General features: G+C 48.5%; 3 protein-coding genes across 11 annotated transcripts in view; all 3 read left to right on the top strand.

Annotated features, from left to right (window-relative positions):
- UBA1 (ubiquitin like modifier activating enzyme 1) overlaps positions 1–16,458 on the top strand; it is a 22,560-nt gene extending 6,102 nt beyond the window's left edge. For all 3 annotated transcript variants that reach the window (XM_059050574.2, XM_059050575.2, XM_059050573.2), the window contains exons 2-26: positions 2,044–2,160; positions 2,290–2,348; positions 2,449–2,617; positions 2,705–2,839; positions 3,785–3,891; positions 4,151–4,241; positions 4,348–4,480; positions 4,965–5,062; positions 5,157–5,303; positions 5,434–5,610; positions 5,736–5,840; positions 5,928–6,008; positions 6,361–6,516; positions 8,201–8,366; positions 8,526–8,722; positions 10,709–10,773; positions 11,015–11,210; positions 12,164–12,238; positions 12,358–12,547; positions 13,944–14,032; positions 14,328–14,420; positions 14,548–14,739; positions 15,664–15,765; positions 15,870–15,970; positions 16,107–16,458. In XM_059050574.2, the coding sequence (XP_058906557.1) occupies positions 2,044–2,160; positions 2,290–2,348; positions 2,449–2,617; positions 2,705–2,839; positions 3,785–3,891; positions 4,151–4,241; positions 4,348–4,480; positions 4,965–5,062; positions 5,157–5,303; positions 5,434–5,610; positions 5,736–5,840; positions 5,928–6,008; positions 6,361–6,516; positions 8,201–8,366; positions 8,526–8,722; positions 10,709–10,773; positions 11,015–11,210; positions 12,164–12,238; positions 12,358–12,547; positions 13,944–14,032; positions 14,328–14,420; positions 14,548–14,739; positions 15,664–15,765; positions 15,870–15,970; positions 16,107–16,242 (3,177 nt within the window). In that variant the 3' untranslated portion in view covers positions 16,243–16,458. The remainder of the gene's footprint in view (positions 1–2,043; positions 2,161–2,289; positions 2,349–2,448; positions 2,618–2,704; positions 2,840–3,784; positions 3,892–4,150; positions 4,242–4,347; positions 4,481–4,964; positions 5,063–5,156; positions 5,304–5,433; positions 5,611–5,735; positions 5,841–5,927; positions 6,009–6,360; positions 6,517–8,200; positions 8,367–8,525; positions 8,723–10,708; positions 10,774–11,014; positions 11,211–12,163; positions 12,239–12,357; positions 12,548–13,943; positions 14,033–14,327; positions 14,421–14,547; positions 14,740–15,663; positions 15,766–15,869; positions 15,971–16,106) is intronic.
- Positions 16,459–19,837: 3,379 nt separating this feature from the next.
- Positions 19,838–30,957, top strand: CDK16 (cyclin dependent kinase 16). Of its 7 annotated transcripts, none has more exons than XM_059050592.2 (16): positions 19,838–20,247; positions 25,093–25,300; positions 25,906–26,039; positions 26,141–26,266; positions 26,352–26,408; positions 26,507–26,621; positions 27,312–27,406; positions 27,505–27,567; positions 27,821–27,944; positions 28,148–28,268; positions 28,378–28,475; positions 28,560–28,665; positions 28,747–28,789; positions 28,939–29,029; positions 30,187–30,264; positions 30,356–30,624. In XM_059050592.2, the coding sequence occupies exons 1-16, from the start codon at positions 20,236–20,238 to the stop codon at positions 30,391–30,393; spliced, it is 1,509 nt and encodes a 502-aa protein (XP_058906575.1). In that variant the 5' UTR covers positions 19,838–20,235; the 3' UTR covers positions 30,394–30,624. The 7 variants fall into 7 exon arrangements, with proteins under 7 accessions (XP_058906575.1, XP_066880250.1, XP_066880249.1 ...); XM_067024149.1 differs by lacking the exon at positions 30,356–30,624 and adding an exon at positions 30,660–30,957 and having other exon boundaries at positions 19,847–20,247; XM_067024148.1 differs by lacking the exon at positions 30,356–30,624 and adding an exon at positions 30,660–30,957 and having other exon boundaries at positions 19,848–20,247; positions 28,726–28,789.
- A 3,668-nt stretch (positions 30,958–34,625) lies between these two features.
- Positions 34,626–50,750, top strand: USP11 (ubiquitin specific peptidase 11). The gene is given in 22 exon segments (XM_067024129.1): positions 34,626–34,849; positions 42,244–42,353; positions 42,528–42,658; positions 43,001–43,118; positions 43,257–43,402; positions 43,526–43,587; positions 43,712–43,811; positions 44,187–44,360; positions 44,443–44,601; positions 44,987–45,211; positions 45,352–45,435; positions 45,554–45,648; positions 46,385–46,591; positions 47,582–47,634; positions 47,829–48,071; positions 48,162–48,232; positions 48,453–48,565; positions 49,531–49,680; positions 49,769–49,884; positions 50,059–50,147; positions 50,221–50,328; positions 50,330–50,750. Coding segments are annotated over 22 exon segments (2,742 nt in total). The 5' UTR covers positions 34,626–34,691; the 3' UTR covers positions 50,360–50,750.
- Positions 50,751–69,385: the final 18,635 nt, after the last annotated feature.

The raw sequence follows: 69,385 nt of genomic DNA, 5'->3' as shown, positions 1-69,385 counted from the left end.
TCTCTGGCCCTGGATCATCTCTGATTTCAGAAGTAGGAAGGTGGTGTGTCCCAAACAACCAAATCCGTGAAAAGGCAAGGCGATAACTAAGTAGTGGAGGCCTCTGCAGGTGCCCAGGGAGGAGCTTATGTCCTTAAGCCGCTGAGTTCTGACCACAGACCTTGATTTTTTTAACCTCCCTAGCAGCCCCTTGAGGATATTTCCGTTTGCCCCTGCTTTGGGTGGGGGGAAGGGGGGATTCAGAGGAAATGAGATACCTATCACGCGTCAGTAAATGGAAAAATATGATTTGCCTTGGTCTCCCTACTAACTCACCAAGCCTCTTCTACCCAAGTTGGTTCTTAGTGTTCCCAGCAGTTCAGGTAGATGACTTGGACCTAGCCAGCCTCCTGCCTCCTGGGTCCCCCTCCCTCACCCCTCATCTCTTAGCCCTGTGGGCTGGGCCCTGAGCTGCATCCTGACTCTCTTCCCCCAGGAGGCATTGGCAAACAGTCCAGCACCAGCTGCATGACTCTGGGCAAGTGACTGGAGTTCTCTGAGCCTTTATTTTCTTATTTGTGACATGGGTATAAGGTTATCTGGTTCATGGGCTGTTAGGATTATACAAAGCCCTTTACTCTGAGATTGACAGGCAGTAAGCTCTTGGTAGATGGTAGGGAGCTCCTGTCATCTTGCTTAGTGCTAGCATGTGACAAGCGCCAAGATGGAATCTTAGGTACAGTGGGGGTACTTGGTGTGATTGGGTGTCAGAAAAGGCTCAGTGTAGGAGAACGGAGGCTCAGAGGAGCATTGGGGGTGAGGGGGAGTGATTGGGGGTCCTGTCGTCTCCAGCGTCTGGATCCAGTCACCGCCCCCCCCCCCCCCCCCCCCAGTTTCACTTCCACAGCAGCCTGCATTGTTCTGTCTCTGGGACCTAGTCCTCATGAGCTCAGGTTTTTCCATTTGTCTGGCAAGGACACTCGGCCCTGCCTTGCAGGGGATGAAATGCCATAACATCAGGAAGCAGCCTTGGCCTCAGGGTCAGCAGATCCCTTGGTAGTTCCAGCTTGGCCACTCTCTTTGTGGGAACCTTGGTCAAGTCACCCAACTTCCCTGAGTGAATTTCTTTTCCTCCAGTGTGAGTTGGGAGTGTTACTGATAGTAGTCCAAACTCCACAGGGGGGCCCTGAGGACAGAGTGAGGCACAGATCATAAAGTGATCTGTGTTTGACATTTGGCTCGGGGAGGACTCCTAATAAATATTCCTTTATCATTATTGTTGACCTGTTTAAGGGACTCCACACGCAGACAAGGCTTGGAAAGTGTGTGTTTTCTCTCTCCCTGCGACCTCTTTTATTGGCCCTGGGTGTTTTCCCCTCGCAGAGCTGGGGGTGGTGGGAAGCGGGTTGGACTTTGTGAAACTCCTCCGTGAGCCCCTCTGGGAACTGAGTTCTCAGCACGGTATCTCCTGCCATCCTGCCACCCTGATGGATGTCCAAGCCGTGTTTCCCTCTCGAACTCCTGTCACTGGGGTTAAGGGAGAGGAGAAGGGCTGCTTGCTATTGCCTACCTGCTCTGTACCAGGCTCTCTGGTCTGTGTTATATCTTGTCACCTCAACAGCTCCATGGGGTAGGTAAGTGGTATTCTCACCCCTGTTTTACAGGCAAGGGAACCGAGCCCATAGGGGTTAAATGATGACTGTCAAGGAGTGGCAGGGTCTGACCTGAAGCTACATCCTTTCTCTGACTTCCCCACAAGTACATTCTTGTCACTCCTTTCCCCCCACAGGATTGGAGTCTCTCCCTCATTATGCTGGGCTGGGGAGAAAGGCAAATGGCCTAGTGGTTAGCAGCATGGATTGCAAGCCAGACCACCTGGGTTCAGATCTTAGCTCTGATTGCTGTGTGACCCTGGGCGAGTCACCTCACCTTTCTGTACCTGTATCTTCTTCTGTAAAATGGGGATATTAGCCCTTAACGTCTTCCTTTTCCCCACAATCACCACTAACCAACAGGAACACCCACGTGCCCTAGGCTCACCTCTGATCTCATTTTTCCTTCCAGATGTCCGGCTCGCCGCTGTCCAAGAAACGTCGCGTGTCCGGGCCTGATCCAAAGCCGGGTTCTAACTGTTCCCCTGCCCACTCCGTGTTGTCCGAAGTGCCCTCGGTGCCAACCAACGTGAGTGTCTTTTTCCTGGAAACTGGCAGGCAGGGTGGTGGGTGGGAGAGTCTTCTGTATCGCTGTCCCATCTGTCCCTCCCTTCCTCCTGCATGTCTCCCTGAACCTGTTCTTCCCCTCCATCTCTAGGGAATGGCGAAGAACGGCAGTGAAGCAGACATAGATGAGGGACTTTACTCCCGGCAGCTGTAAGTGGGGCCGAGGTTGGACTGTGAGGTGGGAGGGGGCACTGAGTGGATAGGGTCAGAAGGGCCTGGCCCTAACCCGAGACACCCCCTAACCTGGCAGGTATGTGTTGGGCCACGAGGCAATGAAGCGGCTCCAGACATCCAGCGTACTGGTATCAGGCCTGCGGGGCCTGGGCGTGGAGATTGCCAAGAACATCATCCTTGGTGGGGTCAAAGCTGTCACTCTGCATGACCAGGGCACTGCCCAGTGGGCCGACCTCTCCTCCCAGGTACCTCTTCTCATCGCCCTTCTCTGCCGAGACCCCATCCCCCTGGCTACACAGCCAGTTCATTTCTTTCCTCATTCCCCTTTGCAGTTCTACCTGCGGGAGGAGGACATTGGGAAAAACCGGGCTGAGGTTTCCCAGCCCCACCTGGCTGAGCTCAACAGCTACGTGCCTGTCAGCGCCTATACTGGACCCCTCGTAGAGGACTTCCTCAGTGGCTTCCAGGTACCTTGGGCCACCGCCCGACCTCCTGCCCAGTTCTCTCAGAGCCCATCTCTGGTTTATTCATTTGATCAATATTTAATGGGCTAGCCCAGGTGCCAGGTTTCATGCTGAGGCTGCAGCTAGGGGATGGATGCGGGCAGGCTTTAGACGCTGGACCTGCTTCTTCAAGGGGAAGATGTGAGCCAGCAGACAGGACAGCATAGTGCACAGACTGGAGCCAAACTGCCTTGGCACAAGTCTCTCATCGTACTAGTGTGACCTTGGGCAGGTCACTGAGTCTCCTGTGCCTGCCTTTTGTCTGTTTGTACACATGGGAATAGTAGTAATGCCGACTTCGTAAAGATTTTGTGAGGGCTAAGCACTTAGAATAGCAGTTGGTTTTTTGTTAAATAAAAACCCTGGGCTGGAAAGAGGAGCTGAGATTGTGCCCTGGGGTGTCCCAGCAAGCCAGCACACTGCTGCCGAGCCCTGATGTAGCTGTGGGAGCTCACCCTGATGGAATGGGTGGGCATTTAGGCAGAGAGCAAAATCCCAAGGATCATGGCTGAGCAGGTGTTGTCCTGAGAATTGGGAGCAAGTGGGTGTGGTAGGAGTGAGCTCAGACTTTGGCTGAGGATGAAGTTTTACTTCTGTGTCTCGCAGGGCATGGCAGGGTTGTAGGCAGGCGGCGGTGGGTGTTGGCAGATGAACGAGTCAGCTGTTGTCCAAACTCTGTCCTCCCAGCTGCCTCTTTACCATACCTGCCATAGTTTAGGGATTCACATTTCCCTTCACTGAGTTTCGCCTGGGCTGAATCTGATACATGGTAGTTACTTTGTGATAGAGAGCTGAACCAGCAAAGCCTTAAGGACTCCCTGAGGCTTTGCACCAGCCTTCCTCCACCATCTCCCCCTTTACCCTTTCCCCTGGTGCTGGGCCCTCGCCTGAGCTGCCACCTCTCCACAGGTGGTGGTCCTCACCAACACCCCCCTGGAGGACCAGCTGCGGGTGGGTGAGTTCTGTCACAGGCGTGGCATCAAGCTGGTGGTGGCAGACACGCGGGGCCTGTTTGGGTGAGTGCCCCCACCCTTTTCCCCTCATCCCTGCCATGCCCAGGAAAAGACCCCCAACCTCTGACTGCCCTCAGCCCCCCTCAGCTCCTTGAGTTTTGGATGCTGTGTCTTTACCTCACCCCATGTAGCATGAGTGCCATCTGATTCTCAGCATTGATGGGCTGAATTTGCTCAGCAAGTACTTGCTGCATCTTGAGGGACACGTGGGGTCCCCGAGCGCATGGCACTCGAGCATCAGCCCTGTTGCCTCCCTCTACAGGCAGCTCTTCTGTGACTTTGGAGAGGAAATGATCCTCACAGATTCCAATGGGGAGCAGCCGCTCAGTGCTATGGTTTCTATGGTCACCAAGGTGAGGAGGGCAGCCTCAGGGGTCCTGGCAGGCAGATGGGTGGCAGGCCTTCCTGTCTGCTCCCGGTACCCTGGGCCTGCCTCTGAGGTACTCCTCCTTTAACCAGGACAACCCCGGTGTGGTTACCTGTCTGGATGAGGCCCGGCATGGCTTTGAGAGTGGCGACTTTGTCTCCTTTTCAGAAGTACAGGGCATGATTGAACTCAACAGAAGTCAGCCCGTGGAAATCAAAGTCCTGGGTGAGCTAGGGCCATGGGGAATCAGGGGAGATAGGAGGTGTTTCCCTGGACTCTGCGAGAGGGGAGACACATCCTGGGTGTCTGAGATGAACCAGAGACAGAGTTCCCTGGGGTCCACCCAGAGCTGGGGACATGGGGGAGAAGTGCTGTCTCGTGTTTGAACTGTTCCTAGAAGAGGCTCCTGGTATCTGCACTGAGGGGGAAAAGGTCTCTGGTGTTTGAACAAAGCAGATCAGAGGATCCACTCATGTCTGACTGGATTTGGACAGGGAGCAGAGAATGTCTTCTAGTGTAGACTTGGGGTCAGGGACACAGGGTCCCATGGGCTCTAAGCTGGGCTAGAGGGTAGATGGTTTCTGAAGTTCGAGTGGAATCGATTACTCCTGATGTCTGGGCTGGGTCAGGGATGGATTTTTCCTCATTTTGTGGGTGTTGTGGGTTTTAGGGAGGGTGGGTAGCCTGACAGTTTCCCTGTCTACCCTAGGTCCTTACACCTTTAGCATCTGTGACACCTTCAACTTCTCTGATTATATCCGTGGAGGCATCGTCAGCCAGGTCAAAGTACCCAAGAAGATCAGCTTTGTGAGTGTGGGGAGTAGTGGGCTCTGGGGGTGGTGCCAGGCATTTCCAGGTTCTCCATTCTTCTCTTCTGGTTCTGATGCTCTGCCCCCCACAGAAATCCTTGCTGGCCTCCCTGGCAGAGCCTGACTTCGTGATGACAGACTTCGCCAAGTTTTCCCGCCCCGCCCACCTGCACATTGGCTTCCAGGCCCTGCACCAGTTCTGTGCTCAGCATGGCCGGCCCCCTCGGCCCCGCAATGAGGTGGGTAGGTGGGTGAGCCGGCCAGGGCAGATGACCTTGGCATCGAAGGCCCACGGTGCCTCTCTACCTAGCCCCCCCACCCCCCACAGTGGCCTCACAGACACGCTCTTGGTTCCTTCTGCCCCACCAGGAGGATGCCACAGAGCTGGTGACCTTGGCCCAGGCTGTGAATGCTCAAGCCCTGCCAGCGGTGCAGCAGGACAGCCTGGATGAGGACCTCATCCGAAAGCTGGCATATGTGGCTGCTGGGGATCTGGCACCGATAAATGCCTTCATCGGCGGTCTAGCTGCCCAGGAGGTCATGAAGGTCAGCGCAGATGGAGAAGGACAGGGTTGGGGTGGGCTAGGCACCTCCCTGATTCCATCGCTTGTCCATCTGTGTCAGGCCCCAGTTAACCACTGACCACTTCCCCTGTCCTGCCCAATCCCCAGGCTTGCTCTGGGAAGTTTATGCCCATCAAGCAGTGGCTGTACTTTGATGCACTGGAGTGTCTCCCCGAGGACAAAGAGGCCCTCACGGAGGACAAGTGCCTCCCGGTATGTGAGTGGGGCCCTGGGGGAGATGTCATTGGGGGCATTTCTGGTGAGGCCTCTCTCTGACCCTTCTCCCTTTGCATTCCTCAGCGCCAGAACCGTTATGATGGGCAGGTAGCTGTATTTGGCTCATACCTGCAAGAGAAGTTGGGCAAGCAGAAATACTTCCTGGTGAGTGATCCACTGGGACAGCCACTTTCTTCATCTCCTGTGGCCTCTGGCTGCCTCTTACGGGGTCTCCTTCTGCCTCCTGAGGGCAGGTCTTTTGGTTCTTATATCTCTACCGCATGACTTTTGCCGTTTTCTTTTATCTTGAGGGAAAGCCTGGTGTGTCCTTCTGTTTCCACCATCTTGTGCCTCCTCCCTCAGATGCCTGGGTTATTTCTCATGGCCCTGGCACTTGAGGGTGTGGCACTAGACACACCTCTCCCCTCTCTTGCGGTCTTCAAGGGGAGTGAGAGTGAGGCGTGATGAGTGACTTCACCCTGACCAGCCTCTGTCTCTCTTCTTGGCTGTCTTCTAGGTGGGCGCAGGGGCCATTGGCTGTGAACTGCTCAAGAACTTTGCCATGATTGGACTGGGCTGTGGGGAGGGCGGAGAAATTGTTGTCACAGACATGGACACCATTGAGAAGTCAAATCTGAACAGACAGTTTCTGTTCCGGCCCTGGGATGTCACGGTGAGAGCGGTGGGGGTAGGAGGTGGGACTTTGTCATCTTGTTTTCATCTTTTGTTCTCATTCTTCTTGGAAAAGGGGCTTTACCACCTTTTTCTTCCCTTCATCTTCTCTCTGTCAGTCGTTCAACAAACATTGAGTACCCTTCCATCGAATCTACCATTTTTTATCTCCTTTTTTTTTTTTTTTTTGTCCTTTTCCTTGACTTCTTATGAGTGCTTGTTGGGACAGTGTGTTGGGGGTCCTGAGTTCAATGATTCACTAGCCCCCTAGGACTCAGTAGTACTCAGCATGTAGTTGTACTCACAGTTAACGATTTCTTCTGGCAAAAGGATGCATAATAAAATCAGCAAAGGGAAGTGGCTCATGGGGCAACGTCTGGGGGAGACCAGGCACATGTTTCCAAGACTCCTCTCCCAGTGGAGTTGCACAGGACATGCGTAATTCCCCTAGTAGCGAGTTGCAACACCACGTGAAATGTTGCCAACCAGGGAAGCTCATTAGAGACACAGTACCCAGGGTTTTTACTGTGGGCTGGTCACATAGGCACCCTCTGCTGGGAATGTCCCCAAATTCCAGACTCTCAGAAGGAGAGCAGGAGTTCAGCATAAACCACAGGGTTTGCATAAGCAGTCTAGGCACAGTGAGCAGCCCTTAGCAGGTACTGAATGGCAAGAACCCTCTAGAAATCTACGTTCCCAGACTCCACCCAAGGGCCAACCTGGCCAGCAGGCCTCTTTCCTAGGAGAGCACTTGTGCTAGGTTCACTCTTCCTCTGCACAGATAGAAGCTGGGTTATATGGTGATCTAGTTAGGAAGACTTCTGTAGGGGACAGTGTCATTGTTGCCTGGCCAGGATTGATTCCCCTTTTGTTCATTCATTTATTCACCAAGTAGTTATTGAGTAGGTTCTGTTCTAGGTACTTGCAGTACACCAAGGAAACAAAAATTTTAGTGGGTGGAGACAGACAGTAAACAGTAAGCACAGTACAATAGCGAAGTTTATAGTTAACGTCCATAAGTGCTGTACAGAGGAAACAACAAAAACAAGATGAGGGAAGTGGGCAGGCCAGGGAGCTCGGTTTGCAGTTTTGATTACAGTGGTTAAGGAAGGGCTCATTTCTGCCGACTTGGGGGGCGTGAGGGAGTCCCTTCTTCTGGGGAAGAGTGCTCCAGGCCAAGATCCTGAGGTGGGAGGATAATAGGAGATGAGCTAGAGGAAATGGGGGCCAACTCATTTTGCCTTCAGTGGAGGTGGGAGCCAAGGGAGGGTTTTCAGCAGAGGAGGGACGTGACCTGATTTGGACTTTGAAAGGATCCTCCTTGTCTATGTGCTAAGATTCTGTTTTGTTTGGAGGGAACGTTGCCCAGCCCTGGGTGGCGTTAACTGAAAGAACAATAGTAGTTGGGTAAGCAGAAGAACAGATGGCTGGCCTATTGTCTCCAGCCTATGTCTGTGCACTGCTTCCCTTTTCACTGAGGCCCTGGCCATATCCGTCACAGCCCTAGCCATGTGGTACTGTCACGGACTGTCTCCTGCCAAACCAGGGAGCCTCCTGAACTCAGGGCTTGGTTCTTCCCAGCATTAAATAAGCCAGCCTTCAGGAGGACAGCTCTGTGGAGGTTTGCTGGTACATGCATGAATAACTGAGTTCTGTTCCCCCATTCCTACCCTTGCCCCCCCCAGAAGTTAAAGTCTGACACAGCTGCTGCAGCTGTGCGCCAGATGAATCCGCACATCCGAGTGACAAGCCACCAGAACCGTGTAGGCCCTGACACTGAGCGCATCTATGATGACGATTTCTTCCAAAACCTGGATGGTGTGGCCAACGCCCTGGATAATGTGGATGCCCGTGAGTTTGGAGGCGGGTGAGGAGGTCAGGGGCCAAGTTGCGTGCGTGCGTGCGTGCGTGTGTGTGTGTGTGTGTGTATCTTGGAGGTGCCTGTCTTCCCGTCTTCTGATGTTCATTTCCTGGCACTCAACATTTTGTCGTGACCCCCCCGCCCCCCAGGCATGTACATGGACCGCCGCTGCGTGTACTACCGTAAGCCACTGCTGGAGTCAGGTACACTGGGCACCAAGGGCAATGTGCAGGTGGTGATCCCCTTCCTGACAGAATCATACAGCTCCAGCCAGGACCCACCTGAAAAGTCCATCCCCATCTGCACACTGAAGAACTTCCCCAATGCCATCGAGCACACCCTGCAGGTGATCAGTGTCGGGGGAGAGGGCAGGGGGCAGGCACCTGGCCTCGTGGCCACTGGCCCCTGTGCTTTCTCTTTAAACCTTCCTCTCTTACTTTCTATCTTGCAACCTTGGTTTCTAGAATGATTCATTCTTTATTTTTTAACTTTTGTTTTGAAAACTTTTCAGTGTTTAGACAGATACAGAGAATAGTGTGGGGAGCACTCAAATACTCTTAGATTTAACATTTGTTAACGTTTTGCCACATTCTCTTCTTAGATTCGTGTGGCTTTTTCTTCTTTTGGTGAAGTATATCGTGGCCATCGCAATGCTTCACAGGATATATTCGCACGTAACAGGGTCTCAACTTCAGCACTGGTGATATTTGGGGCCCAATATCTCTTTGTCATGGGGGCATCCTGAGCACTGTAGGATGTTTAGCAGAATCCCTGGCTTCTACCCACTAGATGCCAATAGCACCTCCTTCCATTTGTGGCAACTAAAGATGTCTTCACACATTGCTGGATGTCCCCTGGGGGCAAAATCTCTCCCAGGTGAGAACTGCCCCCAGGTAAGAACTGCCGTATCTAACCAAAACACCACCTTCATGCTGAACAAAGTTAATGGTAATTCTTACTGTCTTTCCTAGTTACTTATTTGTCTCTAATACTCAGTCCGTATTCAGGTTTCCCCTGCTGTTGCTCAAAATGGGTTTAACAGCTGGTTTTCCAGGTTGATTTTGTTTGCGTGATGCATATACGTACAGAATACAGAGCAGTGCACATATTATCTGACTGAGTTTTTTTTACAAAGCGAACATATATAGGTTGTCCAGCACCTAGGCCTATAGACCAGAACCTAAGGATAACCATTGTGTTATCAGATGATTCTTAGTACAGTCTTTGAGAGCAAACCATTCAGAATGTTTAGTAAAAGTATGGGGGGGTGGGAACAAAATAGGGAGGGGGAAAAAAAACAGTTCCCTCTATCACTTTCCCTTCTGCCCCTGCAGTTCCAGACTGGGTGTCTTTGTATTTGTGTACCCACCACAGACTCACTAGGCCATGAGTGACCTTGGACTTAGCCTCTCCAAGCCTCTGATGAAATGGAGGTCACAGTAGTATATACCTCATGGGGGTTATAAAGCATTTAGCATTCACTATGTATCTGGTGCTGGTTTTTTTTTGTTTTTTGTTTGTTTGTTTGTTTTTTTGTGGTACGTGGGCCTCTCACTGCTGTGGCCTCTCCTGTTGCGCAGCGCAGGCTCAGCGGCCATGGCTCACGGGCCCAGCCGCTCTGCGGCATGTGGGATCCTCCCAGACCGGGGCACGAACCCATGTCCCCTGCATCGGCAGGCGGACTCTCAACCACTGTGCCACCAGGGAAGCTCTCTGGTGCTGTTTTAAATAAACTTTAAATATATACATACTTGGAACCTGTGAGGTACATATTACTGTTACAGTGTCTGTTTCAGAAAGGAGGGCACAGTGTTAAGTGTCACTGTGTGTCCCTGCAGTCGCAAAGCTAGATACTGTGTAGCAGAGCTGGTTTTGATCTCTGACATCTATATCCTCCAAACCCCCTCACCAGTGACAGCACTTAACGTTCTAGGAATTCTCAGAGGGCAGAGCCTCTGTCCAGTTTGCTGCTGAGTCCTCAGGGCCTGTATAGGACCGTAATTTTAAATATGTAATGTAATTTTAAAATACTCATAACTGTTTCTTTTTTATTGAGACATGACATACCTCACGTAAGGTACACAGAACTTAATTTTTTTCACGCATTCACTAGTGTAACCGTTGTCCAGATCAAGTTCATTGGTTTTTCAAATTGAGGTGCTGGGGGTGGTGGTGGAGTGGGGAAGGTTGGGAACAATGGTTGCGGGGCTTACCTTCTCCCAGAGCAGCTTTGTTCATCCTCTTTGATTTGTTCACTGATGGTCTTTCTGATGCCTCCAGAAGCCCATTTTGTCAACCATCGCCCCCTGTACTCTGTTTGCTCTGTCTGCAGTGGGCTAGAGACGAGTTCGAAGGCCTCTTCAAGCAGCCGGCAGAAAACGTCAACCAGTACCTTACGTAAGTAACCAAATGCCCCCTCACCCCACCTCCTGCCTTCCAGCCAGGGCATCCTGTCTGCTTTCCTCACCAGTGTGACACCCAGCACCAGGCGCACTTCTCAAATGAGTCAGTGAATGCTGGGGCCTCATTCCACTGGGGGTCAGGACTAGCTTTCCGTGGAGAAAGTGGGGTTGCCCTGGAGCCCACTCTTGGGGCCGCTGTGTAATCCTGCCCTTTTGACCCCTCCAATTCCTGATAGAGACCCCAAGTTTGTGGAGCGGACCCTGCGGCTGGCGGGCACCCAACCCCTGGAGGTGCTGGAGGCCGTGCAGCGCAGCCTGGTGCTGCAGCGGCCACAGACCTGGGCCGACTGTGTGGCCTGGGCCTGCCACCACTGGCACACCCAGTACTCTAACAACATCCGGCAGCTGCTGCACAACTTCCCTCCCGACCAGGTAACGCCCACTTGCCAGGTCCATTTGACGGGATGCGTTTCCCAGAAACAGGAGCCTGCTGTGAGCTCTCTGTGCGGCTCCTCTCGGTCATTAGTCCAGCTGTGGCAGATGCCCCAAGGCATGGGGGTCTCACACGAATGATTAAACCTGTTTTTGCTGTCCCCTTTCCTTTGAGCAAGAGACTTCATTTCTGTTTCCCTTACCTGTGGTGTGGGCTGACTCACCCACCTCCCAGGACTGTAAGGATCATAGTGGAGAAATTTTGGAGTTAAGAGCTCAGGAATCAGTGGGGGTTCAAATCCCAGCTCCATTTTCATTTGGGTGAGTCACATACCTTCTCTCTGTACTTCAGTTTCCTCATCAGTAGAGATAACAATAATCTACCTCATGAGGGCTTTTGTGAGGATTTATTGGTATTTATTAATATTAACTTAGTACAGTGCCTAGCAATTCATAAGAGTTTGTTAAATGGCTGTGTGGCTTGCACAGAGTGCCAGGAGTTTGTGTTTTTTTTTGCGGTACGCTGGCCTCTCACTGCTGTGGCCTCTCCCATTGCGGAGCATAGGCTCCGGACGCGCAGGCTCTGGATGTGCAGGCTCAGCGGCCATGGCTCACGGGCCCAGCCGCTCCGCGGCACGTGGGATCTTCCCGAACCGGGACACAAACCCGTGTCCCCTGCATCGGCAGGCGGACTCTCAACCACTGCGCCACCAGGGAAGCCCAGCCAGGAGTGTTTTTCACTGAGACGCCCCTGTTTTCATTCAGCCTGGCATCAGCAGTTCCATCTACAGGACCCTACAGTCTGGGTTGTTCACGATCGATTCTAGCCCCCTGCGTGTGCCCAGCCAGGAATAGTCAGTCAGGGCACATCCAGGGCGCCAAGGTGAGAAGTTAGGATGGTTAGAGAGGCCTCCAATCTCAGGTCCTGCTCCTCAAAATTCTCTCTACCTTAGCTCACAAGCTCGGGAGCTCCATTCTGGTCTGGGCCCAAACGCTGTCCACACCCTCTCACCTTTGATGTCAACAATGTAAGTCTCCTCCTTGGGGTCTCCTGGCGTCAGGTGGAGGGTGTGTGGGTGGGAAGGAGGCCGAGACTCCCCAGGCAAGGGTGGATGTGCTCACCCTTCTGGGCCCTGCCTTCTCCCAGCCTCTGCATCTGGACTACGTGATGGCTGCTGCCAACCTGTTTGCCCAGACCTACGGGCTGACAGGCTCTCAGGACCGAGCTGCCGTGGCAACGCTCCTACAGTCTGTGCAGGTCCCCGAGTTTACCCCCAAGTCCGGCGTCAAGATCCATGTCTCTGACCAGGAGCTACAGAGCGCCAGTGCCTCTGTTGGTGAGGATGCTTGGCCAGTCGGCCAGGAGTCACCACCCCCACTTGTCCCCTGCCCAGTCCAGCCTTCTCTGCCCCTGGCACTGCTCTGCAACCGCTGGCCTACAGCTTCCCCACCTTCCTTTGAGCCTCCCTTGCTGTGAAATGAGGGTCGGTTGGGTTAAATTCTATCCCTCCTGCCTCCTCCTCCCCACTCTCCGGCCCTCAAGAGAACTAGCTGTTTGTTTCTCTTGCTCTGTGTGTGTTTCCCTTGGAAAGAACAACTTTTCTCTGTTTCTTCTTGATCTGTTTATCTGGAGGGTGTGATTTCCACCAGTGGTCTCGCTCCCTTGGTATCTGCCCCATCTTCCCACCGCCATGTTCCTCTGTGTGCATCTTTGCCATGGTGTTGCTCTCCACAGTTTTCCTCATCTCCCTCTCCATATCTCCACCCCAGTTCCCCATCTCTCTCCGTCTCTTTCCCCCAGCTCATGCTGTATATCAGGGGTAAAGGGCCAAACAGTGACTCTTCTAGGCTTTGCAGGCCATATAGTGTCTGCAGTTAATCACCTGCAGTTGAAGCACAAAAGCAGCCATACACAACATACAAATGAATGAATGTGGCTGTTTTTATTTTCTCCTATGTCCCCATCTTCCTCCCTAAATATATATCCGTCATGTTCCTCTCTGTGTATTCCCTCCATCTTGTTCCTCATATACATGCACACATATGTATCTGTGTAATATATATAAAATGTATATAAAACATGCAACGTGTATGTAAAATGTATATAAACATGTGTGTTTATATATATATATATATATATATATATATATATATATATATATATATATATATATACACAAACACATACACAGCATATGTAGGGTATATGTAAGATGTACCTATCATGTGTAAAATTTTTTCTCACCTATCTCATTCTCTGTATATGTCCCTCTTCTCTACTCTTCATATATTCTGTCCCCCAATATCTTAACCTTTATATCCACATCTGCATATTTCTCCCAACTTCCCCTCTATATATCTTCCCCTGCCTTTTTCCTCTGTATCCTCTTATGTCTCCCCACCTCTCTCTGCATCATTCTTCCTGAGATCTGCAGCTCTCCCATCCTGATCTGTCCATCCCCACTTTCTCCTAATGTCTTCATTTTCAGTTCCTTAGAGTCTCTAGAGATACCTCTCTCTTGATATACCTGCCCCCTGCCCCCCATCTTATTTAGGTTTGTACTCTGTTGTCCTGCTCTCTCTCTCCCCATTGCTCCTTCTCTCTCCCAGGATGTCTTTCCTTTTCAAATCCTTTATCTACCTAAACACCTTTTGCCCCACCTGGGCTTCTGTTTCTACCTCAGACCCTGGCCTGGGGTCTAAAGGGTTGACGGTGTCCCTCTCTCCCTGCAGATGACAGTCGTCTGGAGGAGCTCAAGGCCACACTGCCCAGTCCAGAAAAGCTCCCTGGGTTCAAGATGTACCCCATTGACTTCGAGAAGGTGCTGGGTGGGGGCCCTGGGCAGGCAGTGGGGATGGGCTAAGCACAGATGGGCTGGACAGAACAGGTTCTGGGGATCTAGAGGCAGCCCCAGGCCTTTGTGGGATTGGATCACAGGCCTGCTGCGTGGCCCTGAACGAATAGATGTTCCCAGCCATGCCTTTGTGATCTGAGAGCCCAGCAGGTAATTGCAGTGGAGGATACTTGTGTCCCCGGAGGCCAGGAATCCTCTTCCTCCTCTGATCCTCTCCTTATTGTCTCCCCACCCTCCTCCCTTAACCTCTCACTCATAAAAGGATGATGACAGCAACTTCCATATGGATTTCATTGTGGCTGCATCCAACCTCCGGGCAGAGAACTATGACATTCCCCCTGCAGACCGGCACAAGGTGAGGCAAATCTAGACTTGATGTTTCACCCCCTCCCAGGCTGCAGTTGCCCACATTCTATCCCTTCTGTAGAATATGAGTTTCTTCTACCCTTAACGTCCTTCCTTGATCCTTTCCTTCCTCACAGAGCAAGCTGATTGCAGGAAAGATCATCCCGGCCATTGCCACGACCACAGCAGCCGTGGTTGGCCTTGTGTGTCTAGAGCTGTACAAGGTGGTGCAGGGGCACCGACAGCTTGACTCCTATAAGAATGGTTTCCTCAATTTGGCCCTGCCTTTCTTTGGCTTCTCTGAACCCCTTGCAGCACCCCGTCATCAGGTGAGGGCCTGCATCAGGGGAAGTGGATTTGGTGGGTGGGTGTTTCTCTGTAGAGCTGGCTCTGGTTTGCTTCATAGCCTGTCAACAGGAGAGGGTTTCTGTCTGTGTGTACCTGTTCCTTTCGTGTACCCCCTTGTTCATTTATTCACTCATCATATTTTTTTTTTTTTAGTATTTTCTATGTGCTAAGTACCAGCCTGATTCTGCTTGTGGAAGCCCTCAGAAAAGATATTTGAATATTAGATTATGATTAATAACTGCACAGTAGTAGCACCCAAAATTTATTGGGTGCTTAGCATGCTAAGTGCTTTTGCTTGCTTCTTCATTCACTCAGATATTTACTGAGCACCTACTGCGTGCTAGGTACTCTTACAGGTGCTAAGGTTATATTCCTGAAATAGAGTAACACAATAAGTGATTTTGGAACCCCCGAAAGAGAACAGGATAAGGAGAACTTGAGAGTACCAGGTGGTGAGAGGATGGGTTTGGGATTTTAGATGTGGGATAATCAGGAGTGGCCTTACAGAGAAGATGACATGTGAGTCCAGACTTGGAGGAGGTGAGGAGACAGGCCATGAAGGATTTGCAGGGAAGGCATTCCAGACAGAGGGGTCAATCTCTGCGAAGGGTACTGAGGTAGGAGTGTGCCTGGCATGTTTGAGGAAGAAGTCATTAGAGCAGAGTGAGTAAGAGGATGAGGGGATAGGAAATGAGAAGAGAATAGGATTCCAGTGACTTAAGGCCTTATCTCCATTATCATAAGGGTTTCAGTCTTTACTCAAGGCAAGACAAAAGCCATGAGAAAGTTTTGGACAGAAGAGGCTTGTGATCTGACTTAGCATGTCTGCATGAGTGGAGGGGGAGACTGATGGGGCTGCACCCTCTGGTGGCCCCCATCCCATTGGCCTGCTCCTTGTCCCACAGTACTATAACCAGGAGTGGACATTGTGGGATCGCTTTGAGGTACAGGGGCTGCAGTCTAATGGGGAGGAGATGACCCTCAAAAAGTTCCTTGACTACTTCAAGGTGAGACCCCTTTCTCTCTCTCACCCCACTGGGGGCGGAGTGTGCAGGTGACTGGCTGGCCTGTCCACTCCCATGACACTGCTGTCCTCCCCCTTCTCCTCCAGACAGAGCATAAGCTGGAGATCACCATGCTGTCCCAGGGTGTGTCTATGCTCTACTCCTTCTTCATGCCAGCCGCCAAGCTCAAGGAACGGTTGGATCAGCCGTGAGTTGGGTAGTAGGGAGCCTCGACTTGCAGCTGTCCCACTCCTGCTAACTGCCCTTCACCTCCTCTGCCCTCAGCTACCTGCCCCTCTTCACTTACTTTTTGCCTCCCTGACCCTCTGCTCCCCCGCCCCCAGGATGACAGAGATCGTAAGCCGTGTGTCGAAGCGAAAGCTGGGCCGCCATGTGCGGGCCCTGGTGCTTGAGCTGTGCTGCAACGACGAGAGCGGTGAGGACGTTGAGGTCCCCTATGTACGATACACCATCCGCTGACCCCTGTCCTCTCCTACAGACTGTGGAAACCCCAGTCTTGACACACAACAGGCCCCTTCTCCAGACCCCTTCCAGCCCAGGGCTCCCATTTGGCCTCTGTCATCAGCCCAGCTGTCCAAGCCTGGTGTTCCCTCCTCGTCCCTCTACCTGAACCCCTCTTGCCGCTGCTTCCTACCTTGTCTGGGACCTGAATCCTAATAAAGCGTTATAAACCCAGATGTGACATAGCTGCTGGTTCCAGGGAAAGAAGGGACTTCTTGGAGCTGTCTGGTTCAGATAGTAACCAAAAGGGCTCAGCCTCACCCCAGCTGCCAGCTTCCTGGGCAGAGAAAATGTGGGAACTGTCATGTCTTCCTCCTGCCCTTCCTGCTTAGGAAGAAATGGAGGCAGTAGTGAAGCTGTGGAGAGCAGGTACCTAGGTCCTTGTGACTTCACTAGAGGTGGGTTCAAATTCACTTTCTCCATCTCTAGCTCCGAACTCCTGCCATATTGATTTTGAGAGGTAGTTAAGAGTAGTGTTTGAGCAAGTCCTTTAACTTCTCTAACCTTGTCCTCCCCCCTCTGAAGGGAAAAGTTATGGCAGCCAGTTGGCCAGGGCTTGGTCACTGTGGCTTATGTCCTTGGGGCACATCCCTTCCCACCTGGACCGAAGCACTCAGACCCTGGACAAGCCTTTAGCATCATGGTTCCCAGTGCTAGGAATGCCTGTGGTGTCCTTAGTTCAACTTCCCTGCTGCAGAGGGGCCTCAACAGCTCTGCTGGACTGAGGAATGCCAGTGTTTGTGCACACTGCAGTTCTGATGAAAATATTTGGCTGAGAACATCTGTAAAGGAGAAGCCTCTTTCCTGTCCCTTGGGCCTGGTCTGCTTGTCCTGAGGCCTCCCACCTGTGAGAAGAGAGCGGCTGTGGGTTGTTGATTTGGTTGGAGCAGGCAGTAGGAGGCTCACCACAAGCACCACCAGGACTGCAGAACTGCCCGCACTCTGTCTTTGGTCTCAGCTGAGCACTTCAGACAGTTGAAAGCACCAATCGGACTGGCCACCTGGTGCCTGAAGATGCCACTCATACCTCTGTCCTTCACCCAGCCAGACTCCAACTTTTTCCATTTAGAAACAGACCCCCCCATCCATTCACTCTAACCCAAGTATTGGGAATCACACAAACTGGCTTGACCCTGACTTGTCACCCATCACAGCCTGTTCCCACATGTGCTGCCTCCTGGGCCAGCTCCAGACTCCAGGCACAGCATATGCTCTTGCCCCACTTCCCTCTGGTTACTTCTTTTTTTTTGGCCACGTTGGGTCTTCGTTGCTGCGTGCCGTCTAGTTGCGGCGAGCGGGGGCTTCTCTTTGTGGAGCACAGGCTCCAGGCAGGCGGGCTTCAGTAGTTGTGGCACACAGGCTCAATAGTTGTGGCTCACAAGCTCTAGAGCGCAGGCTCAATAGTTGTGGCGCACGGGCTTAGTTGCTGCACGGCATGTGGGATCTTCCTGGACCAGGGCTCGAACCCCTGTCCCCTGCATTGGCAGGTGGATTCTTAACCACTGAGCCACCAGGGGAGTCCCTTTCTGGTTACTTATTTTTTCTTGGCCTATTCTGTTTGGGTGACCTCATCCTTCCATACTTCCTTTCATTCTCCACCAGGACATTAGGGACTGAAGTGCATTATCTCTGGCATCCATTTAGTGGTGATGCTAGCTATCTAGGTCAAGTGGAGAGGTTTTCCCACCACAGGTACTTTTTCCATTATTGCTGCTCTAGAGTACCCCCAAACTCTGCACCTCTGTCCACTGTTTCCACCATTTCCATCTCAGCATCTGAGGCTTGCACACAAACTTGATTTCTCTGCCTCTACTATCCTGGGGCCTTCATGGGTACTCTAGACCTTGTTCACTGTATCCCCCCTCCCCCCACCATTACACCTCCTGACTCCAGACATTGCTGTCCCTTTCTTCACCACCACAGCTCCTGGATCCCCTTGCTACATAATTTGCACAAGGTTTGAGAACAGCTCCTTCATCAAGAACCCATGTTTTCTGGTTGCATTTTAGTTCCCCACACATGCCATTTTACTTCTCTATCATTTTTGTCTACCATTATAATGCCAGGGTTCAGTGGGCAAGGGTTGGGTCACTGCACTGAGCACCCTGCACCCAGCAGGCACAAAGGACAGGGTGGGACAAGGTTGCTTCCTTTTGTCTCTGCCTAGAACTATTTACCATCAGGCATTCAACAAACATTTGTTGACTGCTTACTGTGTGTCAGGCTCTATTGTAGGTGTTGGAGACAGCAACAGATAAAAAAGATTCCTGTCCTGGGGTGGGTTGTGTGTGTGTGTGCACGCGCGTGTGCGCATACTTATGTTTTGCTAGGGCAAGACCCAGAATAGACAATAAACACAGTAAGTAATTTGTATGTTAGAAGTTGATCAGTGCAGTTCAGAAGATCTGTAGAGCCAGGTCTGGGGAATGATGGGCGGGGGGTGCAGGTAGGCATTTTTAAATAGAGGAGTCAGGGAAGGCTTCACGAAGAAGGTGACATTGAAACAAGGACTTGGAAAAAGATGAGGCAAGTGGATATCTGGGGAAAGAGCATTCCAGGCAAAGGGAATAGCAAGTGCAAAGTCCCTGAGGCTGGACTGTGCCTGCTTTATTCAGGAACAGCTAGGATACTAGTACGACTGGAGCCGAGTGAGAAGGCTAAGAGATGAGGTCTGGGAAGTGATGGACGCGATCATCTATCCCGAGGTGGACTTTTGTCTTTGTCAAATATTTCCACTCCCGACATGCTCCGGTAAATCCTCATTAATAGGAACTGGTATGACCAAGGGTACCATAAAGGGGAAGCCCAGAAGAGGTGGGGAAGCTGGCTTTGGACTGGGGTGCCGTGTAAAGATGTTCCAGATGGCCTGCCGGACGGAGTCTGCTGCCATTTAAACTGGGTTTGGTGACAGTGTAGGAGTTTTGCAGGCAGAGAGGGGTGAGGGATTAGGTCGGTTTGTCAGTGCTTGACACACAACAGGCGCCCAATAAAATAAATAAAATGAAAAACCGGAGAGCCCAGGAGGTGGGGCGGGGGAACCACGGGCGGGGCTCCGGCGGGCCAGAAGAGGTAGTTGAGAGGTGACAGTAAAACCCAATTTAGGGTGCAAATCCTCGCGTGAGGCGGAAAAGAACCCCACTTCCAACCCCAAATCCCAAGTATGCGTAGTAATGCACTCGCCCCTGTAAAGGTCCGTCTTTGCCTTCAGCCTAGGCTCCACCCCGTGGGCTTCGCTGATGGGGATGGGAGGGGTTAAAAGCGGGGCGAAATTCGATTGAACGATCTTTTGACCAATCACCTTGCGAGGCATTCGACCCATGGTTAAAAGAACAAAAAGGAGGCCCCGCCCCCTCGACGGTGGAACCAATGAAAACCTGGCAGAGGCGTGGCCGGGCCAAGGAAATCACGCCTCTCCAGCCAGGCCACGCCCTTTATTCTTGCTCTGCCTCACCCCAGGGAGCAAATCCGATTGGATGGGCGACAATCTCAAAGGGCGGGGCCGCACACATTCACAGTGGGAATGAGCTCGCGTTCGGGGAGGAGCAGCTGGGGGGGGCTAGACTGTCGTATCTAAGGTGGTAGAGGCCAGTGATTCTCCAGGCCGCTTCTCCTAGAAAAGTCATCTTCTCGCGAACCTTTAAAGTCCCTGCCTCCAGAGGCACCTCAAGGGACTAGGACTGACTGCCTCATCTTTTTCCTCCTTCCAAAAGTCCCGTTTGCTAATCATGGGGATGTACCAAGTGAAACGGAGTAGGGGGACCGAGTGGTGACCGGCACGCTGGTCACTGGCTGCTGCCCACTTCAGCGTTAGCAAACTTCTAGCAAGATCGGAACTGAGTACTAAATAACCTCTACACTTCCCCCCTGGCGCCATTCCAGGGCCGGCGCCACATTCCCCAGTGGGCGCGCAATGGCCGCGCCCCCTCCCGCTGCGGACGGGTCTTTTGGTACATGCAGTCCGAGGTGAGTCCCCTCCTCACCACTTCACCCTTTCTAGCGCGTGCGTGCGCATGCGCGGCGCGCGGCGCGCGCAGCGGTTGGGCCGTTCGCTGTTCGGCTCTGGGATCCGCCGCGTCTCCGCGAGCAGTCGGCTCTGAACCGCGAGCCGTGAGCTCTCGTACTCTAGCCGGCGCCAGCGAGCCCAGGGGCATCGCCCGCAGCGGCCAAGCTCATGGCCGGCTGAGCGGGACGCCGCCTCCGCCTCAGCCACCGCCGCCGCCGCCGCCTCCTCCTCCTCAGCCGGCGGCGGCCCGGGCCCAGCAGCCATGGCCGAAGACTACTGGGACGGGCGCCTGCGGCGAACAGGAGGAGAAGGAGGTCGCGCGGCCTCAGCCCGGGCCGCCGCCCCAGGCGCCGCCGCGCCGGTCCCGCGGCGTTGAGGTTGCTCGCGCGCCCCCGCCGGTGAGCGCGTCCACGAGGCGTGGGGTGGGGGCTGCCTTTCCTCCTACAGAACCAACCCAGACCCCGGGCGTTGCCGGGCTGCACTGCTGGCATGTGCCCCCTCCCCCAGCGAGTTTCCCAGAATGCGCCGGGCCGGGGGTCATTTGGGGCCTCCCTGACCTTGGCCCCGCCCTGGGCCTGGTCTGGGAGCTGGGGATGGGAAGTACTGTGGGTGCTAATGGGGAGCAGGGTAATCGAAGGACCAGAGGGTGTGTAAATGGGTGGCAGAGTGGTGAAAGACTCGAGGTTTGCTAACGGGGGCCTGAGCTGTGGAGGGGTCGGAGCATGTGGTAATAAGTCTTACCGCTGTTTAAGGTTTTGAGGCCCAGTGTGTGCTAACGGAGGGGCGGTGCAGGGCGATGGAGGGACCTGAGGATGTATAACAAGGGAGAGGACGTCGGAGGAGTGCTGAGATATGCAAATGGGGTTATAGCTGTAGAAGGGCCCCGTGTGTGTTGCTGGGGGATAAGGTGGTAGAGGTACCAGAAGGTGTGCCAGTAGGATCGGGGTTCTGAGGCCCTGTGTGTGGTAAGGGGGTGTCAGGATGGTGTTAATATTATGTATTTGTCCATGACGGACTGTGGGGTGTGAGGGTCCAGAGTGTGCTCATGGAGGACAGGGTAGTGGAAGAACTCCAGTGTTGAGAGGGTACTAATGGGGGTCATAGCTCTCGAGGGTATGTGCATATGATAATAAAGGTGTGGGTAGTGTGAGGCCCAATATGTGCTAATGGGGGCAGGGTAGTGGAAGACCTGAGCCTGTGCTAATGGGTATCAGAGTTGTGGATATGTGTGTGGGGGGGTTGGCGGTGAGGGAAGTACCTAAGCACTGTAAGAGGTTCAGTGTATTAAGGATCAAGATGGTGTGAGATCAGTGTGTGTGGGTCCATGAGGTCAAGGGATGTGAGACTCTAGGACACCCTAAGAAGGAGCAGGGTAATATATGAAGTTCTAGTGACTACTAATGTGGATGGATTTAGAGTCATGGAGGCGCTTAAATGTGTGCCAATGGGGGGATAATCAGAGCACTATGAGGTCTAGAATATGCTAATGAGCGTCTGAACATTCTGAAGACAGTGTGTTCTTGGGGGACTGAGCTGTGTTGAGGTTCCAGGAAGTGCTATTGGAGGTTAGAGCTGTGGAGGGGATCTTGTGTACAATAAGAAAGCTCAGGGCTGTGAAGGGATCCAGTTGTCAACCGACAGGGGTTATAGCTGTGGAGGAGTTGAAGCAAAGAGAAATAAAGGACAGGAACATGACGGTATAGTTGTGCTAAAGTGGATTAGCACCATGGAGGGCTGAAGTGTGTTAATGGGGTTCTGGGCTGAATGAAGATCTGTGTGCGCTAATGAGGGTCAGGCCATTATAGAACAGCGTGTTTGTGTGTCCCTGGGGACTAGGGCTGAGTACAGGCTCAGGGTGTGGTAATGGGGAGGCACTGTGAGGCCCAGTGTGTGCTTATAGGGGTCAGGGTGAAGTGAAGGTCCAGCCTGTGCTGATGGGATATGGGGGGACAGGGTAGTGGGAGGGCCAGAATATGTGTTGGTGATCATAGCTGTGGAGGGATCTGGGTGTGGGCAAAAACAGGTCAGGAATCTGCAAGATACACTTTGTGTTCATGAGATTCAGGGTAGTGTGAAGGTCCAGTGAGTGCTAACGTGGGTTACCCTCTACTGCTGTAGAGGGTCCCAGGTGCATGTTAATAGGGATCAGAATCATGATGGGGGAACAGTGAGTGCTGTGGAGAAGATAACAGGCAGCATGTGGTGCTAAGAGTTAACCTAGAGGGGCCAGTGGTGTGCTAACAGAGCTTAGTGCTCTGTTGAGGCTTTGTGTGCTGATGGGGGTTAGAAATAAACAGGGAAATTGCGGTGCCGATGGCAGTTACAATGCAGAGAAGCCTTCTTGAGGGTCCAGTGTGTACTGAAGGAAGCAGGACACTGTGAGAGTCCAGTGTGTGCTTATGAGATGTGCCTGAACAGAATGAGGGTGGTACGTTCCTATGGGAGTTAGTAGAGTGTGATGTGAGGTGGTGAGTATCCTTGGGTGTGGAAGTATTCTGAGGATGGAAGCATCCCCTCAGGGGGTCAAGACGGACATGTGCCCTTTTCTGAGTGGGGTTGTGTATCCAGTTTCTTGCTCCTTCAGTATTCTAAAACCTAAAAATCTCAGAAAACTGAAATGATATTTAAAAGTTTTACTGCAGATTAATGTTCAAGTGTCTCAGTTCACAGGGCCCTGTCCAGGGTCCCCCTCCTGGGGGCGCTGCACGATACACAGATTTTGTACCCCATCTTCCTAAAATCCCCCCAAAACTGAACTCTGGAATATGTCCAGCCCTTGCGGTTACCACTTAGAGGTCATAGACCCATGGCTCCTTCGGGTTCCTTCCTCATCCTCTGTCCAGCTCTACTTACAGTCCCCCCCAGGTCCCCCATTCCCTGCCACAACAGGCAAAGCGGCTGGGTATCCATGCCTTATGGATGTATGGAAAACAGTCTTTGGGGGCTGGCCATGCTTCACCTTCCTCAGCCTCAGGTCCAGTGTTCAGCCTCCTGGGTCAGGATTTTTTTTGTTATTGTTATCTTGGGTTCTTTGGATGGACTTCATCCTCTTTACTGGGTCTTTCTGATAGGCTGGCCCCTCTACCCCTTCTGGGGGTGATGAGCTCAGGCAGGCAGAAGTGGGGTATGGGGACCGCTAGGGTAAGCACCTGATTTCAAGGTAACAGATGACCCACTTCTCTCTTTCGAATCCAGCCCCAGCTTCATCCTCAACCTCCTATCTAGCTCCACTTCCCTTGGGCCCAGGGCCATCTTAGGCCCTGCTGTGAGTCCAGATGGTTCCTGGGCCAGGTCTTCCCCCCTCCTTGCTGGCCTAGAGCCCAGGAGGAAGTAGAAGAAGGCCGGCCTAAGCCTTTTGGTGGCCCCATTCCCTCTAGCAGCCCCATCTTCTTGCTGATACTAGTGTCCCTGGGCCACCTTGTCTGGGGTTGTTCATGAGTAGCAGGGACTCACCCTGCTCACCCTGACAGATGTTGGTCCTTGGCCCTTAGCCCCCTGCTTCATTAATTTCTGCTATAAGCACTTTTTGAGCATCTACTCTGTGTCAGTCACTGTTCCAGGTCCTCAGGATACAGCCGTGACCTAAACAGACATAAATCTACCCTGGCGGAGCTGATCTTCTAGTTATGGTGGTGAGGAGACAGTAAAGAACAAAGAAACCAATAACTAGATGGTGTCATTTCTGAGGAGGTGATAAGTGCTGGGGGGGGGGTAATTGGCAAGGTGAGGGGGCTCAGAATGGTTGCGATTTTAAATAGGGTCATTCATGGTTATCTGTGAAAAAGGTGATATTTGAGCAGTGGCCTGAAGGGGATGAGGGAGTGAGCTATTTGAAATCTAGGGGAAGGGTCTTCTAAGTACCAGGAACAGCCTCTGCAAAGGCCCTGAGGTGGGACTTTTGGGTGCAGTTGCAGAACAGCAACTAGCAATGAGGGGGTGGTGAGGCCAGAGAGGTAATGGTGTGAATGGGGGCCTTGTGGGCCACATTAAGGACTGAGACGTTTATTTGGGATGATAAGGGACATGTGGTACGTTCTCAAGTAAAGGAGAAATGTGACCTGGCTTGTAAAAATCTGGTAAAATCTGGGTTCAACCTGATGGAACCTTTCCAGCAGCTCTCAGGACAGATGGTAGACTTAGATCCCCCTGCAACCCCACCCAGTGGTTGGGTCTGGGCAGGACTCCCCCTCCCTCTCCCTGCACCCCTCACCTGGGTAACCCAGTGGGGTAATCCTCTAGCCACCTTGACCATGGCTGCTGGGGGAGGCGGGAGGGTCCTTGTGGTCACGGGGAGCATTCCGCCTTGGCAGTTGGGGGTGATTTGGGCTGGTGCCAGCGGAACATGCCATTCTGACACAGCGTGCCCGGGGCTGTGTCAGTGGTTCCTGCGTCCTGGGCGAGCCCCCCGCTACACCAATGGCTGGGTCCATCAGTGCTGCTGCACCCGAGAATGCCTGCTGTGGAGCCCTCTACTCCCACAGTGAGGGTGCCCCCATAGAGGCCAACATGCCACCAGTTGGGCCCTTTCCCTCAGCCAGCCACCCAAGCCTCAGTACCCAGGTGGGCTCCTTAGGAGCAGGGTGCCCTGGGGCTGGTCATCGTAGGTGGCAGGCACTGACAAGGGTCTCCATCCATGCCAGGTTTCCAGGAATCCTGAGTGGTCCCAGGACTCCACAGTGGTTGGGTGGGCACTGACACAGGTTCATGTCAGTGCACCTCACTGGGTTGTCATGGGTTTTAGGGGGCCCATGGGTGTCAGGCAGATGCTAATGTGGGACCTATTCACATCCATAACCCCTGCACAGGTCGCCATGGATCGGATGAAGAAGATCAAACGGCAGCTGTCAATGACACTCCGAGGGGGCCGAGGTGTAGATAAGACCAATGGTGCCCCCGAACAGATAGGCCTGGATGAGAGTGGCGGTGGCGGCGGCAGTGACCTTGGAGAGGGCCCCACACGTGCTGTCCCTGGGGAACCTCGCTCTGGACGGGGCCCACTCAGCTCTGCACCAGGTGGGTCCACTGACCATTCCCACTCCCAGACTGGTCCCAGGGGTGCTGCCTTCCAACTGAGTTCCTCTTAAACTTGCGTTATTTTCATTTTCCTTTCTCCATTTTCTCCCTCTTCTCTGCCATCCTCTGTCCACACCCTCTCTCTGTTGCCCATCTGTGTCCCTTTCCTCGGCTCTGTGCCCAGGCCTTGGCGGGGAGGAAGGGTGCCCCGCCTGCCACAGCTGCCCCAAGCCTCCCTCTGCCCTTCTCCTGCACTCTGTCACAGCCCCTCAGGCCTCCTGGCACCTGCTTGCCCTGGGCCTGCCTTGCCAGGGCATTTGGCTACTTCTGCTGCTGCCTGCCCACTGGCTCTGGGTCAGCCGCAGTTTCAGCTCGCCGCTGACGCGGGGTGCTCCACTAGGTGACTATTGCCCTCCCAGTTCAACCTGTCTTGACCTGTGTGAACCTCCCTGGGCTTTCCCACCCTCTCCCTGAGGGACTCCAGGCTGCTCAGGGGGCCATGTGCATACGTGTGTGATGAGGGAATGTGTTACGGGAGGGTGGGGGGATTTGTCCTGGGGCTTCTGAGCCCACCCGGCCTGCCCTCCCCCTGTCCCCACTACCAGAGATTGTACACGAGGACTTGAAGATGGGGTCTGACGGGGAAAGTGACCAGGCTTCAGCCACGTCCTCGGATGAGGTGCAGTCACCAGTGAGGGTGCGCATGCGCAACCATCCCCCACGCAAGATCTCCACTGAGGTGCTGAACCCCCTGTCCGGGCAGTGGCGGGGCTGGAAAAGAGGGTCGGACCTGGGGAGTTGGAGCTCATGGTCCTATTTCTCCCCCATCTTGCCTGCCAGGACATCAACAAGCGCCTATCACTACCAGCCGACATCCGGCTGCCCGAGGGCTACCTTGAGAAGCTGACCCTCAATAGCCCCATCTTCGACAAGCCCCTCAGCCGCCGCCTCCGCCGTGTCAGCCTGGTGAGCATCTTCTCTTCCTGTCTCCTCTTCCTCCTCCCAGTCCCTTCCCCTGAGCTTACTTCAGCCTGCCTCCTTTGCCCCACAGTCTGAGATTGGCTTTGGGAAACTGGAGACCTACATCAAGCTGGACAAGCTGGGAGAGGTGAGAGACAGCCAGGATGCCCATGGTAGGGCTGGGGGTCAGTGGGAACTCCCTGCAGCTTCATAGCTCGTCTCCTGTCACTCTTCCTCACATTCCAGGGTACCTATGCCACCGTCTACAAAGGCAAAAGCAAGCTCACAGACAACCTCGTGGCACTCAAAGAGATCAGACTGGAACACGAAGAGGGGGCACCCTGCACCGCCATCCGGGAAGGTACAGGCCCCATCCGATCTGCCCCAGGCTTCCCGGGCTCTCCCCATGGTGTGCACGTGCACACACACACACACGCACACACACACCCATAGTGAGGACAGGGACGAGGGGTTCTGGGACTTCCTTCCTGATGTTCTGGGCTTCATGAGAAAGTGCCCATCACCCACATATCCAGATAATAAATCAGGGTAACCAGGAATCTTCCTGTGTAGAGAAGAGGCAGGTGAATTGTAAAGCAAGGTGCTTGCTTTGGTTCTGAGAATATCCCTGAAAGTGCTCACCAGTTTACTTGACAACAATAGTTTCTAGTCAGAATTTCACATGGAATGAATCTGAATTGCATAGTAATTGAGTGTGCAAACTCATTTTCACACAAAGCTGCAGGTCTGTGTACTGAGGACTGGAGCAAGGGCGCTTTCCAGAAACCAAAAACTGGTTGTGAAAATCTAGTGTCACATTAGCCTGGGGCTGCAATCCCAGGTTCTTGCTCTGTACTCTTCTCTGAGCCTTAGTTTCCACATCTGGAACTTGGGGACACACCTTCTTCCTGGTATCAGGTGGGTTAGAGCCGGTGGCTGTGAGCCACCACCCCAAGCCACCTGGGCTTGACCCGGTCTAGTCCTCCTCCTTGCCTCTGTTCTGTGGGTGGGCCCTGACTCTTCCCCTGTCCCACCCCCCTGCTTCTTGCAGTGTCCCTGCTCAAGGACCTCAAACACGCCAACATCGTCACGCTACATGACATTATTCACACGGAGAAGTCCCTTACCCTTGTCTTTGAGTACCTGGTAAGGTTGGGTGGCAGTGGGTCCCGGGGGGAGGTGGGGAGATGGCCAAGAGCCACAGGATGTGACCCTCTTTCCTCTACCTGCTCTTCTTTCCTCAGGACAAGGACCTGAAGCAGTACCTGGATGACTGTGGGAACATCATCAACATGCACAACGTGAAAGTGGGTGTGGGGCAGGAAGCAGGGGCACAAGGGGGCCCCCCACTCACCCACTCCACCCCACAAATCTCCCAGAAACAGACTTTTCCCGTTTGGCTTTTTTGCTGGGAGCCCTTGGAGGGCATTGGGACCCTATCCTCTTTTGTGAGACAAGGCTCTGGGCTCAGTGCCTGTCTTTGGGAGGGGGAGCAGTGCCTGCTGGGGGTCAGGCTGCTGGATACTCTTTGACCTCTGCCTGCCGTTCCTGGGTCCCCAGCTGTTCCTGTTCCAGCTGCTCCGTGGCCTGGCCTACTGCCACCGGCAGAAGGTGCTACACCGAGACCTCAAGCCCCAGAACCTGCTCATCAATGAGAGAGGAGAGCTCAAGCTGGCTGACTTTGGTACCCCTGGCCTCTGCCTTCTTCCCAGTGATCCCCCAGCCTTATTCTCCCAGCCTCCTACTTCCCCACAACCACCTAGTCTCAGTCCCTTCCCCTTTAGCCCCTCCAGGCTTTGCTTAGGATGCCCTCAGTCCTAACTGCATTCTCCCCCAGACTGCCCACAACCTCCTCAATCCCAGCTGCCCCTTCTCTCCACCTACCAGGCCTAGCCCGGGCCAAGTCAATTCCGACGAAGACCTACTCCAATGAGGTGGTAACACTGTGGTACCGGCCCCCCGACATCCTGCTCGGGTCCACGGACTACTCCACTCAGATTGACATGTGGTGAGGACAGGTCGAAGTATGGCAGGGGTCATGTGGTGAAGGGGGCTGGCTTGGTCACAACAGCCAACCAGCCAGCTACCTCCGTATTCACTGTGCCCTCCCTGCCCAGGGGTGTGGGCTGCATCTTCTATGAGATGGCCACAGGCCGGCCCCTCTTCCCGGGCTCCACGGTGGAGGAACAACTGCACTTCATCTTCCGCATCTTGGGTGAGGAGGCATGAGCCCTAGGAGCTGTGGGGACATGCAGGGAGGCCCTGTGAGATGTTTAGGATAACTCTACTTCCCCGCCAGGAACCCCAACTGAGGAGACATGGCCCGGCATCCTGTCCAATGAAGAGTTTAAGACATACAACTACCCCAAGTACCGAGCCGAGGCCCTTTTGAGCCATGCACCCCGGTGAGGCTGGTGGGTGGGTGGGTGTTAGGGACCAGAGTACCCAAACTGAGTTTAAAACAGGTCCCCTTGTCCTTGTGGTAGACTTGACAGCGACGGGGCTGACCTCCTCACCAAGCTGCTGCAGGTGAGACCATCTTCCTGGGCCAGCCTTGGGGCCTAGCGGATTCCAGGTGTGGGGAAACAGGGAGCTACAGGGGCAGGGTCTGGGGCGGGGAGGAAGAGAAGCCTACTTGTTGAAAGTGTCAATACTCCCCCATCCCAACACACACTCAGTTTGAAGGTCGCAATCGGATCTCCGCAGAAGATGCCATGAAACATCCATTCTTCCTCAGTCTGGGGGAACGGATCCACAAACTTCCTGACAGTGAGTGGAGCTGGGGAATGGACCGGCTGGTGGGGGGCTTTGGGGAACAGGACTGCTGCAGATAGCTGGGCAGGTTATGTTGGGCTCTGGCTCTGCCACCTCGGGTGGGGTGTGGTGGGGTGGGGGGTATGCCCTTGTTCACGTGTGTGATGTGTTGTTTATTACAGAAGAGTTTTTTAGTTTTCAGTTCCTAGAAATTCTCAAACGTACATAAAAACCGATGGAACATCAGTTTACCTTTTAAAAAAAAGTAAATGTTGTGAAATAGACACTGAGAAATGACAGACCATAAGTATATAGCACAATGAATTTTTACAAACTAAACACCCGTGTAACCGGCATACAGGTTGAGAAATAGGATGTGAGAAGCTCCCCTAAAGTGCCCTCTTTTCTCCTTCAGTTATTCCTGGCATCCCCTCTAAGAGTGGCCACTAGTGTGACTTCTAAAGCATAGATATGTTTTCCCTTTCCTTGTACCCTACAGAAATGCAGTCACGTGGCGTGTTCTGTTATGTCTGACTTTTAAAAACTTTTTAATACGGACATTTTAAAGTTAGATATATTTATATATTAGACCAAATAATATGATGAGTCCCCAGGGACTCCAACAAGTGATCAACTCATGGCCAGTCTGGTTTTATCTATAATCACTCTGATTATTTTGAATCAAGTCCCAGATACATCATTCATCTATAAACAATTTCAGCATGTATCTCTAAAATATTTTCTTAAGTGTAACAATAATACCATTATCACGCTAAAATTTGATTGGATTAATCTCAATCAAATTCCAAACACCATCCATTGTCTAGACTTTACAGGTGGTAATCGCAATATCACTGTCGCACTTGACAAAGTTAATGATTTCTTGGTGTCATGTAATAGTCTATATTCCATTTTCCCTGGTTGTAGCTGGTTTGTGTGTGGGATTATTTGACGGAAGAAACAAAGTTAATGATTTCTTGGTGTCATGTAATAGTCTATATTCCATTTTCCCTGGTTGTAGCTGGTTTGTGTGTGGGATTATTTGACGGAAGAAAGTCTAGGCTCTCAAAGAAAAGGCAACTTTTTCTAATTTCCCTGATGGGGCCACATGGGAGGTGGTCCTAGGTGGCCTCATGGGTCATGCCCCACTCCTGTCTCTCCTCCACCCACAGCTACTTCCATATTTGCACTAAAGGAGATCCAGCTACAAAAGGAGGCCAGCATTCGGTCTTCATCAATGCCTGACTCAGGTAAGTGTACATGTGGCCCTCACCCTCTTCCCTGCCCCGTCCACCTACCTGCTTGCTCACCAACAGCCATCTGCTCTGCTTTCCCCTGCAGGCAGGCCAGCTTTCCGAGTGGTGGACACCGAGTTCTAAGCCACAGACCGAGGCCCCAGCAGGCAGCAGCTGGAGGGATGCCATACCCCTCACAGGGCAGCCCCCAACTGCATCATCCTCCCTGCTTGCTGCCTGCCTACCTGCCTGACTCATGCTCGCCTGCCCACATGTCCCCTGCTGCCTGTCTGAACACCTGACCATTGGCCTGTTGGCCCACCCATTGGCCTGTCTGCTGGGTGCTAACAAAGTTCTCATCGCTCCTTCGCCTGATCTGTCTGTCTGTGTGTCTCTCTCTGTCTCGGTAGTTGCCGGCGGACAGCATGGCCGTGCCAGCCTCCCACGCTGAGGCCAGGCCTATACCCCTCCCCATCATACCCCCCAACTCCGCAGGACCACTACCCCCACGGCAAGCCAGGGGTCTGGAGCTAGCCCAGGCTGGGGATCTCGACTCAGACAAGACACGGTGATGCCTTGGGTCTGAGGCTCCCCTGTCTGCTTTCCTGCCTGCCCCACCTGCCTCATGTTGTGTGGGCCTTTTTCTTTTTGTTTGTTTCATTCACTGTTGTTTTTTAATTATTTTAAATGAGGTTTTCATTTTTTAAATGCAATATCTCTGTATACAGGCTGGCTGGGCCGCACCCACTGTGTGGCCCTCCCACGGTATTTTGTGCAATGAAGCCCCGCTCCCAGCCTTTCCATGGCAGGGACACAACCCCTATTCAAAACCCTGACCATCACCAGACCCTGGGGTCAGCTAAGGGAAAGCATGCCTCGACCACTCGCCTTCCGACCCCCACCTGTCATCCCCAGCTGCAGGGGGACTTGGGGACTACTGAAGACTCTGGGAGATGGATGAGGTGGGGGGCCCCCACTCTTTCCCTCCTGCAGTCCCATAGCAGGGGCCTCCTTCTCAGGGTCTCCCTAGCCCAGCCCTCCTGCCCCCATCCCACTCGGTGCTGTTGAGTAGGGGCCCTGCCAGGAACTGACCAACTCAGTGAGGAGCCATAGTGTGTATATGTGCACAGGCAGGGACAGAGGGGCACATGGGGGTGTGTGCCCATGAGTTACCCCCTAACCCCTGGGAAAGATGAGGCAGGGCAGGGACAGTCTCTGGGATCAGTCTCCAGATGGGTGGTTACCTCCCCTTCACTCTAAACCCTGCAGCCCTCAAATGGGGTGGGAGGGCAGGGGCCTTCCTAGGGGGGGTTTGGGAGGGGTGGGTTCCTGAATGCACCATAATCGCTGTATGAAATATTAAAAAGTCTAAAGTGAAAAACCTGATTGCAAATCCCTGTGGGGGTGGGCTCAACCCAGGGTGAGTACTGGGACCTTGGAGAATTCATACCTGGTCCCCATTGTCTAGAAGAGCACTGAGAGTGGGCCAGGGACGTGTCAGGACTATGAAAAAGGCATCTGGGGGGGGGTGCACACAATGGTGGAACATCGAGCTGAAGCAGGCAGGGCAGGCTGTCTAGAGCATAGGCTAAGGATCAAGTGGAGAGAACAGTCAGATTTACCCGAGAATATGCGGAAGCCAGAGGGTAGACTGGTGGGTGTAGAGAGGCTGTTTGTTTGAAAGACACTTGGAAGGCCCAATAAAATGAGTTGGGGAGATGAGGCAGAGAGGCCCAGTATGACCAAGACATGTCTGGCTGGGAGCATGAGAAAGGCCAGTTGGAGAGGGAATATGAGAGGAGGGTAGATTTTTAACCACTGAGTAGATAGGGGAATCCTTTTAATACATGGATCAAATTCAGGAGTAGGGCCATTGATGGAATTGGATGTTTAGATTACTGGTGTCTAGGAAGTAATGGAAACCATGGACATGTATGAGATGACCCTGGGAAGGATGCAGTGGTTTGTGAGAGGCTAGAGGTCAAGAGACACAGCCTGGGACTTGGTCTCAAGTCGAGGCTTCGATTTCCTCTGTCTTGGGAGTTCTAGCCCCTGTCCACCATCTTGGGCAAAGCCTAGGATAGACTTCCAGGCAGAATAGTTGAGGTGGGCAGGGCCAGGCCAATGCTACAGGAGATGCAAGCTTAAGTGACTGGTCACTGAAGTCTAGCGGTGGCAAGTGGCCGATGGACCTCTACTGTGTCCCTGTAAGCACTTTGGTGATAGCTTGCAGCCTTATAGTTCCATGATGGCTGCCATGTCCCCAAAGATGGGAAAGCAAGCAGGGAAAACATCACTCTCCCTACCTGACTGCTTCCTTGTAACAGGGCTGAAATTTCCACAAGCTCCTCAGCAGACTTCTTATGCCACCCTTTGGCTAGAATCAATTGACATGGCCACCTCTGGCAGCAAGGGAGGTGGGGAAAACGAAGACCTTGCAAAAGGGGACAAGATTGCCAGGCTGGACTAGAATTCACCCAACTGCTTTGGGAAGTGGTAGGGTCCCTGGTGTGGGCAGATGTTGGTTTCTGCAAAATGGAGAAATCGAGTTTAGGCCTAGGGAGGGAGGCCTCTTGTGGGATTGTAGTAAGGATGGGTTACCAATTAAATGGGGACAGGGAGTTTGCAGAGGGGCAATAAGAGTCAATTCAGAGAATCTGACAAGCTTCAGCTGGACCTGAAGAGCAACTGTCTGCCATGTGCCAGACCGAACTCGAATGCCACTTTGGGGATCCCCAGGTGAAAGGGCTGCTCCCTTTCCTCCCTCAAAGTTTGGACAACTGAGTTGTGACCCCCTCACCTGTGCCAGGTCTGAGCTGGAGGCTGGAATCACAGTAATATACAATCCCTGCCCTGCAGAAGTTAACCGAAAACAGGTAAATCATAAGATCATGTGTATGGGTGGTAGTGGGGTTTGAAATTGTGCAGGGAAAGGGTATTCTGGACCTGTGTGTGCCTGGGCCTAGAGGTGTGGAAAGGCAAGGTGTGTTTTTGCCTGTGGGAATGGGTGGTGATAGTGAAGGAAATCACTGAAACAGACCCAGAATCATGAGCCTGTCTTGGGGAGTTTGTGATATGGTCAAGTGGGGACAGCCAATAGGCAGGTAGATGTAGAGAGCCAAAGAGAGAAATTTTAGTTATCACCAACATGTAGGGCTGGGACCCCTGGGAGAGAAAAGGCTGGCATAGTCTAGTGTACTGGTTCTCAGCAGGAGATAATCTCCCCCACCCCCAGAGGGCGTCTGGCAGCGTCTGGAGACACTTTTGGTTGTGCCAACTGGTGGATGCTAGCAGGCAGAGGCCAGGGATGCAGCTAAACATCCTACAATGCTTCCTACAACAGAGAAATGTCAATAGGGCCTAAGTTGAAAAAACCCTGGTGTGGTGGACTGGTTCTCAAACTTCTGGTCTCAGGATCCCTTTACATTCTTAAGAACTGAGGACATCCAAAGAGCTTTTGCTTATGTCATGCAGCTTCTGGAAAATTCCACTGCACGTGCAAGAGAGAATGACCATGAAAAAGTATTGTTAAGAATAGTTTTGACTTTGTGAACCCCCTGAAAGGGTTTCCTGAACCGGTAGAAAGCCTAGGACCACAGTTTGAGGATCTGTGGCCTGGTGTTTTAAGGTGCCAACTCTGGAACTGGAATTCCTGAGTTCGAACCACAGCTCCACTACTTACTAGGTGGGGCAAACTGAATTAACGTTTCTGGTGCTCAGCATCCCCATTGTTGCCCATAGGCAATCTGCTGCCTAAGACTACTATTTACGTGCAATAAAACACCTAAACAGGGCCAACTATTAGTACTGCAACTCCAACAAATATACCTGGCCTGGGGCTGACTCGCCTTCAACACGTTTATCAAGAGAATAAATCTAGTTCACATAGGGAGGAGGCCCGAGGCGCTGGGTGGCGCCGTGGAAGTGGTGACCTCTTTTGCATTAGGTTTTGATGGAGGAGAAGGGAAGGGTAGTGCAATGAAAGAAGGGTATTCTGGTCAGGCTAGCAAAAACGCCGCTCCCAGGATAGGGGCCCGCTGTCCCCAGCAGAGCATGGGACCGAGAAGACCTGGAACCTTTGTGTTCTCCTGAGCGCTCCCCAATACATGTCCTCGTCCACCCCGAGGACGCCTCCCTGCACCTTCCACAGAACCGTTTGCCCAGACAACATGGCATTAGAATCCCACAAGACACCTTTGTCTTTAGTGCCCAACTGGAGGCTTTACCCCGCCTATTCGTCGCAGAGATCACCGCCCAAGGTCCCATGCCCGCCTAGCCCCTCGACGCGTCCGAGCGGCGTGTCCCTTTTCAAAATGGCAATAGTCTCCCGGCTGTTTTGGGGGGCTCTGTTTCCGTTTCCGGGACCAGAAGCCGGAAGTGGCAATTGAGGGGGCCTCTTACTATCCCCAGCTGCGGTGACTGTGAGAGGAGGGCGAACGGCCATGGCGGCGGTCGCAGAGAGTCCGGTGGCTGCGGCTGCGGCTGCGGCCGAGGACCGAGAGCCACAGCGTGAAGCGGTGCCGGGCCTGGATAGCCAGTGGCGCCAGATAGAGAACGGCGAGAATGGGCGAGGGCATCCGCTGCGGGCGGGCGAAAGCTGGTGAGGCCGAGCTGCGAACGGAGCCTCGGCTTGGGGGGATGATGGGGGCGTTGGCGACGGTGGGGGACGGGGCGGCGAAGGTCCGCAGGAGAGGTGCCTTGGGGCGGGGCCGTGGCCTGTGAGACTGAGGACAAGAGAGGCGGGGAAGTGCCTTGTCTGGGAAAGAGGCGGGGCCGGGCCTGTGTGGTGGAGCCTGCGGCCAGAGAACCAGAGGCGGTTTGTTGTGGAGAGGCGTGGGGGGGGATATTTTTTTAAAAAACATCTTTATTGGAGTATAATTGCTTTACAATGGTGTGTTAGTTTCTGCTGTATTACAAAGTGAATCAGTTATACATATACATATGTTCCCACCTCTCTTCCCTCTTGTGTCTCCCACCCTCCCTATCCCACCCCTCTAGGTGGTCACAAACCACCGAGCTGATCTCCCTGTGCTATGCGGCTGCTTCCCACTAGCTGTCTATTTTACGTTTGGTGGTGTATATATGTCCATGACACTCTCTCACTTTGTCCCAGCTTACCCTTCCCCCTCCCCGTGTCCTCAAGTCCATCCTCTAGTAGGTCTGCGTCTTTATTCCCGTCTTGCCCCTAGGTTCTTCATGACCATTTTTTTGTTTGTTTTTTAGATTCCATATATATGTGTTAGCATACGGTATTTGTTTTTCTCTTTCTGACTTAACTTCACTCTGTATGACAGACTCTAGGTCCATCCACCTCACTACAAATAACTCAGTTTCATTTCATTTTATGGCTGAGTAATAGTCCATTGTATATATGTGCCACATCTTCTTTATCCATTTATCTGTCGATAGACACTTAGGTTGTTTCCATGTCCTGGCTATTGTAAGTAGAGCTGCAGTGAACATTGGGGTGCATGTGCTTTTTTAAATTATGGCTTTCTATGGGTATATGCCCAGTAGTGGGATTGCTGGGTTGTATGGTAGTTCTATATTTAGTTTTTTAAGGACCCTCCATACAGTTCTCCATAGTGGCTGTATCAATTTACATTCGGGGGGGCGGATCTTGAGAAGAAAGGGCCACGGCGGCGGGGTCAGGCTCGCGTTGTGGAACTGAGAACCTGGGAAGGAGGCTGCCTCAGCAACAGAGCAGAGCAGCGTGGTCTGCGCGACGTAACGTAGCATTTGGGGGCGGCCCGCGGTGCTCCGCCGCCCCTGACAACGGAGGCGAGGCGGGTGATGTCAGGCGGAAGAGCGAAATCGGAGCCGAAAGGCTGGGGTGGGGAGGAGAAGTCGGAGCCTGCGTGATGGAGGGAGATAGAGACTGGGAACGAGGCTTGTGACATAGGCCGAGGGGCGTGTCCTGGGGCCGAGGAAAGACTGCAGAGGGGAGGTGGTGCCTTGTGAAGCAGAAAATGGCGCCTGCGAATGAGCAAAGTTTGTGACGCGGCGAGGTTTTTGCCTCTGGCCGAGCCCTTCTTCCCAGGACGGGAGAAAGTGCAGGTGATTGGCACGGGAGGGGCCTTCGATGTTACATTTGTTTTCTGTTTTAGTACTGCTTTGTTTTTGTAATCAGGAACAAATAGCTTTTTAAAATGTCAATGCGTATCTTGATAAATCGGCTTGTTTAATTGATTTCTTTGCTAACCAGTGCTTGAAATGTACTGTTCCTGGGTTCATTTTATTTCTCGCCGCGTTGCATCTCGTTTTTTAAGTTGTGAAATACGTAAGACCTGTAAAGATTATATGAAACGTTTACGTAGCCCAGGTTGATGGACACTATAAAAATAAACGGCCTGTGCTCTTCAAAAATTTCAAGGTCGTGAGAGACAAAGGATGAAGAACTGTTCCAGACTGAAGAAATTAACGGGATTTAACGAGTCATGATAACTAAATGCAAAGTGTGATCCTGGGTTGGATCCCGGAGCAGAAAAAATAAATTATTTAAAAATCAGTATTTTCTCATAAAATGAATTTTCTCTTTTCCTGTAAAAGATATGAACGGGGAAATTGGTAAAATTTTACTAAGGTCTGAAGATTAGCTATTAGTACTGCTCATTTCTTGCTTTTGATAATTGTATTGTGAGTATGAAAGAGAATATCTTTGTTTTTAGGAAATACATGCCGAAATATTTAGGGGTAAAGAACCATCGTGTAAGCAAGCTTACTCTGAAATCGTTGAAAGAATGGCATATATAAAAACGTATTTAAAGAAATAATTGAGCAAATGGGTAACATTTTAAATTTGGAGAATCTGGATGAAGGGCACACGGGAATTCTTTGTATTATTTTTGCGATTTTTCTGAGTCTATTTCAAAGTAAAAACTTTAAAGAATAATAAAAAATTTGTGAATTAACCACCTAGGTTAAGATTCAGACCGTTACCTTAAGAAATCCTTCTGTGCCCCTCCCAGATGAAGAGCTCCCTCCCTGCCATGGGAAGTTATTACCCTGAATTTTTAATTTCGTTAGCGTTTCCCCACCATTGTATGCATCCCTAAATAGTATTTGTGGTCTAAGCTTTCATTTTATTGAGGATATATATGAAATCAGACTGCATGCACATGGTGTGCCCTTTGCATCATGTCAGGTGGGTACTCCACATGACGTCATTGGTGACGTTAGCCTTGATCACTTGGTGAAGGTATCTGCTGGGTTTCTCCACTGTGCAGGTACTATTTTCCTCTTTCCGTACACAGTAATTCTTTTTAAAAATAATTTATGTCCGTCCTTTCCTCAAAATGTTTTAACAGTTTTCCTGTTTCATTCAATGTAAATGCTAAAATTCTTACAGTGACTTGCAGGGCTTTAGGATTGCGAGGCTGGTCCCTGGCTCTGATCTTCTCCCATGCTCTTCTGATTTCCCTCCCCCTCCCTTTCCCCGTCTGGCCATATTGGACTCTTGCTGTTCCTCGAACGCCTCAAGCATGCTCTCACCTGAGAGCCTTTAGGAGTGAGGTTTGCTCATTTTACAGAGTCCTTTAATCACAGTACTAGCGAAATATATATTCCTGTTACTGGAGAGACAAGTTGAGATTCCCCAAATCGGAAATATGGAACTGAGCAATTTGTTTTACCATTATACTATAGCTCTCCAGCAAGGCAAAACCTCAGTCCATCCTGAGAATAAACAACAATAACAGGAACATTTTTATAGCCCATTTGGAGGTGTTCAGAAGGGCGGGGGGGGACGACTTCGGTTTCTGCCCCATCCTACCTTTACAGCCTTGTGACAATACCCTTTAAAATTATCCCACCAGTACCAGGTTTCCTCTTGGGGTGTTGAAAATGTTTTGGAAGTAGATAGAGGTTGTGGTTGCACAACGCTGAATGTACTAAATGCCATTGAATTGTTCACTTTTTAAATGGTTAATTTTATGTCATGTGAATAAAAAATTATGCTCTGTCAATAAAAAAATTTATCCCATCGATGTTGGTTCAGTATTGAAGCCAGTTTATCTCTGCTTTTGTGGATAATATCATGCAGCATTTTTCCTTAGCTCCATTTTTTAATGCTTATCTAGAGCAGAGCACATCAAGATTCTTTAATTTGCTGTCTATTTTATAGGGGTTTGCTGCAGTGGTCAGGAAATTTGTGCTTATAAAGCATTTCAAAGTCATGGACTAACCCCAAATCATATACCTAATATCCATATTAATATTTGCACCTGCTATCTTTTGTCAGCTGGCAGATCTGGGTGGGGGCATTTAATTAATTTGGCCATCTAAACTGATTTAATTTCTAGGAGAAGCTTAAATTTTAAGAGAAAATTCAAATCTGTGATAGTTTAGCCTCCTTGGCAAATTGTTGAGGATGAACCATCTAAAACAATTAAATCTGGGATAGCTGAAGGAGTCTCTAGGTCTGTGCAGGGTCTGGATAGTTTCCTAATAGAGGTAAGCAAGCATGAGGTTCTCTTTGTTCAGGTTAAGGAAGGTGGGTGGCTGGGTTCAGTGTTGCAGAATCGACTGTGATGTGTGAAGGGGAAGCAACGTCTCACTGGGGCGTAAGAGACTAGCCTAGAAATGTTGAGGGTTTTCTATCAATGGAGAAGTCTGCACAGCACGGGGAACCGTTACCTTTAATGAAGACCCTAGAACTAAACCGACTGAAATTTTCACACGTTTGGTTGGCGCTTGCTGCTATAGCTCTTACACAAGGTAAATATGCTTTGGCCACTGGATCTAATGAAAGACTGAAATAAACAATAGACCTCTGACAATTCCCCTGTAATTGAGTCGGCACCCCTAGTACCTGTTCAGACTTTTTGTAAACCAAAAAGGGAAAGGGGTTTGTGAGTCTAGCGTCCTGAAGGGGGGATCTTTTGGTAGACAGTTACTGTACTAGTCTTTGTTGCTTGAACATGAGTATGCTTTTTAGCTTGAAAAGTGTGCAGTTATTGAAAGATACTTATATTAGTATATCTAATTATATATAATTAACAATAACCAATCTAGGGAGGTAAATTTTCTTTTGGGTTTGTCATTTTTAAAAATATCAAGTTTGAAAAATGAAAGCTTTTCTGAAATTTTCAAGTTAATTAAAATTGGGGGAATTTTGGATAAACCTAATGATGCTATTGTCATTCCTTTTATAGGGCAAAGGAGTAGATCTTTGTGGTATCTCCCAGAGATAGTTTAGACAGAAAAGAACATCTTAACAGTGTTGTTATTCTGACTTTGGCCTGGATTTGTGAAAGACAAAGGAAGTGTAGTTGTTTTTTAACAAGATATAAATTGAAGTAAAGACAAGAAATATTTATAGTCAACCTCGTAAAACACAGTGATAAATAACAAAGATTATTAGGAGCTTAACTTTTTTTTAAAGCAAGAATTCTTTTTAAAAAATGAGCTAAGGAGGTGTCAGATGGTACCAAGAGTTAACAGTAATTTGGTGACAGAAAAAGGAACTTCCAATCTGGGCATAAATTAATGTAGTCATTTTACAGAAAAAGGCCCAAATTCTAATTTTTCTCCTTTGGTACATTATTCATGTAACAGTTTACAGAAAGGATTTATTTATATGCCTGCCTTCTTATTTATGTATGTAGGCTTACACAGATATATAAATAATAAATTTAGAACAATTTAATAGCACATTTACCATCTGAATAAGCTAACAACCTTTTAATAAAACAAGTAGGAAACCATCTCTTAGTTTATATCCATATTTCCATTTCTCTGTAATTATTATACCTAGTGTAATGATTAACCAGAATAATCAATATTTTCTCCAGACACGAGAAATCTAGAGGACAGACAATATTTTTAGTAATTTCTTTCTGTAAGCACATATTTCATATCATTTTAACAAATTTGAGGAAACACAAACATAAGTGACTTTAGGAAGATCCATTTTAATTCTGTATACTAGCAACAAGAAATTATAAAGTTAAAATTTAAAAGATACCATTTACAGTAGCAACCCAAAAAAATTGAAGTGTAGGAGTAAATGTAACAATGTGGGTGCTTTTTCATTAGACAATGATAACTCTGTCATGACTGCCACCTGAGCCGACAGATTATGAGCCATCCCAATTCAGAGATGTTAAAAGAAGTTTTTGTGTATTTGAATTGAAAAACCATGGTAGTGATACTTCGTGAAAATTTATGTAAAACTTCAGTCTTCTATGACAGCTTTAGAAATCCAGGTTGTAGCCAGGTCTGGGGATTTTGCTTACCACTCTAAAAAGTGATTTTAATGTTAATCTTCCTTAAAAATCTGCTTTTAAAAAAATCCACTGAGCTGTGGCTCCTTTTGCTTCGAAGGTCCCATTAACAATAAACTAGCTTTACTGAGTAAATTAACCTCATAGACCATCAATACAGGCAATTAAAACCTTGAAGGGGAGGTGAAGGTGCAAGTGACAGAGGGTAAGGTCCGTGATGGGAAGTGTCTGTGGCTTGAGCCATCGGGGTGGGGAGGGTGTGTGTCCCTGGCATGAATGAAGTACGGGGTCTGTGGGGGTCACTGCAACCCCCTAAATAAATAACTGAATAAAAAACAACCCACAGAAAAGTTTGCCTATTTGGGCAACATGTGACTATTCCAGGGTTTTTATATCTCTCCATCCCCCTACCTTTCTGATCCTTTTAAACAAAAAGAAAAGTTGCCATTTTAAGGAATCCAATTTATAGAGTTAAATCGCTGGAAAACTGTTACGTATTTTTCATCAGTTTTGTAATTTTTAAAAAGAGTTTATTTGAGGCTGTTAAATACATGGGACAGCCTTTTATGTGTCAAAAATTCAATAGCAGAGACTTCCCTGGCGGTCCAGTGATTAAGACTCCACACTTCCACTGCAGCGGGCAAGGTTCGATCCCTGGTCTGGGAACTAAGATCTTGCATGCCACGGGTGGGCGCAGCCAAAAAAAAAAAAGAAAAAATATTCCATAGCAGAGCAGTTTGTGTTGGGGTTGGAGGGGGGAACGAGGATTATATGTACATGAACTTTTTTGTCTAAGCTCTGGGATCGGAACAGTAACAGCTAATGTTCATTTAGCACTTATTATATGTCAAGTATTTTGCAGACTTCAGAATTTCTCATGACATTTTACAAAGGCAGATTTCAACAGTCCTAAATGTTTATCCTAGTAGTGCATATAAAAGTCTCCTTTAAAAGAGAACAGGTCAAACTGCACTTAAAGGTGGTTCAGGTGGTAAATTTTATATGTTTTTCACCACAGTTTTACACAAAGAGTGAGCTAGTCACCATACACTTAGAAATTTACTCTAAAGCCAAAATAAATCCTAAATAAAAATTATTTTAAAGATGACAGTATACAATTTTTGAAGGAAAACTTTATGATTCTTTTAGCAGTTGAAATTCTTTTTGATTTCTGAGCGGGTTTTCAGAATTTAACAATCCATTTTTTAGCTGAAGATTTTTGTATCCTTTACAAACACTGCACATTTAACAAATGGCTGAAGTCTTACAACATTAGCTGCAAATAACAGTTATTTTGAACCTAATTTGACTGTGTTACCCCACAGACTAATACAAGTGAATGATTGTTTATTCCATAATAAAATCTCTCTTGTTTTCTGGCACCATGGGTATGGGTATGGGTTGTTTCTTTTTTCTTTTCTTTTTTTTTTTTTTGCCGTTATTGAGCACACTTTATGTTTTTAATCAAATCTCTTTTAGTATCCTAAGAAGTTAAGCATTCTATCCGAACCTGGATTTCACTGAATACATTTTGCTTCTAATTTATTTTTATATGATGCTGAAATTTTTTTTTTAAATGTTGAATTCTGGGAAGAATTTCTTTCTTTAATCGGAAATATCGTTGGTGTGTAGTGCTGTATTAATTTCAGGTGTTCATGAAACTTGTCATCTTGACTTGTAACGTGTTGATACTTTTAGTCTAATAACCGTGTGAAGTGGTACCACTAACCCCCAGATAGCCGTGTGACACCCTGTCACCTGTCTGGTCCAGGTTCCTCGTGGAGCAGCAGTGGTACAAGCAGTGGGAAGTATACGTGCAGGGAGGAGACCAGGACCCCAGCACCTTCCCTGGTTGCATCAACAATGCTGAGCTCTTTGAAGGTACCAGGCTTCTGCCTCCCCACATCAGCCTAGCCTGGACTTCTTGTCGTCTTTTGTCCCAGCAAATGATCATGAGCCCCTTTTCTGTGCTAGGTCATTGGTGAGATGGCCAGAGTGACTCATCACTTTCCTTCCCTGATTGTTCCTCTGCCACCTCCCCCCGCCCTCCTGCAGACCAGGTAAACTGGCACCTCAAGAAGGGACTGGTGGAAGGTGAGGACTATGTGCTGCTCCCAGCGGCTGCTTGGCATTACCTGGTCAACTGGTATGGTCTAGAGCATGGCCAGCCTCCCATTGAACGCAAGGTATAGTGGGTGGGGAGGGTGCTGGGGGGTGGCTTTTATAGGGGGGAGTGTAGGAGGAAGGCCTCATAGGCCCAGGATGAGTCCAGACCTGTGTGTTCACGTATGCTGTATCCATACACCTGGGTCTGCCCTCTCCTCCTCTTCCAGGTCATTAGACGGTATCTTGCTGTGTCCCCTGCATTTGCTCGCCTGTGCGTGCTCCCCTCACGGAGCCTCGTACATGTGTCTATGCCATGTGTGTTTGTCTGTGTGGATGTTCCTCTGATCTCAAAGGTTGTCGTTCCTGTGTCCATATGTGTGTTGGGTGGGTACACCTGTGTGTGCATCCTTCCCTCCTTCCAGGTCGTGGAGCTGTCCAGCATCCAGAAGGTTGAAGTGTACCCAGTAGAACTGCTGCTCATCCAGCACAGTGATATGGACACAGCTCACACTGCTCAATTCAGCCACACAGATTCTGTTGGTGAGTCTAAGGGTCGCGGAATGAGTTGGCATTCCCAGCCATGGTCACAGCTCAGTGACCTAAGGAGTCTGATGCCAAGATGGGTGGATCCTCCAGGGTCCCAGGAAGACCTTGAATGTGCTCCATCACCCTCCACAGACCTAGTTCTGCGCACCGCTCAAGAGCAGTTTCTGGTGAGCCCCCAGGAAGAGACACGGCTGTGGATCAAGAACGCGGAGGGCTCTTTTGAGAGGTTGTGCAACACACGTGTCACAGTGCTTGACGCTGCTCTCAAGACTGGGCAGGTAAGGGTGGGGAGGGCTTCTTGGCCCACCACCCGTGCTCAGGTTGGGGGAAGTGAGGGCTAGGTGTCCGTGGGCCCTCCATGAATGCCTTTCCTGATCTTTACTCCTCTCCCTCCAACCCAGGTGGTCATCATGGAGACCCGAAACAAGGATGGCACTTGGCCCAGCGCACAGCTGCCCGCCATGTGAGCCCTTGGGGTTTCCAGTCCAGAGTGGGATCCCACAGTAGGCAGAACAACTGAGCCCAAGAGCACATTCCACCCACAAGTAGTAGGTCCTCCGCTGATAAGAGTTTCTCATCCGTCCCAGGAGCAGCGCGTCGGAGGAGGATGAGGACTTCCAGGGCCAGCCGGGCATCTGTGGTCTCACCAATCTGGGCAACACGTGCTTCATGAACTCGGCCCTGCAGGTTGAGCCATTAGGTCTAGGTCTGGCACTGTGCAGGGATGGATTTGAGCGTTGGAGATTGGGGACAGAGCTAGGGGGGGTACTGCAGGGCAAGGGATCATGTTGGAAGCTGGGGCCCCACAGTTTGGCTCGACATGCCCACGTTACTTTCTGGAACGTTAACGCCGCTTCCTTCCACTTGCTCCCTGCTCTCCCTTGTCTTCTCTCCTTCGTCACCACATTCTTCCTTCTCCTGAAATGCTGCTCTCTTCTCTCCCCTACTCCCCTGCCCCTTCTCTTTCTTTCCCCTTCCTCCTTCCTCCTATCTCCCTTTCCTCTGTCCCCACCTTGGTTACCTCTCTCTCCTCTTCATGCACCTGGCCCCTGCCTTCTGCAGTGCCTCAGCAACGTGCCACAGCTCACCAACTACTTCCTCAAAAACCGCTACCTGGAGGAGCTCAACTTCTGCAACCCGCTGGGCATGAAGGGGGAGATCGCAGAGGCCTATGCGGACCTGGTGAAGCAGGCGTGGTCCGGCCACCACCGCTCCATCGTGCCCCATGTGTTCAAGGTGTGGCTCAGCCCTGGCAGGCTCCTCTGCGCCCCCATCCCCCAACTCCCTCACGCTCTGATGGCCCTGCCCATTTTCTCAGACCAAGGTCGGCCACTTTGCATCCCAGTTTCTGGGCTACCAGCAGCATGACTCACAGGAGCTGCTGTCATTCCTCCTGGATGGGCTTCACGAGGACCTCAATCGTGTTAAGAAGAAGGAATATGTGGAACTGTGCGATGCTGCTGGGAGGCCAGATCAGGTGGGTGCTCCTGGAAGACCCACATCCTGAGAGCCTCATTAAAACCACTAGGGCCCCTGCCTCAGGAATTTTCTGGCCTCCCTGGAGTATCCCGCACACCACCATTTTCTGTCAAGCTCCTCTTCCCTGACCTCAGTCCCAGCCTTGGCTCCAACGCCACATCTGCCCTCACACCCAACCCAGAGTTAACCCCCACCTGGTCTCCTGCCCCAAATAACCCCCAGCCCCGACAGTGAACGCAGTCTCCAGATAGCCCTCGCTGTAACTCTGCCTCTGGACTTTACTGGTGGCCCTAACCTTAACTTTAATCCCATGCGCATCTACCCCACACCATGGTTTGCCCGGGCCCCGGGCAAGCCTCACCACCCACCACGACACTCAACAGGAGGTTGCTCAGGAGGCCTGGCAGAACCACAAACGGCGGAACGATTCTGTCATCGTGGACACTTTCCATGGCCTCTTCAAGTCCACGGTGGTGTGCCCTGATTGTGGCAACGTGTCTGTGACCTTCGACCCCTTCTGCTACCTCAGTGTCCCACTGCCTATGACCCACAAGAGGGTCATGGAGGTCTTCTTTGTCTCCATGGACCCCCGCCGCAAGCCAGAGCAGGTATGGGGGGAATGGGGACAGGGGCCGTAATGAGGGACATGTAGTCAGAGTTTGTTTGATTATTCTGCCGTACTGCAGGTTTCCTTCTCTAACTCACCACACACCCTTCTGCTCTTTTGTGGATACCGTTCCTCCCTCAGCACCGGCTCGTGGTCCCCAAGAAAGGAAAGATCTCGGATCTCTGTGTGGCTCTGGCCAAACACACTGGTGTCTCGCCAGAAAGGGTGAGGCTCTGCAGATAGAAGGAGGGTGGGATTCAGGGGCAGGGGGGCAGAGAGAGGCAGAAGGGCCTGGGGGAGACCTGGCAGACTGACCGGTCCCCTCTCCACATCCCATTCTCAGATGATGGTGGCCGATGTCTTCAGTCACCGCTTCTATAAGATCTACCAGCTGGAGGAGTCTCTGAGCAGCATCTTGGACCGAGATGATATCTTCATGTGAGTGAGCGGACCAGGGGAGATGAAGGCTTCTCAGGAACCTCCTCCGTTAACCACCTTCCCTCTCCCTTCCTCGTCCTGATTCGCAGGGCACCTGTGTGGCTCGGGGCTTCGGCCATGTGCCTTAGTGGGGCAGAGGGCTAGGGGCTGTCAGTGAGTGGGGCAACACATCCTTATACAGGGCGTCCTTGGGTGTTTTCCTCCTTGTTATGTGAGGGAGGCTCCTGTTCCTTTATTTTATTCAGCACTTAACTAGTACCTCGTATGTACCCGATGCTGATCTGCACTCCTTACTCACATTGCGGGCCTCAATAACCAAGTGATTTTTGAAATGGGGAACACTAAGGTGCTTTCTGAATGTAAGAACATTCAGAGCAAGTTTGAAATCTTCGGGTAACTAAAACAGAAGGTGCTTTATGAGTAGAAAAGTTTTTGTAAACCAAGCAGTTTAGTTTTCCAGAAGGAAAATGGTTTTAGATCCCTGTGTCACAGAAAATTTTTGTTAACTGCCTCAGTGCTCTGATAACACCGAAATACTTCATCTAACATCACATAAACAAAGGGCTGTGTAAATCATCCAACAGTTTGTAAAATACAGAACCCTAGGTGACTCTTTGGAACCTTTTAAAAATATTTTCAGGCTGTGAGTGGTGAGTGGCTGGAGCAACTTGGATAGAGTCCTCGAATCCCTCTTGGGTGTCCTGATCAGGCGTGACCTGATGTCCATCCCCCACAGATACGAGGTGTCAGGCAGGGCTGCTATTGGCGAGAACTCCAGAGAGGACGTTGTGCTTCCTATCTACCTGCGAGAGCGCACCCCAGCCCGGGACTACAACAATTCTTACTATGGCCTGATGCTCTTTGGGCACCCGCTCCTGGTGTCGGTGCCCCGGGACCGGCTCTCCTGGGACGCCCTGTATCACATCCTGCTGTACCGCCTCTCGTGAGTCTGCCCTTTGGGGTCAGGCAGGGAGGTGGGGTCAGAACTCAGACCCAGGTGTCTAACTGCTTAGTTGCCACCTCTTGTCTGCATCCAGAAGACAGCTCAAACTTAACATGGCCAGAGAGGAACTTGTAGGCTTTTTTCTTTCTCTAAATTTCTGACTTTGCTACCACTTCTCCTAGGTGCTGGGGATACACAGAGGTGAACAAGACAGACAAAATACAGACTTCATCTTGTACTTAATTGTCTCTTCCTTGGAGAGGCTTGGTTGTTTGTGTTTTTACTGATAGATTTTCTATTTTTAATAACTATTTATTTGTTTGTTTTTATTTTTGGCTGCGTTGGGTCATCTTTGCTGTGTGTGGGCTTTCTCTAGTTGTGGCGAGCGGGGTCTACTCTTCGTTGCGGTGCACGGGCTTCTCATTGCAGTGGCTTCTCTTGTTGCGGAGCACGGACTCTAGGCGCGTGGGCTTCAGTAGTTGTGGCACATGGGCTTAGCTGCTCTGCGGCATGTGGGATCTTCCCGGACCAGGGCTCGAACCCGTGTCCCCTGCATTGGCAGGCGGATTCTTAACCACTGCGCCACCGGGGAAGCCCGTGATGGATTTTCATCGTGCTTAAAATCCAGAGTCCTTACCAAGGCAAACAATAGTGTGCTATCTGGCTTCACCTCTCTCTCATGTTGCACTTACAAGTGCTCCTCAGAGGCCTTCCCTGGTGGAAATTTACAGCTGATCGTGTGCCTGTTTACCAGTGGCTTATCATACTTAAGATCCACGCTCCTTAACTGTGGCGCAAAAGATCCTACGTTGTCAGGCCGCCTCTTCCTGTGTCCCTCTGGCATCTCCTGAGACCTTCCAGGCTCCTCCTTAAGAACTGTTTGTGCGTGGGTTTACCAGTGGCTTCCCATCATAAGCAAAGTAGGATTCTGGGCTCTGTCCTCCCTGCCCTCGGGTCCCTCCTTGAGAGTCTCCTCTGCTCTGTTGGCAGACGCTATGTGACCAGACCCAGCTCGGATGACGAGGATGATGGGGATGAGAAAGGTGAGGAGGAGAAAGGAGAGAGGATCGGCAAGGATGAGGGTCTGTACAAGCAGTCCCATGTCCTGAGGGAGGGTCAGGGGGTCTGGTAGGGGGGTCGGTCTGGCCCACACAGGGTCCACATGGATGTGTATTGCAGCTCAACCCCCTGGGGCTCACACATTCCCACCTCTTGACATCCTCTCCTGTCCCAGCAGACCTGGAGGATAAGGACAACCTCCCTAAGCCTGGACATGTGGCTGGGGGCAGCTCCCAAGACCCTGGGCCGGAGCAGGCTGGGCCCAGCTCTGGAGTCGCAGGCGGGAGCCGGGCCCCTGTGGACAACTCCCCTGGACCATCTCACTGGCCCCAGAGAGCACGGCGCAAGCACCTCTTCACCCTGCAGACAGTGAATTCCAATGGGACCAGCGACCGCTCGACCTTCAACGAGGATACCCATGGTGTCTCCTTCAGCTGTGAGCCAGGGTTGGGGAGGTGGGAGGGGGGTTTCCTTGGCAGCAGGGCCCATGACCACCTCCCCTCGCCCCCAGCCCAGCCGTACATTGCCATCGACTGGGAGCCAGAGATGAAGAAGCGTTACTATGACGAGGTGGAAGCTGAGGTAAACGAGATCCTGGGGCTGGGAGGCACTTTCACCTTGCGCCACACACACCCTCCCCCACCTCCGTCAAGCCGTGGCCGCAGAGCTCCCAGGGTCTCGGATTCCTAGCTTCAAAGTCTGTGCTCTTAACCACTGGGCGTGCGTCTTCCACCCCCACTCCTTTTTATCCCCCCCCGCCCACCCCCGTCCTCATACCTGGCTGTCCATTCCCCTGACCTAGGGCTACGTGAAACATGACTGTGTTGGGTATGTGCTGAAGAAGGCTCCGGTGCGGCTGCAGGAGTGCATCGAGCTCTTCACCACCATTGAGACCCTGGAGAAGGAAAACCCCTGGTGAGGGACCAGAACAGGGCCTCTGGGGGTGCAGTTGGGTGGGACCACCTCCCCCAGTCCGTCACCACCAAATACACCTCCTTCCCCCTGCCCCTCACTCGAAGCCTTCCTGCCACTCTGGCCACCAACACCCCAAGGCTGTTCCTACCTCAGAGCCTTTGCCTGGGCTGTGCCTTCTCCCAGAGTCGTTCTTCCTCTAGTTATCTACAGGATTTGACTTCCATTTTGCTCAGGTCTCTGAGCAAATGTCACCTCATCAGAGAGACTTTCTCTTACTCTTCTGTTAAAAGCCGCTCCTCCCCCAGCCATCAGCTCCCTCCGTTCCCTCTTTCTAGCTCTGTGACGCCACTTGATGTCACATCCTAGATCCCCCTTTGCATTGTTTTTTTGTCTTTTCTGTTAGAGTGAACCCCTTAAGGGGGAAGACTTTTAAGTTCACTGTGTGTCTCTTCTCACTGATTATAATGGTGTGGGCTGTGCAGTAGATACTCGTTAGATCCTTGCAGAATAAACAAAACAGAAAAAGAGAACCAAAAAAGACAAAACCAGTCTCAAAAATAAGAGCGGCATCTCCATGGAGCAGAAAGGGAATAGAAATACCTTTGTATTTGTAGTGCCAAAGGACTCAACAGTAGACCCTCAGTAAATACCTGGCGAGTGAGTCAGTGAATAAAATAGAAGAGAGAAAACTGGAGTGAGAGAGGCAGGCTCTAAAAGAAGACTAGTGTCTCACAGACCGGAAGCCAAACAAAAACACACGCCAGTACAAAAGTGTATACAGTGGGGAGTTGGTAAGTACTTGGCAGGATTTTAACGCGTCAAGAGAGCAAACTAGAGTAACAGGCAGGCTAGGAATAAGAGCAGCATCTCTGGACGATACGTGGCCCATGAAGGCCGCACAGCACAAAGAGCATGCGGTAGGTGCTCAGAAAGTGTCTGTGTCCCGACTCGGGCTCCATCTCTAGGTACTGCCCCAATTGCAAGCAGCACCAGCTCGCCACCAAGAAACTGGACCTGTGGATGCTGCCGGAGACGCTCATCATCCACCTGAAGCGCTTTTCCTACACCAAGTTCTCCCGCGAGAAGCTGGATACCCTTGTGGAGTTTCCTATCCGGTCCGGGGCCCGGGGAAGCTGGCTGTGGGGGGAAGGCAGGCAATGGGGAAGGGGGCGCCAGCAGTGTTAACCCTCTCCCCACCCACAGGGACCTGGACTTCTCCAAGTTTGTCATCAAGCCGCAAAACGAGTCGGCCCCAGAGCTGTACAAATATGATCTCATCGCGGTTTCCAACCATTACGGGGGCCTGCGGGATGGACACTGTATGTGCCAGGCCGTGCCAGGGCCGTGTGCTGGGGGATCAGGATGTCCCCAGTGGGTGTCCCCAGATGTGTGAACGGGTGGCGAGGTTATCAGGGTGGGAAGAGTGAGAGAGCGAACGTGGACACCTCTTAGGGGCAGGAGGGTGGGTGAGGACAGCTTCCCCTCTCTTATAGACACGACATTTGCCTGCAACAAGGACAGCGGTCAGTGGCACTACTTCGATGACAACAGCGTCTCACCTGTGACTGAGAATCAGATTGAGGTGTGATTTCCATCCTCCTTTCTCCCGACACCCTCCTCCCCAATCCACACTGACTCCTGTCCTCTCCTCGCAGTCCAAGGCAGCCTATGTTCTCTTCTACCAACGCCAGGATGTGGCACGTCGCCTGCAACCCCAGCCCAGCTTATCTGACCCCCCAGCGTCGCCAGCCTGTGGTACCCCAGCCAACTCTTGAGTTCATGGATATAAACTGAGGGGCTCTGGCCCTGCCACAGGGAAGGAAGCCATCTCTGCTCTCTTCCTTCCTGGTTCCACCCCTGTCCTCTTACCTGTGTTAGGTGTCCCATGCCACATGCCACAGGCTTAGTCGTGGCTACTGTTCTCCTGTGCTGCTATATTGCTTTCTCCTGGGGAAGAAGAGGTCATGTCTCCTTCCAGCAGTGTGTTGCCTACCTGTGTTTGCCCCTTAGAGCATTAACTCTCCCTTCTATTCTCTATTTATGGTTGTCCCCTTCCCTCTTGTCCTCAACCTGGGTGAACTGAGGGGGAGGTGGTGGGGTGCACCTGAACACAGAGTGTATTTTCTTATTGAGACTCTGTACTTTCCACTGTGTACATATAAACGTGCCAGTGTGTTCCTTGGCAGTGTGGGGTTTTTTCTTTGAACATACTTACCAAGCACCAGTTTTATGCCTGTGTGCTTACTGAATGCCAGGTGTGTGATGGCTGCTGCTCTGAGTGCACCATCTGTGTGCCAGGTACTATTCTAAGTGCTTCTGAAGCACCATCTGCACACCAGACACGATTCTTAGCACCAACTGCATGCCCAGTGCTTTCCAAAGCATTTTGGAAATATTGACTCATAATCCTCACAACAGTCTCACGCAGGAGTTGTCATCGCCAATTTCAGATGGGGAAACAGATACAGAGGTCAAGTAATTGCTCGAGTTAGGTCCAGAGGTCAGTACACCTTATCAGTTACACTGCAGTAGTCCCGGAGGGGACGTTTGACCTCCCTGGACCTAGGATGGAAATCTTTGTGGACATGACCTGCACTACCGGTGATGTGGGAAAGGTGTGGCTGGAACAGACAGGCATCCGTGTGGGCAAATGGGTGGCCCAGAGATACTAACCAGACCACGTCGTAGGCCCCCAGTAGTGTCCTCTGAGGAGTGGGTACGTCTGGCCCAAGCCAGCCGAACTGACAGGACAGATGTGCTGTGTTTGTGTCGCCGCTATGCTTAGCCTCCCACCATGACTGCAGCTCCTCCACCAGGCAGGGTCCCTTCAGCCTCATGCCACAGAAGAGTGAGGTGGTACACCTAGCACAGAATGGGTGCAGCATAGTGTGTCTGAGCATAAGATGCCACCTAAGCACTGCACAGCCCCCACCTGAGCCCTCCCGTAGGCACCAGCTCTCACCTCTGAGAAACAGGGCTCCTGTGGGGACGACCTTGGGGCAGCGTGGAGTGGACAGATGCGCAGTATCCGGACGTAGACAAGCGCCCCAACCCTTCACACTGAGGAAAGGAATCCTGATCAGGACGGCTGAGAGACTATTCCCACGGGAAGGGCCTCCTCATTTCCCTCAGCCTGCTGCCTTTGCACTGCACCTGGCAGGCTCCCCCCACCCCCACCTCCAGCTTTATCACCCACAAATCTCCGGTCGTGCTGTTGACACAGGCAAGAATCGAGGTAGTTGCTGTGAGGAGCTCAGCTCAAACGGACTTAAGCGAAAAGCACAGAAATACTAGTTAAAGGTATGACTGGATCCAGGAACTCATGAGCTGTTGTTTAATCCTCACGAAGACTATACGGTTTAAGCACTATTACCCCATTTTGCAGATGAGGAAGCAGGCGTAAAGAGCTGGTTCAAAATAAGACTTCATTAGCTATGAGTAATCAATCAGTCCTGGACAAAAATCCACCTACAATGAATTCACTCAAAATAACTTCCCGGGTTTAACCAAAGACTTTTCGAAAGGACAACATGCCTAAGAATCAGGAGAAGTAAGAGGCAACAGACGCAATTACACAGAGACATCTCATATTAGACTCCTCAGACATCAATGTAAAACAGTTATGCTTACCCTGGCCATGGAGATAGAGATGATTACATATGAACAAGAAATTTAAAACTTTTAAAAATGAAAATGAGAAAGAACCAAGCAGAAGTGATAGATCTGAGATAGATAATAACAAAGTTTGAGAAGTCGATGGATGAGTTTAGCAACACATCAGACACAGCCAAGGAGGGACTCTGAATTGGATATAGTTTAAAGTGTACTGAGTAATGCACTTCTAGAAGATTTTAAGTTAGACTAATACTACATTTCGATAAATTAAGGGTATAAAAACTAAAGAATAGAAAAAGTATAAATTTCAAACAAGAGGAAGGGAAATAGATGAATAATCAAAAAGAAGGCAAGAAGAAAGGAACATGGAACAATGTGGATAGATAGCACATAAGCAACCACTTGCAAATAGTCTGCTCTATCCCCTCCAGTTCAAGGGAGGGGACTGGGAATGAGGCTGCTGCTTCCAGACAACTGCCACTGTCCCAGGGAGAAGGTGGGGCGAGGGTGAGTAAGAATGCCACAGAACTTTCCCACGACTTTGAAGATGTCTTTTTCTTGATTGGGCACTTGCTCTGTTGCTATAAACCTGTGACTGTTTCCAGAGCACTGACACAATTGGTTCTGACAATTCATATTGCTTTCTTTTTTTCTTTTCTTTTTAAATTTAATTTTTTGTTTTCGTTGGGGAACACAAGCTTGGAGCTTCCTAGTCTGCCATTATACTGATGTCACTCCCTTTGTGTATTATGTGTTTTTTTAAAAATAGGAAATTTATTGATAGAAATTCATATTTTTCATTAGATTACACATCATCTATTACTTGTTTTTTATTTATTTTTACAATTAATTAATTTGTTTACTTATTTTAATTTTTTTTGGCTGTGTTGGGTCTTCATTGCTGGGCGCGGGCTTTCTCGAGTTGTGGCGGGCGGGGACTTACTACTCATCACTGTGGTGCGCGGGCTTCTCATTGCGGTGGCTTCTCTTGTTGTGGAGCACGGGCTCTAGGCTCGCGGGCTTCACTAGTTTCAGCACATGGGCTCAGCAGTTGTGGCTCGTGGGCTCTAGAGCACAGGCTCAGTAGTTGTGGTGCATGGGCTTAGTTGCTCTGCGGCATGTGGGATCTTCCCGGACCAGGGATCGAACCCGTGTTCCCTGCATTGGCAGGCAGATTCTTAACCACTGGGCCACCAGGGAAATCCCTGAATTAGGTATTTTTAAATGATTCCACTTTATCTCTTTTGTTTGCCTATTAGCTCTAACTCTTAGTTTTATTTACTGATTGCTTTAGGGTTTATATTATACATCTTTAACTTATCGAGGTCTACCTTCAAGTGATATATACTACTTCACATATAGTATAAGAACTTCACAATAGTGTGCTTCCATTTCCCCCTGCTCAGCCTTTATACTATTGTTATCATGCATTTTACTTTAACATATGTTATAAATCCCAAAGTACATTGTTATTTTTATTTTTAAAAATATTTATTTATTTTTAAATTTATATTTGGTTGCACCAGGTCTTAGTTGTGGCATGTGGGCTCCTTAGTGTGGCATGCGAACTTTTAGTTGCAGCATGCATGTGGGATCTAGTTCCCTGGTCAGGGATCGAACCTGGGCGCCCTGCATTGGGTGTGGCATCTTAACCACTGTGCCACCAGGGAAGTCCCTGTTATTTTGATTTAAGCAGTCAATTACTTCAAAGGGATTTAAATAATAAGAAAAGGAATCATATATGTTTACCCACATAGTTGCCATTTCCAGTGCTCTTCATTCCTTTGTGTAGGTCCTAACTTCCATCTGGTATCATTTGCCTTCTTTCTTTAACATTTTTTGTAGCGCAGGTCTGCTGGTGATGAATTCTCTGTTTTTGTATGTCTGAAAAAGTCTGTATTTCACCTTATTTTCTGAAAGATATTTTCATGGGTCTAGAATGTTAGGTCAGCTGTTTCTATTTCTTTCAGTACTTTAAAGACATTCCTCCATTATCTTCTTCCTTACATTGTTTCCTATGAGAAATCTGCTCTCATCCTTATCTTCGTCCCCCTGTGCATAGTCCTTTTTTCCCTCTGGCTGCTTTGAAGATTTTCTCTTCAGCAATGGTTTTGAAAAAATTGATTATGATATGCCTTGGTGTAGTTTCTTTTTTTTTTCTTCTTCCAGTTTTATCGAGATATAATTGACATATAGCACTGTGTAAGTTTAAGGTGTACAACATAATGATTTGACTTACATACATTATGAAATGGTTACCACAATGTTTAGTGAATATCCATCATCTCATATAGATACAAGATTAAATAAATAGAAAAATAAAAATTTTCCCTGTGATGAGAACCCTTAGGATTTACTGTCTTAACAACTTTCGTGTATAATATACAGCAGTGTTAATTATATGATGTTGTGTATTACATTCCTAGTAGTTGTCTTAGAACTGGAAGTTTGTACCTTTTGACTGCCTTCATCCAGTTATCTTCCCCACCATCCTCCTGCCTCTGGGAACCACAAATCTGACCTCTTTTTCTATAAGTTTATCTCTTTGTTTTTTTTTTTTTTTTTTTTTTTTTTTTTTGCGATACGCGGGCCTCTCACTGTTGCGGCCTCTCCCGCTGCGGAGCACAGGCTCCGGACGCGCAGGCTCAGCGGCCACGGCTCACGGGCCCAGCCGCTCCGCGGCACGTGGGATCCTCCCGGACCGGGGCACGAACCCGTGTCCCCCGCATCGGCAGGCGGACTCCCAACCACTGCGCCACCAGGGAAGCCCTATCTCTTTGTTTTTGAAGTATAACTGACCTTCAACACTATGTTAGTTCCTAGTACACAGCATATAGATTCAATTTTTCTATTCATTTCAAAATGATCACCAAGATAAGTCTAGTTACTGTCACCATACAAAGATATTACATAATTATTGACTATATTCCCCACACTGTACATTTCATACCCATGACTCACTTATCTTGTAACTGAAAGTATGTACCTCTTAACCTCCCTCACCTATTTCTCTCCTCCTCACCTCCCTGGCAGCCACCCGTTTATTCTCTGTTTATGTTTAGTTATGTTTGTTCATTTGTTTTGTTTTTTAGATTCCACATATAAGTGAAATCATACAGTATTTGTCTTTATCTGACTTATTTCACTGAGCATAATGCCCTCCAAGTCCATTCATGTTGTCACAAATGGCAAGATTTCATTCTTTTTAAAGGCTGAGTAATATTACATTGTGTATATGTGTATATATATATATATATATATATATATATATATATATATATACCACATCTTTATCCATTCATCTGTTGATGGGCACTTAGGTTGCTTCCATATCTTGGCAATTGTAAATAATGCTGCAGTGACCATAAGAGTACACATATCTTTTCAAATTAGTGTTTTCATTTTCTTTGGATAAATACCCAGGAGTGGAATCCCGGATTATATGGTAGTTGTATTTTTAATTTTTTTAGAAATCTCCATACTATTTTCCATACTAGCTGCACCAATTTATATTCCCATCAACAGTGCACAAAGGTTTCCTTTTCTCCACATCCTCACCAACACTTGTTATTTGTTGTCATTTTGGTAATAGTCATTCTGACATGTATGAGGTGATATCTCGTTGCGATTTTGATTTGCATCCCCCTGATGATTATAATGTTGAACATCATTCATGTATGTGCCTGTTGGCCATGTATATGTTTTCCTTGAAAAATGTCTCTTCAGGTCCTCTGCCCATTTTTTTAATCAGGTTGTTTGTTTTTTTTAACATTGAGTTGTATGACTTCTTTATATATTTTGGATAGTAACCCCTTACCAGATATGTTGTTTGCAAATATCTTCTCCCATTCAGTAGGCAGCTTTTTGTTTTGTTGATAGTTTCTTGCCTTGGTGTCATTTCCTCATGTTTCTTGTGCTTGGGGTTCCTTGAGCTTCTTGGATCTGCAGGTTTCTAGTGTTCATCAGATTTGGAAAAATTTTGGCAAGTGTTTGTTTATATGTTTTTTTGTTGTTTGTTTTTCTGAAGCTCCCCTCTCTCTTCTTCTTTATGGACTCCAATTACTCATATATTAGGCTGCTTGAAGTTGTCTCACAGCTCACTGATGCTCTTTTCATTTTTTTTTGATTCTTTTTTTCCTATGTACTTCATTTTCAATAGTTTCTATTGCTGTGACTTCAAGTTGACCAGTTATTTTCGTCTTCAATGTCTAGTGTGCTGTTAATCCTATCTGGTGTAGTTTTCAACTGGGGCATTGTAGCTGTTCAATTTGGGTCTTCTTTATATCTTCAATGTCTCTACTTAACTTTGAACATATGGCATACAATAATAACAATAACTGTGTTAACGTCCTTTTCTGCTAATTCTAACGTCTGTATCAGTTCTGAATCAGTTTTGATTGATTATGCTCCTTATTATGGGCCATGTTTCCCTGAAAAGGCATTTCTGATACTCTTTGGTTGGATCTCAGACATTGTAAATTTTATCTTACTAGTAGCTGGATATTTTTGTATTCCTGCAAATCTCCTAGAGCTTTGTTATTGGATGGATCTAATTTTCTTATAAATAGTTTCATCCTTTCAAGTCTTGCTTTTATGATGTTAGGCAGTTCCAAAGAAGTGTTTAATCTAGGGTTAATTATTCCCCGCCACTGAGGCAAGATCTTCCTGAGTCCTCTATCCAATGACCTGAGAATTACGAATGTTTCCAGTCTTCCTGGTTGGATCAACCACTGGAACCACCCTGTGTGAGCACCAGGCCTGTTCCCTATAACCCTTTTGAATGGCTCTTTCCCCAGTCTTGGGCAGTTTTCTCACACAGATGCACTGCTTGATACTCTGTTGATTGCTCCGGGAAGACCCTCTGCAGATCACCAGAGGAGTTCTCTCTGCAGCTCTCTCCTCTCTGGTACTCTGCCCTAAGGACTCCAGCTGTCCTGGTCTCCACAAACTCTCAGCTATGTCTCTTCAACTCAAGGGCTCTGCCAGGCTCTGCCTGGGTTCCCATCCCTGAGCAGCGTCCTGGACAACCCCTCCAGGCAATAAGCTGGGGAATTCACCTCATCTGCTTCCTGTTTCTCAGGGGTCACTGTCCTTCATTTCCATTATCCGTTTTTTAAAAAACTGTTGTTTCATATATTTTGTCTAGTTGTATTGTTGTTTCAGGCAACAAGGTGAGTCTTGTCTCTGTTGCTTCATCTTGGCTGGAAGCAGAGGTGCTCTTCCACAACTTTGTAAAACTTGCTGTTTAGCTGTTCTTTTTCTCACTTCTTGAGATGAAGGCTTAGTTCATTAATTATTCTAACTTTTTGCCTTGATATGTTTGTACTCCTAGATAATAAAAAACAGAAATATGGATTGTAAAAACCCCATGTAAATAGATTTATTACTTTTGACACTGTTGGATTCTTTAAATTCTTTAAATAAAAAAAGTAACACATTTGTGAAATGCTTACAGTTTTTTGGTGCCATCATAGACCTCACCTTGAAAAATGTTTCCTTAACAACTGGAAAAATGTATATAAACATGGGTATCTCTATATTTTAAAAACTTACTGTACCTTTAAAAAATTGTACACTCTTTCTGTGTGGAAAGGACATAGCAGAGAGAGAGCAATCTGGAAGTTAAAAAAAGAAATATGGAAGGTAGAAGAAAGAAAGGGGAAGAGGGAATAGAAAAGTAGGAAAAATTAGTAGCACATGGATGAGGTTTACAGAAATGGCATGTAACCCTCACTGTTTCTAGATCTTCAGTTATAGTTTCCATAGACTGCAATGCATGGCTGGTCATGGTCCACTTGCATTCACCAGCCACCCCATTGAGCGGACCACTGCCTGTGTTAGCTACTCTATAAAATGGTAAAAACAGTATGTAAATACACTGTAGAAGAAGAATACACTGTGAATATAGTTTTTTGGTATGTTTAAGAATGAACAATGTCTGAAGTCAGGGTTCCAGGGGAGCATCCTCTTTTTCTTCTATTGCTGTGTAAGATCCCTGTCCTGTTCTCTGAGCAGCTCTAAAATCTTGTTTCTTTCCAGTCTAGAACCTAACAAAATCTTGGATTTGGTTTGCTCTAGCAGTTACAGTCGCTGAGGTGCTTTTCTCTCTCTCCTTCCCTCAGTTAATAGGTTTCCTGTGCCCAGTTGGAAATGGGGCAGGTTGGAGAGGACCTTTCCTCTTTCCAAATGGAGACTGTGCTGAAAGCAGCAGATTTTGTGTCCATTTGGTATCACTGCTGCCTCTTCCCAAGCTCCTGTCCCTGTCATCATCTGACCCTTTCTTTCTGTGATTTATGAATAGGGCTATGAGTTTCAGAGAAGGTAAAATATGTGTTTTCAAATAAAATCTATTTTTGAATCTATCCTGGGGACAAAAATACTTTCATAATTATTAAAAACTGTGTACTGGTCTAATGTCATAAAAACAACAGTATGTATAGGACTTCAGAAATTACAAAAACACTTCCAGATACATTCTCATTTGCCCTCTGTGTAACATTGTGGAACATGGTATTATCATTGCCATGTTGTAGATGATGGAGCTGCCGCTGAGGCAGGTAGGCATTTTGCCCTTGCCCAAGGTCATATAGCAAATAAGCGGTACCTTTTAGCCAAGTCTTAGCTCTACAGCCCCACTCTTTCTACTACTTTATTCCTTCTAACATGTGCCAAAAAGCATTGTTATTTGTTTAAAGAAAAATAAAGTACTTTCACTCCTCCTAATGAATTTTAAAAAATATTTATTTCTTTATTTGGCTGTACCGGGTCTTAGATGCAGCAGGTGGGATCCTCATTGCAGCATCCTTGCTGCAGCATGCGGGATCCTTAGTTGTGGCATGTGAACTCCTAGTTGTGGCATGCGGGATCTAGTTCCCTGACCAGGGATCGAACCACCCAGGGCCACTGCATTGGGAGCATGAAGTCTTAAACACTGGACCACCAGGAAAATCCCCTCCTAATGAATTTGAACATGTGTAAGCTTTTTAAAAAATAGAAATGTGTTGGGAAGTCCCTGGTGGTCCAGTGGTTAGGACTCCATGCTTCCACTGTGGGGGCACGGATTCCATCCCTGGTTGGGGAACTAAGATCCCCGCAAGCTGCACGGCATGGCCAAAAAAAAAAAAAAGGAAATGTATTCCTATAATTTGAAAGAATGAGCCATGTTAGTAAGGCCAGCTCTTTAAAGAGCAGTTAATTATTTTAAACCATCTCATTCCCTAGCTTTATCTCTTTGTGCCCTGCCATGGTGGGGTTAATGCCATCCTGGTTAGTGAAGGGCTCTCCATCATAGGGTGGGCAAAGGAGGATGTCTCAGGTTCAGGGGATTTGCTACTTTTTTAGTGGTTCTGGCATGGGGTTTGAAAGTGAGCAGTTTAACAAAGCTGACTTTCTCTAGGCATTTCCCGCCCCACCCCACCCAGATTTCAGCTATTTGTGGTAGCTCTTTGTTTTAACCCAGTATCAAAAAAAGAAGAGGGTGATTATTTTGTTGCTCAAGCAGAGACTGAACATCACCTGCTTTGACTGCTACAGTGTAATTCATCCATGTCTCCATCCCTATCTTTGGCATGCTCTGAGGACTCCCATCATGCAACCACACAGGGCTGCTTCTCCATTTTAACAGGATACAGAAATACTGGAAGCTTCAAATTGTGCTGTTGTATTCAGGTGAAGTAATTTTATTCACAGAAAAACAAGTTAAAGATTATTTTGTGTTTTTGGAGAATGGAGAGTTTATAATAACATAATCCAAAGTTTACGTCTTTTCTGATGGTAAAACTCAGCAGAAAACTCCAAAAGAAATTGTTTTGTTAGAGATAGGACAGGGAACTGCCCAAGGGAGTTAGACGTATCAAGTAAGCTACTTTTATTGAATGTATTGAATTAGATGACAAGGAAATGTATTAAGTGCATATATATTACCTGTCACTGACTACATCTGAAGCCCTAAATCTCTTAGCAAAGAGATCTGAGCACGCAGGGAAAGTGAGTGCTGAACCCAAGCTGGTGTGTGTGTGGTGGTGTGTGTTCTGAGGCCTTTTTAAAATTTTTATTTATTTTTCCTTAGTTTTATTGAGATATAATTTACATAGACCATTGTATTAGTTTTAGGTGTACAACACGATGATTTGGTATACACATATATTATGAAATGATCACCACAAGTTAACACCTCTCACCTCACATACTGAGATCTTTTTTATTGAGTTATAATTAACATACAATATTATATTAGTTTCAGGTGTACAGCATACTGATTTGATATTTTATACATTATGAAATGACCACCACAATAAGTCATTACCACCCATTACCATACAAGGCTGTTACAATACTGTTGACTATATTCCCTATGTGTACCTTATATACCTGTGGGTTATTTATCTTATAGCTGGAAGTTTGTACCTCTTAATCCTCTTCACCTATTTCATCTGTACCCCCCAACCCTTCCTCTGTGGCAACCATCAGTTTGTTCTGAGATCTTTTTGAAGGAAGAATAGTTATCTTTAATTTCTTATTGCAATGCTGGGATATTTCTTATTTTTCGCATGGTATCCTTCTAACACCCCTCCTTATCCCCTCCCCCACTTTTCCTCCAACACTTTCCTAAAGCAGAATTTGTGGAAAACCTATTGTTTTATTTATTTATTTATTTATTTATTTATTTACGGCTGCGTTGGGTCTTCGTTGATGCGAGCGGACTTTCTCTAGTTGCCGCGAGTGGAGGCTACTCTTGGTTGTGGTGCGCCGGCTTCTCATTGCGGTGGCTTCTCTTGTTGTGGAGCACGGGCTCTAGGCGCGCGAGCTTCAGTAGTTGCAGCACGTGGGCTCAGTAGTTGTGGCTTGTGGGCTCTAGAGCGCAGGCTCAGTAGTTGTGGTGCACGGGCTTAGTTGCTCCGTGTCATGTGGGATCTTCCTGGACCAGGGCTCGAACCCGTGTCCCCTGCATCGGCAGGCAGATTCTTAACCACTGAGTCACCAGGGAAGCCCCCTATTCTGTTTTTAAGTTATAATTTTATAAGCCAGCCCCTTAGGTGATAGCATTCCCCCCAAATCAGGAGTTATGTGTCTAGTTTGGGAGTACAATTTTTAAAACTGCAGCAATCACTTATTAATTTCACTGAAAGCATAGAATCAAAAAGTGATATTTGCACTTTTAAAGCATTATTAGATGAGAAAATTAGAGATAAAGGAATAATTCACATTCCAGAGATCGGTAATGTCTTCACAATAGTGCTTTCTGTATGATAGACATCACTCTCCAATGTCAAAGGGGGCCTCCTTCACCAGAAGTTAGCATTTTCTGGGGGTCTCTTCCATGCCATCTTACTCTAGGGACAAGGAGTGTACGTGGGGTCTAGTCAGAAGCCTGCTCCTAACTCCCATCTCAGGCTTTGACCTCGTTTTCTACAGCTGCAACCATAGTATGTTGGGTGAGGCTCTGGATACAGAATTCTTGCAGCTCTGAGTTTCCATGGTTCCAAGAGCACAGATGAAATAACAGCATAACCTAAATTTTGTTGGAATAAGTTGCTTGACTGTGTTTAGCCTGTGTGTGTGTGTGTGTGTGTGTGCGCACACGCACACACACATGTCTGAGTATTCTAGGAATAATATAATTATAGTGGATGCATTCCTGAGCAATGATGAGCAATAATGGGGGACAGTATGGCTGACTGTCTCTAGGATAACCTCAATGAACTATGTGTATGCATATTTTACTTATTTTGGTAATTTGTATTTTACTTACTTACTTACTTACTTATTTATTTATTTGGCTGCACTGGGTCTTAGTTGCGGCAGGCGGGATCTTCGTTGCCACATGCGGGATCTTCAGTTGCTGCATGCGAGATCCTTAGTTGTGGTATGCGAACTCCTAGTTGCAGCATACGGGATCTAGTTCCCTGACCAGGGATCAAACCCGGGCCCCCTGCATTGGGAGTGCGGAATCTTAGCCACTGGGCCACCAGGGAAGTCCGGTAATTTGTATTTTAAAGTATAAATAATTTTATGTTCATGATCATGCATTTGTGACCATCAGTTACTTGTGATTACAGTGATTATTGGCCGTTATTTCTGCTGTGGAATTGTAAGAGCTGTGGAGGAGGTGGGTAGAGGAGACACAGGGAGAGAGATGACTCATTTTAAACTTTTCTGGAGCAAACAGGTGATCACATCAGAAAAAGATGCTTTTTAGTATTTATTTCCTCTTCCCCCCACCCCCAAACACCTTTATCAGTGATGTATGACTGCCTTTCTGCATTGACTTTGTTCTTCAACCACTGCCTTCAAGCTGGTGCTTCTTTTCAGGTGCCTTCTAGACTTGAGAGCACTTTGCATTTAAGTGAGTCTGAGGCAATCTTTTCAGCAGAAATGCTCAGTTATCATATGCTTCTTGGGGACAACTCTTTGAGGTCCTCATTTGCTAAAGTCTCATCATGAGAATTTAAGGACTGCTACAGAGCATCTTCGTTAGACTTATTAAGCCACATGGCTGAAGGAATTCCCTGGCAGTGCTGTGGTTAGGACTCTGTGCTTCCACTGCAGGGGGCACAGGTTCAATCTCTGGTCGGGGAACTAAGATCCCACATGCTGCACATGTGACCAGAAAAAAAAAAAAAAAAGAGAAGGGTTCACAGAAGGCAGGAGTCCCTCTGTGATCCATGTTGGTCCTAGGAAGCATGGTTTTATTTTGTTTCCATGTTGCTGAGGACCAGGAGTTGAGTGGCCTGAACTGTTGTCACAGAGGTGATGGTTTCTTAGAGGTTCTTTTCATATAACACCTGAACAACCATGAAGAAAATGCTAATTAGCTGCTCTCCAAAAATATTTTCAAAAAATGATGCTTTGCCAAGGCATGGAAACAACACAAGTGTCCATCAATAGACGATTGGTTTAAGAAGATGTGGTATATATATACAATGGAATATTACTCAGCCATAAAAAGAATGAAATAATGCCATTTGTAGCAACATGGATGGACCTAGAGAATATCATACTAAGTGAATAAAGTCAGACAGAGAAATAAAATATTATATGATATCATTTAGGGACTTCCTAGGTGGTCCAGGGGTTAAGACTCAGCGCTTCCAATGCAGGGAACGTCTGTTCGATCCCTGGTCAGGGAACTGGGGAACTATGATCCCGCATGCCATGCAGCGTGGCCAAAAAATAAAAAAAAAATTAAATATATGATATCATCTATATGTGGAATGTAAAAAATGATACAAATGAAATTATTTACAAAACAGAAACAGACTCACAGACATAGAAAACAAACTTATGGTTACCAAAGGGGAAAGGGAGGGAGAGGAGGGATAAATTAGGAGTTTGGGATTAGCAGATAAAAACTACTATACATAAAATAAATAAGCAACAAGGATTTACTGTATAGCACAGGGAACCATATTCAATATATTGTAATAACCTATAATGGAAAATAAAAATAATCTGAAAAAAAATATATAACTGAATCACTTTGCTGTATACTAGAAACTAATACAATATTGCAAACCAACTATACTTCAATTTTTAAAAATGCTGCTTTGGATTTGAATGTCCCATCATACATTTCTTTCCATCAAGAAACCCTAGGTTTTTCCATTTTAAACCTCACATATTTCCCAAAGCGAGACAACCAGTCTTCATTAGTCTCAAAGGCTAGCAGAGCTTTTCCTCACAGAGAGCTATGGACGCTGAAGGGTTCAAAAGCAATTATAACATATTCAAGGCTCTCTTCCTTATGGTTCCAGCAAATATCTCTGCCATCTGTCTGCCTGCTTTTTCTGTCACTGCTGAAATTCTGACACCATGCTCATGGTCAAAGCCACTCCTGTGGCTATTTGAATTTATTTCCTGCTTTTCTCATTCTTTCTGTTTTCCATGCTGCTATCAAACTCACCTAGTTATTCACAGTAATTCTCTTAGTGAGAATCAATAAGAGGTTTTGATTCTCAAGACATATAACCTGATTTTTCTGCTTGTTCTGACATATTTTTCTTTTCTTTTTTTTTTTTTTTACGGTACGCAGGCCTCTCACTGTTGTGGCCTCTCCCGTTGCGGGGCACAGGCTCCGGACGCACAGGCTCAGCGTCCATGGCTCATGGGCCCAGCCACTCCGTGGCATGTGGGATCTTCCCGGACCGGGGCGCGAACCCTTGTCCCCTGCATCGGCAGGCGGACTCTCAACCACTGCGCCACCAGAGAATCCCATGACACATTTTTCTTTGTCTTTGTTACTGTATTTAGGCCCAGAGAAGTAACATTTTCTTCTGCATTTGTAAAAATCTCTACTTTTTCCCCCAAAGATATTTCACCACAGTTGACTATTTTAACTGATAACATGTAGCATGTACCATGCACTCCTTTCCTTAGTCCTTGAATATAATTTTCATCTTTTGTTCTGCTATATCATTATTCCCAGATACTTTTTTGGCAGTACAGTGCAGTAACTTGCTACTCTTTTTTTTTTTTTTTTTTTTTTTTTTTAGCGTTACGCGGACCTCTCACTGTTGTGGCCTCTCCCGCTGCGGAGCACAGGCTCCGGACACGTGGGCTCAGCGGCCACGGCTCACGGGCCCAGCAGCTCCGCAGCATGTGGGATCTTCCCGGACCAGGGTACGAACCCGCGTCTCCTGCATCGGCAGGCGGACCCCCAACCACTGCGCCACCAGGGAAGCCCCTTGCTACTCTTTTAAAGGTCACAGTATTTTTTTTCTTTTTCTTTTAAATTTATTTTTTATACAGCAGGTTATCTGTTTTATACATATTAGTGTATATATGTCGATCGCAATCTCCCACTTCATCCCACCACCACCCCCTCCCCCTGCTTTCGCCCATTGGTGTCCATACATTTGTTCTCTACATCTGTGTCTCTATTTCTGCCTTGCAAACCGGTTCATCTGTACCATTTTTCTAGATTCCACGAATGTGTGTTAATGTACAATATTTGTTTTTCTCTTTCTGACTTACTTCACACTGTATGACAGACTCTAGGTCCATCCACATCTCTACAAATGACCCAATTTCGTCCCTTTTTATGGCTGAGTAATATTCCATTGTATATATGTACCACATCTTCTTTATCCATTTGTCTGTCGATGAGGTTGCTTCCATGAGCAGGCTCTTGTAAATAGTGCTGCAAGGGCCACAGTAATTTTAAAAATCCAAAACTTTCTTTTTACCACCTAAAAAATCCTAATGCACCCAACAAGGATTTTGAAATGGCCAGGGAACAGTTCGTGATACACAAAGGATATCTCTGTTTCTTAGCAAAGTGAGAGAACATAAACACCTGCAACTCAACAGACTTGTGAGATACTTTCTTAATTGTGAAATAACGTTTAAATTATATTGATTTAGTGTTATTTTTTACATTCAAAGTCTCTAAAAAATTAATAATCCAAGTGCGGTATGAAGGGTATCATTTTATTAATTAGATTAGTGGGCTGCCAGAGCCGAATATTCCCCACTTTACCAAGCACAAGGGCTTCCTGTAGAATTCTACTAGACCAAGACAGGCCTTTCCTCTGAGCAATAGTGATAAAGTTGTCTTAATATGTGAACTGCAGTGTTTCTGTTTTCTTCAAGTAAAAAGTTGAAAGATGTGTTGGAGGATTTTGCGAGCAGACCTTTTGTTTCTTAATGACTATTCTGCCTCACAGAGAGACTGAGTGACTTGGCTGCTCTCAGAGGTGGCAGAGGCCCACTTGGGGGGTTACAGCCCTCATTTCCTGGGCTTGGGGCAAATATTCAATGAATATTCTTTAGTGATGAATGTTAGTACAGTTGCAACATTTTTATACATTTTAAGGTTGACCCCTTTGAACATTTGGATTTCATAGAATATATTAAAATGGTTTAAAACTCTATGGAGGGACTTTCCTGGTGGCACAGTGGTTAAGACTCTGCACTCCCAACGCAGGAGGACCGGGTTCGATCTCCGGTCAGGGAACTAGATCCCACATGCATGCCGCAACCAAGAGTTCGCATGCCACAAATAAGGAGCTGGCAAACTGCAACTAAGGAGCCCTCGAGCCGCATCTAAGGAGCCCGCCTGCTGCAAATAAGACCTGGTGCAACCAAATAAATAAATAAATATTAAAATAAAACTCTATGGAGTAAATATCTACCCCTTCCTCCATTTTTGGCACTATAGCAAGATATTTTAAATTGCAAAGTCCCATAATGGCCCTTCTTTTTACTTATAACATTGTATAATTATGTAACAATGGGAAAGTGTTCAGAATAAGTCCTTCCTTTTATGTTTTTATGTTGTGTGAACACTATGGAATAAATCGATTTCTGTTGTCATCGCCATAGGTTTTTCTTATCACGTGTGGTTTTTCCAGTTACTACGCACATAGCATAATTTAAACCATTCAAGCATGAGTGAAGAGAACTGGTCTGAGTTCCAGCTTACTAAGCAAGTGGTGCTCAAAACACAGCCATGGGCAAAGGGCCACAGAAGTCCATTCTCTGAAGTTGGTGTGTGATGTGTTAATTTATAGCCTAATTCTCCTGTTGACTTCTCAATTCACTGCATCATAAAGATTTTAGCTGTAGCTGAAAAAGAAAAAAAGAAATCCAGAGACTGATACTTTCCTCATAATTTCCAGAGTTTTAACATGCAGGGTATATATAAAAAGTATATATATTTGGATTTCATATTATATCTCTTCCATATGACACATATAACATACACATGTGACACATATACATAGAAAACATATTCATATGATAAAACTGTGGTACAGACTTCAGTAATTCATGTACAACCATCACTACTTTTGCCATATCCATATACCAAATGAACATTATTACCTAATTTGTTTTTTTTAATCATTATTGAAGTATAGTTGATTTACAATGTTGAGTTAGTTTCTGGTGTACAGCAAAGTGATTTAGTTTCATATATATATGTATATATATATTCTTTTCATGTTCTTTTCCATTATGGTTTATTACAAGATATTGAATATACTTCCCTGTGCTATATAGTAGGACCTTGTTGTTTATCTATTTTATATATAGTAGTGTGTATCTGCTAATCCCAAACTCCTAATTTATCCCTCCCCCACCCCTTTTCCCCTTTGGTAACCATAAGTTTGCTTTCTATGTCTGTGAGTCTGTTTCTGTTTTGTAAATAAGTTTGTGTCATATTTTAGATTCCACATATAAGTGATAGCATATGATATTTGTCTTTGTCTTACTTACTTCACTTACTATGATAATCTATAGGTCCATCCATGTTGCTGCCAATGGCATTATTTCATTCTTTTTTATGGCTGAGTAGTGTTCCATTGTATATATGTACCACATCTTCTTTATCCATTCATCTGTCAAGGGAATTTAAATTGCTTCCATGTCTTGGCTATTGTAAACAGTGCTGCTATGAACATTGGGGTGCATGTATCTTTTGAATTATATGCCCAGGAATGGGATTGCTGGATCACAAGGCAACTCTGTTTTTAGTTTTTTGAGGAACCTCCATACTGTTTTCCATAGTGGTTGCACCAATTTACATTCCTGCCAACAGTGTAGGAGCCCTAATATGTTTCTTTAAATTGATGCACATTTCAAAATTTAAATAAAATGATGCTCAATCCTAAGTGCAGGGTGCATTTATCACTGGTGGTAATTATGGACACAGCACTAAATAACAGAGAATCACAAGTGAGAGAGATGGCTCCTTCCCCAGGTTCTTTCAGCCTCTGTAGTTATCACAGATAGAAAGTCTCAGTTTGGAACTTTTGACAAAAGAAGTATACATCTTTTGACAACAGAAGAGTAAGTCTCAGACCCAGAGCCTCCACCGAACAGTAGGATTTAGCTAAAATTCAGTAATGCTATTTTGTTTTCATTGTACTGACCCCAGTATATAAAAGGGGGGGGGGGAAGCAATAACATAGAAAAAAAAAAGTTTTGTGATCACATTCTCCTTTATTTATTTATTTATTTTATTTTGGATGGGCTGTGCAGCCTGCAGGATCTTAGTTCCCCAACTACGGAACCCAGCCCCCGCAGTGAAGATGCCGAGTTCTAATCACTGGACCGCCAGGGAATTCCCAACATTCTCCTTTAAGAATATAAATTGTTGGGGCTTCCCTGGTGGTGCAGTGGTTGAGAATCTGCCTGCCGATGCAGGGGACACGGGTTCGTGCCCCGGTTTGGGAAGATCCCACATGCCGCGGAGCGGCTGGGCCCGTGAGCCATGGCCACTGAGCCTGCGCGCCCGGAGACTGCGCTCCGCAATGGGAGAGGCCACAACAGTGAGAGGCCCGCGTACCGCAAAAAAAAAAAAAAAAAAAAAAAAAAAAAAAAAAGAATATAAATTGTTAAAGTTAATTTTATTTAAAAAGACATAAGTGAACATGTGAGAATTTACCATGTTAGTACTACTTTAATTTAATCTAAGCAATTCATAATTATTATAGGGATTTTCCAAATAGCCATGCTGGAACTCAGAAAATAGGAACATCAGGTAAAGAAGCCAGGTCTTTCTAATATTTTGCTTTTTACTCAAATATTGAGACTATTTTACATAACTAATTATAAGTTGCTATATAACTATGGTTATGGCAATTATAAGTTTGATTAATGTGTAGGATCAAAAACTGCAAATACAGGGCTTCCCTGGTAGCGCAGTGGTTGAGAGTCTGCCTGCCGATGCAGGGGACACGGGTTCGTGCCCCGGTCCGGGAAGATCCCACATGCTGCGGAGCGGCTGGGCCCGTGAGCCATGGCCGCTGAGCCTGCGCTCCGCAACAGGAGAGGCCACAACAGTGAGCAGCTCGTGTACTGCAAAAACAAAACAAAACAAACAAACAAACAAACAAAACCCCCAAATACCCTGCAAGTACCATAAGCTTTTGGTTCTCTTGCTAATCCTCCTTCACAAACCCAGATATACATCCGAATATGCAACAGGCACGGATTGGGTGACAGCCTCAGAACAGAGATTGGGAGCAAGAGGGCAGCCAGGCACAAAGGAGAAGCCATTCCAAACTGGGAGCACCAGCCTGCAGGCAAATGGAGCCCTTCATGCATGCGCGCTGTGAGGAGACTGTGGTCTATATACACAGTCATTGCATGACAGCAACTGCCAGGGCTACCTATTGGTGTTGGTGACATTCCAGAGCGCTCCATGCAGTCTCACTTGTGGGGCATGCATTTTCCATAAGAGTGAGAAACTTCATCTATTTT

Source organism: Kogia breviceps, chromosome X (genome assembly GCF_026419965.1).
Source record: "Kogia breviceps isolate mKogBre1 chromosome X, mKogBre1 haplotype 1, whole genome shotgun sequence".
Lineage (NCBI taxonomy): Eukaryota > Metazoa > Chordata > Mammalia > Artiodactyla > Physeteridae > Kogia > Kogia breviceps.
Note: the sequence above shows the minus strand (reverse complement) of the source record. Positions and strands in the feature narration are given on the sequence as shown.

Excerpts from the sequence above, each read along its gene's own strand:
- CDK16 (XM_067024148.1), top strand. Across the intron at positions 27,407-27,504 it reads CCCTTGTCTTTGAGTACCTG|GACAAGGACCTGAAGCAGTA; the intron begins GTAAGGTTGGGT and ends TTCTTTCCTCAG. Across the intron at positions 29,030-30,186 it reads GATCCACAAACTTCCTGACA|CTACTTCCATATTTGCACTA; the intron begins GTGAGTGGAGCT and ends CTCCACCCACAG.